Source organism: Primulina tabacum, chromosome 4 (assembly GCF_025594145.1).
Source record: "Primulina tabacum isolate GXHZ01 chromosome 4, ASM2559414v2, whole genome shotgun sequence".
Taxonomy (NCBI): Eukaryota; Viridiplantae; Streptophyta; class Magnoliopsida; order Lamiales; family Gesneriaceae; genus Primulina; species Primulina tabacum.
In genome coordinates, this window is record NC_134553.1 from 26,018,669 (window position 1) to 26,090,757 (window position 72,089).

Consider the following 72,089-nt stretch of genomic DNA (forward strand, 5'->3'; position numbering starts at 1 on the left):
GGTCGCAGCATGTAACTTAAAAATTGCATATATCTTCAACATCTTTTTTTTTTTTCCAGGAAATATCAATTTTTTTTCAAAATAAGAACACAAGATCTAAACAATAGATAGCCTCTCTGATGATCGATTAAGGCTCGCAAGCTGTTTTCTCAATCCTCTCCACTCACTCACAAAATATGTGTGAGTTTAAAAATTTTAGGCACTCTTATCAGGTATATCTTGGGCCATATACTTTAATAACTGATTTTATCACAATGGTTAATCATTCAAAAAGATTTCATAAATCATATTTTTATAGTGATCAAAATATTAAAATTGACTTTTAATTTTTTTTCAAATAAAAATTTAAACATCCTTAGATAGATTATTACAATTTGTAATCTAAACCTTTCAAACATGTAATGTATGATATTTTTGCAAAAATTACTAAGATACAAACAATAAAATTTTTTTATTTTAAAATAATTTTTTTTAAATTTTTTTCTTTAAATTTTTAAGCTTGTTCTCCCCCAATAAGAATATGACATTGTCCCTAATGTAAAAATAACTATTAATAAAGAGTACATAATGAAAGAGATATCACCAGGAATTTTATTGAAGATAACAAACGGAAACAAACGCAAACCAATCCACGATTTTTGAATAAATGATCCAACTTTCTTTTCTTACTGCTTGATTGCTTCCAATTGATATTTTTTATCATCGGATCAGGCTTATGAACAAAAGCTTCCAAATCATCAATTAATTGGTCGGCAGTCGAAGCACAGATGAGCATCCGTCGTGAATTTTCTGAAATGAAATTCTGTTCCACAGCTTTATCAAGAAATGTCAACAAACTGTCATAATAATTATTGATATTCAACAAGCCCACAGGTTTATTATGGATATTAAGTTGTGCTCAAGAAACAGTGTGAAAAATTTCTTATAATGTACCAAAACCACCTGGTAGTGCGATAAAAGCATCAGAATTTTCAATCATTTTGGTTTCTTCATACATAGAAGAAACTTTTAATTTTTCCGCAATCGTAACACCTGTAATATTTCCTTCAGCTAAAGCTGTAGGAATAATACCTAAAACCTGACTACCTCCAATATGAGCAGATGTTGAAACAGATCTCATTAACCCAATATTACCTCCCCCATATACCAAGTGAATTTTCTCTCAGCCAATATCTTTCCAAGTTTATTCGCTTCTTCTACAATTACTTCATTTTTTCAAGAACTCGATCCACAAAATAAAAAAATATTTTTCATTGTTTGTGCAGAGGATCCAACCATGTTTTTAATTTCTTTTTGGTCTGCGAAAATAGAGAGAAAGATGAGAGATTTTATAGGGGTAATATTTTATCATGACAAAACTATGGGTCATAGCTGTAAGCAGAATAAACAGTAATAATAATGACACACATGCATATAAACAGTAGTGTGATTGTGGCTCACAATTTTCCTCTGGTTTTACGTACAGAAACGGCTTCAACGCCTTCTATGAGTCGAGGATATGCTTCCCACCCAATTTTCTTATAAATTGGCAAATAGCGTCTTTTTTAGTCGGATTCCCAAGACTATGACGCTCATCCTGAAATTGTTTCCATAAACGGAGAAGTTCAATATGCACATGTCCACTAGAATGCGTCTCAAGAGTCAATAAGATGTTATCTAAAGACTCCTTACTCAGCCCATTCTTAATAAAACCAATTTTATCTTTTCTGTTATCGAAAACACATCCCAAAGATCTGCATCGTTTGTCACAAGTCCATCTTGCACACTTATGACAAACCCCTAACCTTTTGGCCCTTTGTTTTTTCGCATAAGTGCTTTTCCTAATCCAGGAAAATACCGAATGAGCAATGATTGTGGAACTTCTCCTCCTAATCGGACCTTAGCTTCTATTACAAGACGAATATTTTCTGGAATTCCTTTTTGCATTAACAATCTCAATCTTTCACACCTACCTGCATAAATTTTTCTTAGAACATTTTCAGAAACAGTGGAAAAATATTTACAAATTTTTGAGAGATTTTCATCCATTTTGAAAAGAAAAGAAATGATTTTTTTTGTATCAGCAATTGTGGGAAACTGATTTAACCGACTATGAGAGTTACAGAGTACCGTTATCCGCCATTTAACAGGGAAAATAAAAAGATTAAGGAAACCATTTTTAGGATTTTCAATTTCCACAGCTTCATAAGGATACACATGCTTTACAACGTATGGGACTGTCCATCTTGATCGTAATTTTCCTCATTGTCGTGTATGCAACGTCGAAAAATTTGATCTGGACAATACTTGAACATATACGGATCATCCCAATAAAAGTTTTTTACCTCATTCAAAAATTTTCTTTTATCTTGGGAACTCCATTGCGGTGGCATTTTTCCTGTCACAAAAAAATTTACTATGTTAGCAACCAAGGTGTAATAGTAACTGAAAATAGATGTTCATCAGGACAATTATCGTTAATTGCTGCATTTCACAAGATGATCCTGTTACTAGTCTCGATAAATGATCGGCTACGACATTCTCGGTTCCTTTTTTATCTTTGATCACAATGTCAAATTCTTGGAGGAACAAAATACATCGTATCAGTCGTGTCTTTGCATCCTGTTTGGTCAACAAATATCTAATAGCAGAATGATCAGTAAACACAATAGTCGTTGATCCAATCAAATAAAAACGAAATTTATCTAATGCAAATATTACAGCAAGTAGTTCTTTTTCAGTTGTGGAGTAATTTATTTGAGCATTGTTTAAATTTCTACTTGCATAATATATCACGTAAGGCTTACCGTTTCTTCTTTGACCTTGTACTTCACCGACTGCATAATCACTCGCATCGCACATGATTTCAAATGGTAAAGACCAATCAGGAGGTTGCATGATAGGAGCTGATGTTAAATGTCGAATGATTTTATCAAAAGCATTTTGACATTCTTGAGTCCACTCAAATGCAGTGTCTTTTGTTAAGAGGTTACAAATGGGTTTAGAGATTGAACTAAAGTCCTTTCTAAACCTCCTATAAAATCCAGCATGTCCAAAAAATGAGCGAATTTCTTTAATGGTTTTTGGAAGAGGTAAATTGGCAATGACATCAACTTTGGCTTTATCAACTTCAATTCCATGATATGACACGACATGTCCCAGAACAATCCCATAAGTAATCATCTAATGACATTTTTCCCAATTTAAAATAAGACCTTTTTCCTCGCATCTTTTTATAACTTTTTCCAAATTTTCAAGACAATTATCAAATGTATTTCCAAAAACAGTTAAATCATCCATGAAAATCTCCCAACAATTTTCAACCATGTCGCTAAAAATGCTTAGCATACATCTTTTAAATGTTGCTGGGGCATTACATAATCCAAATGGCATCCTTCTAAATGCAAATGTTCCAAAAGGACAAGTGAATGTAGTTTTATCTTAATCTTAGAGTGCAATGAGAATTTGATAATAACCTGAATATCCATCAAGAAAATAGTAGTATGGATGATCTGCTACTCTTTCTAAAATTTGATCCAAAAATTGTAATGGAAAATGATCATTGCTAGTGGCGTCATTTAATTTTCTATAATCAATACACATCCGCCAACTAGAGGGGACTCGACTTGTTAACAATTCAGCTTTTTCATTTTTTTTCACTGTGATGCAAGATTTTTTTGGAACTACTTGTGTTGGGCTTACCCACTTACTATCAGAAATAGGGTAGATACTCCCAACATCAAGTAGTTTGAGAACTTCAGTTTTCACAACATCTTTCATGTGTGGATTTAATCTCCTTTGTGGTTGTTGAGATGTTTTTGCATTTTCTTCTAAGTGAATTTTGTGAGTGCAAATTAGTGGATTAATTCCCTTGAGATCTTTTAGTGTCCAACCAATTGTATTTTTATGTCTTTTAAGCATATCAACTAATTTACCTTCTTGATCACTTGCTAGTTTGGAAGAAATTACCACCGGATATGTTTCATCTTCTCCAAGAAATGCATACTTCAATTCTTCTTGCAAGGGTTTTAACTCCAATATGGGTGTTTCGTCTTTGTTATCATATTTTGCATCAAATTCTTTCTCTGATCCTGGTAACGAGTGATACCTGATAAAATCATCAAGACCAATTTCAATATTTTCTTTAACATTTTCAATTGAACAAATATCTAATTGATCACTAGTACTTTCTTCTTGAATGTTTTCTTCCACCATGTTTTGTAAAAATAAAGGTTTATTTTGAATGAGTCGACCACTAAGTGTACGTGACCAAATGCTCATGTAAATGCAAATGCAAAAGAATAAAAACACAAAAAGCAATAAAAATTCAAATAAAAAAAATTAAACTATAAACAAAATTAAATAGACTTGATATTAAATTATACTTCCCCGGCAACGGCGCCAAAAACTTGTTGAAACTTTGATTGTTGCACTCCCAAGAGCAGGTTGTCCACAAGTAGTATAATTCGGTGAGTCCGAATATCGTATCCACAGGTAAGCTAAGGTAATTACAAGTCCACTAGAATGTCTTTTTGTTTTTGTTTTTGTTTTATTTTTCTTTTAATAGTTTGAATCTTTAATTGGTAATTTTTAATTGTTCAAATTTTAATTTAAGTAGTTGAGATTAAAGGATCCACTCTTGGTATTTTAATAAAGTTAACATTAATGAACATTATTGAAATCCACTTAATAAAATGGTTCCAATATATATATTAAATAATCATATTTTTATTATGTTATATATTATTATATTATAAGTATATAATATATACCAACACTTGTAAATGTTGTCAAGTATTTATTGTGCTATATATATTTGTAAACACTAAATCACGGTTCCCTACTTTAAATGGTTGGTAAAACCAAACAAACATTTAAATAGTACCAAGAAATTAATATTATGATATATTCATATATAATAAATCAAGGCATCCACTTTAAATGGTTGGTAATCCCAAACTTACATTTAAATGGTTCCAAGAATTTAGTGAAACATATAGCAACAATAAATCAAAACTCCCACTTATAAGTAAGGTATAATAATACTTAAAGAAATAAATATAACATAAACAATAGATAATGATTAAATAATATAAAATATAGATTTTTACCTTTTAATAACCTTATTATCATGCCAAGAGTTTCACCTTTTCATATCAACTTTGGGAAGTTAGCTACGCATTATTCAAAGTGTAAAACTTTGAATATGAATTTAACATGCTAATTATATTTAAATGAAGAAATAAATGAAAAACAAAGAGAGAAATATTATGAACTCAAAGGTTTGTTCATAAAATTTGGGATATCTCAATACATTACAATGCACCCCCTATTTATAGCCAAATTTGGGGAGACAACCACAAATACAATATTAGTTTTTACACATAAGTCATCATTGGTGTTCCAAGAAATTAATATTTTAATACACATCACTTTTGAAAATCTTTCCATCCGAATTTTCTTCTCTGCATAAAAACCAACATGTAGATATCTGAGTTGTTTGAATTGTGGTATTTTTTTTAACCATTTGACCAAGTAATTTGAGAGATATGGTCAAAATACTAGAGCATGGTAAAACTGCCACTTTTTTGGTAACTTTAATTGTGGCTTAATTTGATCCCATTTGTGAGAAGATTTTTATCTCATGCTTGCCACCAGTATTGTAGATATTAACATCAACTTTCTACAGGTCCAAGAATCATCTTAATCCCATTCGCAACGCCAAGTTTATTTTTGTTTTATCGAACCTGTAAAAAATAGTAAAAAGTTATAATTATACAACAACTTATATTTTATACAGTTTATTATAAAACATATAATATTTAAACATTTAATAAAAAAAACTATATATTTATATTATAAAACATTTAATTAATATACAATTTTTTATCTTTATCAGCAGGAGAATCAGTAGGAGGGATAATCAAAGCAGTAGAAGGAGCATCTTCTAGGTTGAGCATTAGAAGGAGCAGTAGTCTGTTCAGCAGAAGTGCTTCCTGCAGTAGTTGGTCCAGGAGCTGCACTCTCATCTGGTTGGGTAGCTTCCGTGGCTTCCAGTTGCTCAGTGGCTATAATAGATTCAGATTGAACATTCAAATAGCTTCCATTTCTGCTTGATGTTCACGAGAGAATACCTCCAGATTCGGCAGTGATTGAGATGGGCAGCATCTGATTCTGCCATGGGTTGGCTGCTGGTCGAGCTTCTGGTTGGACCACATCATCAGCCTGATCTGCTTCTAGTGCAGTAGAGACAGTAAGAACAATAGATTGAATGACTTCATCAATTGAAGCCAATTCTCGATCAGAGATCAAAGAGGAGGATTGAGTAGGCATCGTCAGGGATGAAGAAGTACTAGAGACCTTAGCTTCTGAGGGAGCTGTAGTCCTTTCCTCAACTGGCTCATTCTGAATAAAGTCTGGGATGAAACCTACTTGGTATTGTACAGGCTCTCCAAATGCTTGTTCTTGAGCAAGAAGTTTCTCATTCATCGTTCTCAGTCTATCGATCAAAATTTGGATCACAATCCTGAGCAGCAGTAGGAATCATAGAGTCGAAATTAGACTGAAGAGTCTTTAAAACAGATTCCAGCTTCTGAAATTTCAACTGCTCCAGAATGTAGCTTCGTCTGTTCATTGCTGCAATCACATTTTCGGTCTTGGTAGAATCAAAGACCTTCTTCTCATTTTCACCATTATCGCAAAAACACCTCGTGTTTTCAAATAAATGATTGGGTGTAGAATTCTGATTTTCAGCCAATCATCAAAGAAAGTCATGTCTTCGCTGGCAGATTTTTCAATCTCTTCCAAGTGAAGATCAATAGCAGTAAGAACGGATGACTTGGCGCCAAGAGATTGTGGTTTTGCAACAAGTTTACCCTTGCCTTTATCTGAAGAGGAGGCAGGCAACACGGGTCTTAAAGCATAAGATCCTGCAGTAGATTCTTGAATAACGACTACAGAGGAGGGTCTGAAATTCGAAACAGAAGTAGAGGTGGTGGCAATAGAAGAGACTGCTGGTTTGGAGACTGGGACAGAATCTGGTAGGGATGAGGTGGCTTCTAGAAACACTTGTCTCAAAGGGACATTGTCTAAATCAGCAACGACTGCTGTTTTCTTAAGGTAGAGAACTGTGCGAGCTTTCTTCTTGCTGGGGATGGCAGTGAGTGATGCTTTGATTGGAGCAACAGACTCCTCACATACTGTTTTATCCAAATCAGTGGAGACAACCACTCTTTTTCACTTGATTTTATTTTGAGGCACTTGAGCCTCAGTCTGAGCATCTCCAACCTCTTTTTTTAGAGCAAGAAACTCAGCCACAGTTGGCTTTGGCCTCAAAGCAAGTACATTGACAACATCGGCCATTGTTACAAAAGAAGCATCCTTATCAGAAGTGTGAGGAAAACCAACATCATTTAACATCGTGCTGATCTGAACAGCAAAACCAGTATCTTTCCTCACAACCATATCCTTCGTGATTCTAAACAAGAATCGACTCCAGTCCACCTTAAGGTCAGAAGTGATAGCTACCATCACTTGTACCTTCTCCTTGGTCAGCTTATCGAACGTACCAGCTTTGACCAGAAGTGCCTTTGCCACGATATCGGCAAGCACTTGATATTCCATTTTCAGAAGCTTCTTGAAGCAAGAGGGAAAGAGTTCCTCCCCAAAAACTGAGAAGGAGGTAAGAGCAGTGGATGTCTCCTCCTTAGAAATATCAGGAAAGTCGATCCCAATAGTGCAGCATCAATGGAGATAGGTGCACCTCCCTGGGAATAAACGATTTTCCCTTCCCCGATGGTTGCTTTGGCGTAGAAATCCAAGAGAGAAGTCTTGTTTATGATAGCAGGTGCTTTCAAAAACCTTCGAAGACCAGATTTTTCAATTACTTTGAACATCTTAACAAGATTCTCGTATTTGATGGTCAAAACCAATGTAAATTTGACTTGATAAGCATTTAGAGTGTAAGCTCCAGCCATTTCTGCAAACAAAAAGAATTCGGAGTAGATTCTGTAGTAGATGAATGCGAGAGAAAGCAGTAGCTAGTAAGAAAAAGTCTGAAATCGTAAAAAGGTGAAATGAGATTTTAAAAGCGGTTAATATTCAAAATGTACAGCCGTCAGAGAAACATAAGGACACGTGTTAGTATGTTTGCGGTTGAGTTTTTGAAAAGTTAAAAGTAGAGTGTCAGTAACGCCAAAGTTTTAAAATATAATGAAATTGGCGGGTTGTCAAAGCGGTTATGAATGAAAATCATAAGAGGATTTGTCGTCTTATGATAATATCTATTGAAAGTCATAAAGTACTGAAATATATTCAGCACCTTGATGAAAACCAGTAGACACATTTTTTAACGAAAAGACAAATTTCCTTCTGCTTTTGATAAAGCACGAAAATATTAGTCAGGAAATAAAATATTGCTCCCCCTTAATTGATGCAACTAATAAATGCGAAGATACGAGATCTGAAGGAAAGACAGGTCACTCTTGATATTCGTGCATGAGATGAACAATCAAGTGGATCTTTAGCTTCTCTTAGGCTTACTATAAATACCTGCGAGCTCACAAACTAAGTCATTTACTCAAATGACAAATCATAACAAATGGATGATGCAAATATTCTCTCGGAGTCTCTTTCAGAGTCTGATTCAACAGATGAGTTCAAAAGCCAACTTTCAGTTTTCGTAAGATTATGTTTGTAGACATCCTTTTCCAAGAGATGAAGACTTGAAATAAATATCTCGATCATAATTCGAGTATTTTCTTGACAGTCTAAGGAATCATCCCGTTCACACCAATCACAATCATGCGAAGAGAGGGAGATGATTCCATAGTTTTAGAAAGAAGGAGCAGTAGTCTGTTCAGCAGAAGTGCTTCCTGCAGTAGTTGGTCCAGGAGCTGCACTCTCATCTGGTTGGGTAGCTTCCGTGGCTTCCAGTTGCTCAGTGGCTATAATAGATTCAGATTGAACATTCAAATAGCTTCCATTTCTGCTTGATGTTCACGAGAGAATACCTCCAGATTCGGCAGTGATTGAGATGGGCAGCATCTGATTCTGCCATGGGTTGGCTGCTGGTCGAGCTTCTGGTTGGACCACATCATCAGCCTGATCTGCTTCTAGTGCAGTAGAGACAGTAAGAACAATAGATTGAATGACTTCATCAATTGAAGCCAATTCTCGATCAGAGATCAAAGAGGAGGATTGAGTAGGCATCGTCAGGGATGAAGAAGTACTAGAGACCTTAGCTTCTGAGGGAGCTGTAGTCCTTTCCTCAACTGGCTCATTCTGAATAAAGTCTGGGATGAAACCTACTTGGTATTGTACAGGCTCTCCAAATGCTTGTTCTTGAGCAAGAAGTTTCTCATTCATCGTTCTCAGTCTATCGATCAAAATTTGGATCACAATCCTGAGCAGCAGTAGGAATCATAGAGTCGAAATTAGACTGAAGAGTCTTTAAAACAGATTCCAGCTTCTGAAATTTCAACTGCTCCAGAATGTAGCTTCGTCTGTTCATTGCTGCAATCACATTTTCGGTCTTGGTAGAATCAAAGACCTTCTTCTCATTTTCACCATTATCGCAAAAACACCTGGTGTTTTCAAATAAATGATTGGGTGTAGAATTCTGATTTTCAGCCAATCATCAAAGAAAGTCATGTCTTCGCTGGCAGATTTTTCAATCTCTTCCAAGTGAAGATCAATAGCAGTAAGAACGGATGACTTGGCGCCAAGAGATTGTGGTTTTGCAACAAGTTTACCCTTGCCTTTATCTGAAGAGGAGGCAGGCAACACGGGTCTTAAAGCATAAGATCCTGCAGTAGATTCTTGAATAACGACTACAGAGGAGGGTCTGAAATTCGAAACAGAAGTAGAGGTGGTGGCAATAGAAGAGACTGCTGGTTTGGAGACTGGGACAGAATCTGGTAGGGATGAGGTGGCTTCTAGAAACACTTGTCTCAAAGGGACATTGTCTAAATCAGCAACGACTGCTGTTTTCTTAAGGTAGAGAACTGTGCGAGCTTTCTTCTTGCTGGGGATGGCAGTGAGTGATGCTTTGATTGGAGCAACAGACTCCTCACATACTGTTTTATCCAAATCAGTGGAGACAACCACTCTTTTTCACTTGATTTTATTTTGAGGCACTTGAGCCTCAGTCTGAGCATCTCCAACCTCTTTTTTTAGAGCAAGAAACTCAGCCACAGTTGGCTTTGGCCTCAAAGCAAGTACATTGACAACATCGGCCATTGTTACAAAAGAAGCATCCTTATCAGAAGTGTGAGGAAAACCAACATCATTTAACATCGTGCTGATCTGAACAGCAAAACCAGTATCTTTCCTCACAACCATATCCTTCGTGATTCTAAACAAGAATCGACTCCAGTCCACCTTAAGGTCAGAAGTGATAGCTACCATCACTTGTACCTTCTCCTTGGTCAGCTTATCGAACGTACCAGCTTTGACCAGAAGTGCCTTTGCCACGATATCGGCAAGCACTTGATATTCCATTTTCAGAAGCTTCTTGAAGCAAGAGGGAAAGAGTTCCTCCCCAAAAACTGAGAAGGAGGTAAGAGCAGTGGATGTCTCCTCCTTAGAAATATCAGGAAAGTCGATCCCAATAGTGCAGCATCAATGGAGATAGGTGCACCTCCCTGGGAATAAACGATTTTCCCTTCCCCGATGGTTGCTTTGGCGTAGAAATCCAAGAGAGAAGTCTTGTTTATGATAGCAGGTGCTTTCAAAAACCTTCGAAGACCAGATTTTTCAATTACTTTGAACATCTTAACAAGATTCTCGTATTTGATGGTCAAAACCAATGTAAATTTGACTTGATAAGCATTTAGAGTGTAAGCTCCAGCCATTTCTGCAAACAAAAAGAATTCGGAGTAGATTCTGTAGTAGATGAATGCGAGAGAAAGCAGTAGCTAGTAAGAAAAAGTCTGAAATCGTAAAAAGGTGAAATGAGATTTTAAAAGCGGTTAATATTCAAAATGTACAGCCGTCAGAGAAACATAAGGACACGTGTTAGTATGTTTGCGGTTGAGTTTTTGAAAAGTTAAAAGTAGAGTGTCAGTAACGCCAAAGTTTTAAAATATAATGAAATTGGCGGGTTGTCAAAGCGGTTATGAATGAAAATCATAAGAGGATTTGTCGTCTTATGATAATATCTATTGAAAGTCATAAAGTACTGAAATATATTCAGCACCTTGATGAAAACCAGTAGACACATTTTTTAACGAAAAGACAAATTTCCTTCTGTTTTTGATAAAGCACGAAAATATTAGTCAGGAAATAAAATATTGCTCCCCCTTAATTGATGCAACTAATAAATGCGAAGATACGAGATCTGAAGGAAAGACAGGTCACTCTTGATATTCGTGCATGAGATGAACAATCAAGTGGATCTTTAGCTTCTCTTAGGCTTACTATAAATACCTGCGAGCTCACAAACTAAGTCATTTACTCAAATGACAAATCATAACAAATGGATGATGCAAATATTCTCTCGGAGTCTCTTTCAGAGTCTGATTCAACAGATGAGTTCAAAAGCCAACTTTCAGTTTTCGTAAGATTATGTTTGTAGACATCCTTTTCCAAGAGATGAAGACTTGAAATAAATATCTCGATCATAATTCGAGTATTTTCTTGACAGTCTAAGGAATCATCCCGTTCACACCAATCACAATCATGCGAAGAGAGGGAGATGATTCCATAGTTTTAGAAAGACTAGGCTGCGGAATCATCCCTTTTACAAACCATGACCACGCGAAGAGAAGGATGATTCCAGTAGCTCCTAATTAGGTTCCTACTGAAGTTCTCAGTACTGCTGAAATAAAAAAATGTAATAGATTAGATAATGTAATGCATCTAGTTTTATGAATGAAATATTTCATTTTGCCATATCTCTTGTTTGTCTACTACTTTTACTTACTGCAAAAAAGAAAACAGAAGATAATAAACAGTAATTAAGATAAATCAATTAAACCGAGAACATTACGAAAACAAGAAAACTTATTCTCAGGCAAACGTTTGTAAAGATAACTGCTGCTTGCTGATTAGTAGGGATATATATTTCAGACGAATATCTTTCTTCTGCACATGATCTCTAATAAAATGATGTCTGATGTCAATGTGCTTCATTCTAGAATGAAGTACTTGATTATGCGTAATTGCAATAGCACTGGTATTGTTACAGAATACTGGTGATTCAGAGGCTTGAAATCCATAGTTTTTAATTATTCTTACATCCATAGTATTTGAGAGCAGCATCTTCCAGCAGCAAGGTATTCTGCTTCTGCAGTAGACGTAGCTATGGAAGTCTGCTTTTTACTGAACCAGGAGATCAACTTATCACAAAAAAATTGACAAAAACCACTTGTGCTTTTTCTATCCAGTCTGCAACCTGCATAGTCATCATCTGAATATCAAATAAGATTGAAAGAAGAATCATTGGGATACCATAGGCCGACATTTTAAGTACCCTTTAAGTATTTCAGAATACGTTTAGCAGCAATATAATGTGATTGCTTAAGATTAGATTGAAATCTTGCACAAATACAAACAACAAATATAATATCAGGTCTAGTGGCAGTAAGATATAACAATGAACCACGATACTGAGTTACCTCTACTGAAATTCCATTTTCATCCTTATCAAGTTTAGTAGATGAGCTCATTTGAGTGGAAGCAGCAGAGCATGTTTCCATGCCAAACTCTTTCAGTAGTTCTTTAGTATACTTATCCTGATTTATGAAGAATCCAGTATCAAGTTCCTTAATCTGCAGTCCTAGGAAGAATGTCAATTCTCCCATCATGCTCATTTCAAATTGTTTCTGAATTAATTTAAAAACCTTTGCACATAATTTGGGTTTAGTTGACCCAAAGATAATGTCATTAACATAAATTTGTACCAACAGAATGTGCTTATTCTAAACTAAAGTGAACAAAGTCTTGTCTGCTATGCCGATTGTAAAGTCATGATTGACAAGAAATTGTGAAAGCGTGTCATACCAAGCTCGAGGTTCCTATTTTAAAGCATACAGGGCTTTGTGTAATTTAAACACATGATGCGGTAAGAAATGATCAATAAAATTGGGAGGTTGTTCAACGTAGACCTCTTCTTGAAGTCGACCATTTAGGAAGGCACTTTTCACGTCAATCTGATAAACTTTGAATTTTTTGAAAGCAGCAAAAGCTAAGAATATTCTGATAGCTTCAAGCCTTGCTACTGGTGCATAGGTATCATCATAGTCTATTCCTTCTTCTTGTCTGAAACCTTGAGCCACCAGTCTTGCTTTATTTCTGAGAAGAATACCTTCTTCATTTAGCTAGTTTCTAAATCCCAACCGAGTTCCAATAACAGCTTGATGAGATGGTCTAGGTACAAAAACCAAACTTCATTTCTTTTAAGTTGATTCAGCTCTTCTTGCATAGCTTCAATCCAACTAGGATCCAGAAGAGCTTCTTAAATCTTCTTTGGTTTATCCTGAGAGATAAAAGCAGCATGCATATATTCATTAATCATTTACCTTCTGGTTCTTAATGGAGCTGCTGGATTACCAATGAACAAAGATGGAGGGTGAGATTTTCTCCAAACAAAAGGGTTTAAAGAAATTTCTCCCTGGTTTGATGGATTCGGGTCATGCTCAGCTAAAGCAGTAGCATGTTCTGGAAAGTCAACTTCTGGTTCTGGTAATTTCCTGTGTCTGAACAACTGGTTCTACCAGAGGAATGTCTGGTTCTAGATTTTGAGCATCTTTGACACTTGGTTCTGTATCATCTTCACTATCTTGTTCCAGATGAATCCTGTCTAATCTGTTACTTAGATTTGACAGGTTAGAAATTTCAGGAGCACTGCTATCTTCAACTAAAACAACATGAATAGATTCTTCAACATTAAAAGTTCTATTATTGAAAATTTTGAATACTTTGCTTACTGCTGAATATCCAAGAAATAATCCAGCATCTGATTTTGAATCAAATGCAGACAAATGATTTTTACCATTATTGTTCACAAAGCATTTGCAACAAAATACATAAAAATAAGATACTTTAGGCTTACTCCCTTTCCATATCTCATATCGTGTCTGATTCTGTCTTTTGTTGATCATGATTCTGTTTTGTGTGTAACATGATGTATTGATTGCTTCTGCCCAGAAGCGCCGAGAGATGTCTACATTTGCTAGCATTGTTCTAGCAGCTTCTTTAAGAGTTCTGTTTCTCCTCTCAGCTACTCCATTTTGTTGAGGCGTTCTGGCAGCTGAATATTCATGATGAATGCCCTGTTCATCTAAATATAACTCAAGAATCTTGTTTGTAAATTCAGTGCCCCGATCACTTCTGATTTTAATGATAGAAACTGATTTTTCATTTTGAATCCTTTTCAGAAGCTTGATCAGGAGGCTACTGGTTTGATCTTTTCCAGTAAGAAATATCACCCTAGTAAATATACAAAAGTCATCAACAACAACAAGTGTATATTTCATTATCCCTAAGCTCATGATAGGGATTGGACCAAATAAGTCCATATGCAATAACTCCAAAAACTTTGAAGTTGATTTAATTCCTTTATTCTTGAAGCTAGATCTTACTTGTTTACCAAGTTGACATGCAGAACATACATGATTCTTAACGAAATTAATATCAGGTAAACCATCAACTATGTTCTGCTTTTTGAGATAATTAATAGACTTGAATTTCATGTGATTCAATCTCTTGTGCCATAGCCAATACTTATCATCAAGAGAGGCAAGTAAACATGTAGGAACATTAATATGATCTATGTTCCATGATACTTTGTAAGTGTTGCCTTCTATTTTTTCCTTTAATATAGTAAATTCATCAGCATCTTTAAATGTGCATGTGTGCTTCTGAAAAGCTACAGAGTAACCATTATCACACATTTGACTAATGCTAATCAAATTGTAACAGAGATTTTCAACCAAGAGCACGTCATTTATAGTAATGTTATCATGAATAATGTTACTCTTACCCACAGTTTTACCTTTTGAGTTGTCCCCAAAAGTTATCTTTGGTCTAGTACAACTCATTATTTCTGAGAGTAGATTCTTTTGTCCGGTCATATGTCTGGAACATCAACTGTCCAGATATCATGTGGAGCTGCTGATCTTGGCTTTCCTCTCCTGTTCCTGCAAACACAAGTTTTAGTAACTGGTACACAATCTATTAGGGTCCGAGCCTTATCAGTCCTTTAGGAACCCACATTTGTACAATTCTAGGTTACCTTGTACTTCGGGTATCCCCAGAGGTGTGTGCAACAGAAGGTCTGTTATCTCTAACAGAATGCATCTTAGAATGTTGTTTTTCCCTTCTATTTTGTGGTCTGACCTGTATCTCTTCTAAAAAGGTCTATAATTATAGTACTGGTTGTTTCTAACATTCATAGAGGGTTGTCCTCCTGAGTTGAATCCTCTACTGGATCCAGAACTCTGGTGGACTCTTCTCTTAGGTTCAACATAACCAAGACCATAATGATTTCTTCTGTTCATCTGATCTACAAACCTTTTGTAATGCCCAAGATTTTATTCTGTTAATCTGAGATTATTGATTATGAACTGATGTGATTATAGAAAGACAACTCCGAGACCAGATTTGATAAAGAATGTTATATTGTATTGTGCGAGGATAGAAGGTCTCGCGCATATGCGCGACATAAGCCGCGCATATGCGCGAGCAAGGCAGAAGACCTCGCGCATATGTGCGAGAAGAGGGCAGGCATATGCGCGAGCATGTGAAAATTTCAAGTGCCGAGATAGTAGGTCTTGCGCATATGCGCCATGGAGGGACGCGCATATGCGCGAGATGATGAATTCAGTAATTGCCGAGACAGAGAGTCTCGCGCATATGCGCCGGTGATGGTCGTGCATATGCGCGAGACGTGCAACCTAAAGATTAAGCCACATGTCTTAGCCATGCAAGTGTATATGTAAATTCCTTCATTTCCCTTCAAAACTTCAGCAAGAACCGAGGCAAGAGTTCAGAGAAAATCATCAAGCTTTGAACTTCGTAGAACTTGAGCTTTACGCAAGATCTGACCGTCTGATTTTCAATCCGAGTTTGGTACTGTGATCCTCTCGACAAAGGCTTCAAAGGGGCGTAAGTTTTATTATGTTCTTTTATGATTTGAAAATATGATATTGAAGGAATCATGATATGATTGTTATTATGGGCTCCTGAGATTGTAATAATTGTATAATCGAAACCGGATCGCAGAATGGATAACGTATGAAATTGTTATCATTTTCAAATTTGATTTGATTGAGAATATACATAATTGGTATCAGATTAGGTTTGTTGATTGATTATGAGTTGAGATTGGTATCTGTTGATATTGTATTGCTGGGTATATCGAGATTGTGCTGTTATGCCGTCGAAACAGAATTAGATTGAGTTCTGATCATATCCAGTATTGATTTGAGTTGTATATTGATATTGTACTTCTCGAATATGTCATTCAAGAATTGGTATTGAAGGCTTCGAAGAACGATCAGAGCAAGACTGATATTTGATTTCGTTGACCAGACTGATCTACGAAAAGAAAGGTATAAATCAATGTTAAACCGGGAAGATACGACTCGAGTTAGATTCGACTTGAGTTTCCCAAAACCACATACTTTGTTATATTGCATTGATGTTTGCAATTCATCAGATTGATATGCTTAGTCTATTGATTTATAGCAAAGCATGTATTGAGTCTATGGCAGATGTGCCATGTCATTAGGCAGAGGTGCCAAGTCACTAGACATTTGGTTATATCGATGTTGCTTAGGATTAGATCGACTCCTATTGCAGAGATTCGATATAGAAAGCCAAAGTTTGGTAATAAGGACGTACGACCATCTAGCTGGGAAGAGTAGGTGGGAGACTGTTGCGTTCTTATTCGAATCAGGATCCCTAGACTAGATAAGAGTCGAGTCAGAGATTATTAGTCAAAGAGTTTGATTTATAGTTTTATATCGATTCATGTCTTTCAAATTATGATACATGTGAATGATAATTGTTTCATGCTTTTATATCTGTTTATATGATTGCATGTATACATTGTTTATACTGGGAATATATTTCTCAACGGAGTTAGCCGGCTATTGTTGTGTTTGTATGTGTGCATGACAACAGGTGGGACAGGATCAGGGTCGAGAAGAGGATGAGAGATTGAGTTTAGAGTGGAGATTCGGACCCAGAAGTAGATTTGTTTTCATCACTTGATATGTAGTGAATGAACAATAGTTTGTTTTGATTTACTTTTGTACAAGACTTGTACTTTTGGATCATGTTGTAGATATTAACTTGATCTTGTGATTTGAATAAGATGGGCCTATTTTGTTATAGAAAATTGTACACTTGTTTATTTAGTGTTCAACATTTAAAAAAAAAATTTATGACCCAAGTTTAATTAATTGATCCAATTACTCCTAATAATGATTGAAAAGAATGAATTAGCGTCCGGGTCCCCACACCTTTCAACTCAAACAGTTGGTACTACTGGTTCATATACCACACTGGATTTAACAAAATGAATGTATTTTCCTTTGCTTGTTTCCAGTTCTGGCTTAGTACTTGTTTCAGAAGTGCTTTCACTATTACTGAATCCGAGACCACTCCTGTCTCCATATTGCTTCTGCAATTCTTGCATTTTTTCTAATGAAACAGAAAAAGACTTGTTCCATGCATTTACCAGAACCGATAGCTTCTGATTCTCAGATCTCATGGTCTGGTAATCTGCATTTACTCTTTCATTCTCAGTCTTCAACTTACTTCTCTCAAATTTTTGATCACAACAACTATTTCCTGGCAAGCAAGTAAACTTGCTGATTTGATTCTTTAAGTTTTGATTTTAAGTCTTAACTTCCTTAAATGATTGAGAAAGTCTTGAGTACTCTTTGACCATGTCATGCAGTGCAATAACCAAACCAGTTCGTGTAAATTCATTAGATTGAAAGTCAAATAACTCTCAATATTATTGGTGATTTTTGTGAACAAATTGGTTTTCAGTCAATACAATATCCTAAAAAGGATAAGAAAAGAAAAAGATTTTTTTTTAAAAAGAAAAAAAAATTATATAAAAGATAAAAATAAAATTAGAAAATATTTTAAGAAAAGGTCTAAACAGACTATAAAAAATAATGACTTAAATAAAGTTCAAGTATGCTAGAATGTGGAAAAATTGGACATAGAGCTAATAAGTGTTATGTCAAGAAAAAGATTAATAATCTCAATATAAATAATGATTTAAAAGAATCCAATAAATATTCTTTGTTGGGGATCGATATAGAGTTTAGAGGAGGGGTGAATAATTCCTTTGACGGTCATTTTTGCAAAGGATGCTAGAATCCTGTTAGAGATTATAGCTAATCTTGTTCAAGTATATAACCAGCAGATCAAAATATAGTGCGGAAACGATCTGATGGTTTAAGGGTGAATAAAGATAAAACAGTAGGCAGTAGACAATGATTGTTTATGGAAGTTCGAAGATAAAATCTTCTACGTCTCCCCTTCTTCTGTTTCTAGAAGGTTTCACTAAAAGACTTTAGTTTTTACAGTACAACACTTGTACACACCCACTTCAGCAGGACTTATTCTTTTCCTACTAAAACTCTTATTTTCTCAACACAATAAATCAAATACAACAATGTTCTGAAAAAGACTCTTTTCCAGTTTACAAACTCTTCTCAAATATATATTAACGAGATTATGATTGTAGAGAGATTAAGAAACAATCAGCACAATATGATCTCAAAAGATCAGATAAATTTTGTGAAGCGTGTGCTGCTTTTCTGTATATTGAGCTTGAAGATGATAAGTAGTTCTGAGTGCTCAAAACAACGTTCGTATAATATAGAATGTGATTGATGTTCGGTAACCTATAGACATCGTTGATCCTGTGTATTTATTGAAGTCTTGATCCCAACGTCTATAAATAAAACGTCTTCTTTGACTTCGGATAGAATCAGCTTTATTACTGAAAAAGGTTCCTGCAAAAAGCTTCAGAACAATCAGTCTTGTTTCATACCAAAATTGGTAAAACGTATTAAATGAATTTGTTCAGCATTGATGTTGCATTTAATACTCGTACTTGGTAAAGTAATGGTAACATTTAATGTAAGATCGATATGTTCTGATTTAGTAAAAGTCAAATTCTGCTTCTGTTTATCTAAGCTGATAAGTACTCGAAGAGTACTGCTTTGTTAAGGCGATACGAGAACTTCTGCTTTTATACTATCTTCTGGTTTCACTAACGTGATCTATTGGTTTTGATTATCATCACTACAATTAAATTAAGTATATCAATTTCCCTCTTTGCGGTGATGCCAAAACCTAGAAGTTAGTATGAAGAAAAGCAATTATATCAAAAAACCAGATAGCAATAATAACCAAATAATTAATAAGTAAATAATCAGTAAAGCAGAGTTCAAAAGAGTATTAATCAGAAAGTATTAATCATCAGTTCCGATGTAAGGTTCGAGAATTGGATTATCATAATCAGACTTTTTTTGTTGATAATTAAGGGGATTGTAGAAGCCTTGTATCGGACCGGAACAGACGGAAAAGTAGATACAATTTTTGGTGTGAGATGAGCTCGGCGCATATGCGCCACCAGTCCGGCGCATATGCGCGACATTTCCAGAAACATTGCCGCACATGCGCGAGTAGATACGCGCATCTGCGCGACACGTTCAGAATCATTGGCGCATATGCGCGAGATGAAGCGCGCATATGCGCGAGGAGTTAAGATTGACATTGCCGAGACCAGTAGGTCTCGCGCATATGCGCGGGTGATGTCGCGCATATGCGCGAGACGTGTTGATCAAAAATTAAACCATGTGTCCTTGCCATGCATATATAGTGTATGTGTCTTCCTTTCCTCATGAATTTAGCAGGCAAGAACCGAGAGCACTCCATAGAAATTCTCAAGTTTCATTCCATCTTTGAATTGTGATTACTCAAGATCTAGCCATCCAATTTTTAATTCAAGTTTATATTTGTGCTCATTGCATCAAAGGCTATAAGAGGATGTAAGTTTTATTCAATTCCTAGATAGTTTGAAGTTTACATGTTGGAAAAATTCTGATATGCTTGTAGTTATGTGTTCGTTAGATCATAGACATCGTAGAAACGTAAACGGATCGAGAAAATGATAGCATATGACATGATTATGATTTTCAGCATGTATTGAGTTGAGATATGGAGATTTTAAGATGATAATGAGTATATTGTGCTGATTATGAATTTAGGATTATGACTTGTTGATATATGTTGAGATTTGAGTTTATCGGTATCGAGAAAGTACGTCGTTATGCCGTCGAAATGTACCGAGAATGAATATTTCTACATACATGTATTGGTTGAGTTGAATGTTGATATTGTATCTATTGAACATTGCCATTTCAGATTGATATTGACAGATTCGACATCAAGACTTCGATTACGACACAGATTGTGCAACGAAAGGTATAATTCATGTTTGTTTGGGGAAGAGACAACTCATATGAGATTCAATTTGAGTTTCCAAACAAAATCACATACTTGTTCTATTTGTACTTTATATTGATTTATATATATGCACTGAGATAGGAGTTTCATTGGTAGATACGCCAATTTTCTAAACGTTCGGTGATATCGATGCTTCGGATCAGATTCACTCTGATTGTAGATTTCGATACAGACCAGACCGAAGTTTAGGAATAAGATGCAACGCCACCACGATTGGGAGAGTATGTGGGAGACCTGTTACATCTTATTCACACCGGGATCCCTAGACTTAGATACGAGTCGAGTTAAAGAGTAAGAGTCAGATTGTTTTATCTGTATTCACTAATGTGTCATAATTACTGATTATGTGTTATGATTTGTATTAAAATGCATGACATGCATGTATACATGTTTTATACTGGGATTTATTCTCACCGGAGTTTTCGGCTGTTGTTGTGTCTGTATGTGTGCATAACAACTGGTAGGGCAGGATCTAGGTTGCAACAGAGATGAGAGATGGATATAGCGTGGTGATCACGGGCATAGCAGATGTACTAGTAGTTTGTACTTTTGTCATGTACAGTATTTGAATACTGGTTTATTGAATATGTACTGGACAAGACATGTATATTATGTTTGTAGAGTTAAAATAAATAAAGACCTTGTGCATGTTTATATACATTTAAATTAATGTTAAAAGCAAAAAATTTGACCCACATTTTCTAGAAAAGATCCAACTAATCCCAAAAAGAATCGAGTTAGAGCCCGGGTCCCCACAACAGGTGGTATCAGAGCAGTAGGTTCTGTAGACTGAGATAGAATAGAATGAGCGGGGTAGATCGAGTCTTCTTCCTTGCTTTTGATGTGCTAGCATGATTTATTGCTTTCCCTATTATATGTTGTATTGTTATCTGAATTGATTTACAGCATGTGCTTGTAAAGACTGAATCAGAACCAATTCTGGATCAGAGGTATATGATCAGAGGAGGGCTGAGACAGATTGTATAGATTGTGTACTAATCTTTTGATAATCAGATATGCCGCCTAGAAGAATACCACAATCAGCTGCAGGTCAAGTGCCAGAACATGGTAGTACGTCAGGTACTCAGATGGATGTGACAGCTACACCTATGGAGACATTATTAAAGAGGTTTCAATCATTCCATCCCCCGACTTTGAAGGGCACGGAGAATGCAGTGAATTGTGAGAGCTGGTTAGACGATATAGAGATGCAGTTTGAATCTCTTGCCTATACAGATGAACGAAGAGTGAAGTTGATTGGGCACCAGTTACAAGAAGTGTCCAAGAGTTGGTGGCTTACCACGAAATGAGCATTGGAGCATAGAGGTATTGATATTACTTGAAAGGTATTCAAGGATGAATTTTATCAACGTTTCTTTCCAGTTTCCTATCGAAAAGACAAAGGAGCCGAATTTTCCAACTTGAGACAGGGACAGTGGAACATAGAAGAGTATGTTGCCAAGTTTTCTTCCTTGCTTCGATTTGCACCACACGTGGCAGGAAATGATGAAGCGGTTGCCGATCAATTCATCAATGGTTTAAACCCTGATATTTTTACTTTGGTGAACACGGGATGACCCAATACCTTTTCTGATGCACTGAACAGAGCAAAAGGAGCAGAGGCTAGCTTGATCAGGCAGCGAGGAGCTTCCTATAGTGCTCAGAGTCAGAGACCGCCACAGCCCGCCGCACAGTTTCCACCACCTCGTCCTCGATTTGATAGTGGAAGGAGTAGTAGTGGCAAGAAAGATTCGTTGAAAGCTAAAGGCAAGCAGTTCAAGAGAGCAGGGAGTAGTTCGTCGAGCTCCAGCGGGTCACGACAGAGAGGTCCTGGCCAGAGTACGGATTTTTCAGTGTTTATTGTAGTTCTTGCGGAGGCCGACATGCCACAGAGCAGTGTCAGGGAGTGATGGGCAGATGCAACATATGTAGGCAACAGGGACATTTCGCCAAAGTCTGTCCGCAGAGAGGTGAACAGAAATTCCAAGGTGCAGGGTCATCTGCATCAGTGACTCAGCCTAAGTGGCAAGCTTCGTCTGTCCATTCCTTCCAGCCCACTCATACACAGTCCCAGCCTAGAGCCAGAGGTGGCCAGACAGTGAGCCAACCTCCCAGACAACAGGCTCAGGTGTTTGCATTGACGGAGGAGCAGGCCCAAGATGCACCAGACGATGTGATTGCAGGTAACTGTATTCTTTGTGGTTATCCTGCCTATGTATTGATAGATACAGGTGCATCACATATATTCATATCAGAATGTTTTGCATTGATACATGCATTGCCTGTCAAGTCATTGTCTGCTGTAGTATCTTTTTCTTCTCCATTGGGAAGTGGTTTGATATCTGTGACTTCAGTTAGACAGTGTATACTACAGTTTGAGGGACATGAGATTGATTTAGACTGTGTTGTACTTGGCTTATCTGATTTTGATTGTATTGTCGGGATTGACATGTTAACCAAGTACAGAGCCACGGTAGACTGTTTTCATAAGATTGTCAGATTCAGACCTGAAATGACAGAAGAATGGAAATTCTACGGTAAGGGTTCCAGATCTCGGATTCCCTTAGTGTCTGCTTTGACTATGAGTAGATTCCTGCAGAAAGGAGCAGAGGGGTTCCTTATTTATTCTGTAGACCTACATAAATCGAGACCGGCATTGGAAGATTTGCCAGTAGTACGGGAGTTTGCAGATGTATTTCCAGATGAGATCCCAGGGTTACCCCCAGCCCGAGAGGTAGATTTCAGTATTGATCTTATTCCAGGTACCGTTCCTATATCTCGAGCTCCGTATAGGATGGCGCCGATAGAGTTGAAAGAATTGAAGGCACAGTTAGAAGATCTTCTAGCCAAGGGATATATCAGACCCAGTGTATCTCCTTGGGGTGCTCCAGTGCTATTCGCGCTCAAGAAAGATGGTTCCATGAGATTATGCATCGATTACCGGCAACTGAATAAAGCAACGGTGAAGAATAAATATCCATTGCCGCGCATCGACGATTTATTTGATCAGTTACAGGGATCATCTGTCTATTACAAGATTGATTTGCGATCGGGATATCACCAGTTGAGAGTTAGAGATGTGGACACACCGAAGACAGCATTCCGAACTAGGTATGGACATTATGAGTTTGTTGTCATGCCTTTTGGTTTAACGAATGCTCCAGCGGTGTTTATGGGATTGATGAATCGTGTCTTTCAGAGGTATTTGGATGAGTTTGTGATTGTTTTTATTGATGATATCTTGGTTTATTCTAAGAATCTGAATGAACATGCCAATCCTTTGAGAATTGTGTTGCAAACGTTGAGAAATGAAAGATTATTTGCTAAACTGTCAAAGTGTGAGTTTTGGCTGAGACATGTTGTCTTCTTGGGTCATATCATATCTGGAGACGGTATTTCTGTGGATCCGAGTAAAGTTGAAGCTGTGATCAGTTGGCCGAGACCGACTTCTGTGCCTGAGATACGCAGTTTCATGGGTCTGGCAGGGTACGATCGACGATTCATCAAAGATTTCTCTAGAATTGCAAAGCCGATTACCCAGTTGACACAGAAGAATGCTCCGTTTGTATGGTCTGAGGAGTGTGAGTCTAGCTTTCTAGAGTTGAAGAAGAGGCTGACCAGTGCACCTGTCTTGATGATTCCTTCAGGTACTGGCGATTTCGTTGTATATTGTGATGCATCTCATAGTGGGCTAGGATGTGTTCTTATGCAGCGAGGTCATGTGATTGCGTATGCCTCAAGACAACTGAAGCCACACGAGATTCGATACCCAATTCATGATCTTGAATCGGCGGCTATTGTTTTTGCATTGAAGATTTGGCGTCATAATCTTTATGGCGAGAAATTTGAGATCTACTCTGATCACAAGAGCCTAAAATATTTGTTTTCTCAGTCAGAGTTGAACATGAGACAGCGTAGATGGCTCGATTTGTTGAAAGATTTTGATTGCGAGATCAAATACTATCCAGGGAAGTCAAATGCAGCAGCGGATGCCTTGAGTCGAAAGGTATGTGCTCTATCCTTATCGACGATAGGTGTTTCGAATTTAGTTGAAGATTGCTGTTTGTCTGGTTTAGCATTTGACACAGATAGTAGACCATTGAGACTTGCTACGATTCAAGTTCAGCCAGATTTGATTATGAGAATTAAGGAAGCTCAAAGAACTGATCAGGATGTGCAGAAGTCGATTGATATGGTCAGATCAGGACATCAGTCTGAGTATCAGGTACATGATTTTGTTCTGTATGTGAATAACCGTATTGTAGTGCCAGATGTTCCAGAATTGAAACAACAGATTATGTCAGAAACGCACTGTAGTCGGTTTAGTATTCATCCTGGTGGCAAGGAAAATTTACAACGATTTGAAGACACAATTCTGGTGGAAACAGATGAAGTCAGCTATTGCAGAATTCGTATCTATGTGCTTGAATTGCCAACAGGTAAAGGCCGAGAGAAAGAAGCCCGGAGGTTTACTTCAGAGTTTATCTATTCCTGAGTGGAAATGGGATCACATTTCCATGGATTTCGTGACGAAGTTACCTCGATCATCCCGGGGCTGTGATGTGATTTGGGTCATTATTGACAGATTAACCAAATCAGCGTGTTTTATTCCATACAGAATGACATATCGACACGATCAGATGGCAGAATTGTATGTCAGAGAGGTTGTCAGATTGCATGGTGTGCCGAAGTCTATCGTATCAGATCGTGATCCACGATTCACTTCACACTTTTGGCACAGTTTGCAGCAGGCTTTAGGTACGACATTGCACCTGAGTACTGCCTATCATCCCCAGATAGATGGACAGTCAGAGCGGACTATCCAGACTTTAGAGGACATGTTGAGAGCTGTAGTGCTAGATTTCGGCACTAGTTGGCAAGATTCACTGCCACTTTGTGAATTCTCGTACAACAACAGCTATCAGACGAGCATTGAGATGGCTCCGTTTGAAGCTTTGTATGGCAAGAAGTGCAGATCTCCATTGTACTAGGATGATATTTCTGAGGTACCAGAACTTGGGCCTGATATGATTCGTGAAATGACTGAGAAGGTAAAGATAATCCAGAAGAGAATGAAGACGGCACAGGATAGACAAGCAAAGTATGCCAATATCAGATGTAGACCGTTAGTATTTGAACAAGGAGACAGAGTGTTTTTGAAGATTTCTCCTTTCAGAGGCATTGTCAGATTTGGCAAGCGTGGAAAGTTGTCTCCTAGATACATCGGTCCTTACGAGATTCTTGAGAAGATTGGCGATCGAGCATATCGACTGGATCTTCCTCTTTCTTTATCTGGGATACATGACGTTTTTCATGTATCGATGTTGCGTATATATATGCCAGATATTTCTCATGTCATTCAGCCTGACGAAGCCTATCTTGATCAGACGTTGAGTTATGTTGAGCAACCGATACAGATTCTTGATCAGAAAGAGAAGCAGCTCAGGACGAAGACTATTCCACTTGTAAAAGTCCAGTGGAGTCGTCATGGCATCGAGGAAGCAACTTGGGAGACAGAAGCAGATATGAGACAGAGATATCCCGAGCTATTTCTATGACGTGAGTATTTATTCAGTTTTAATTATATTGCATCTTGTATATACTTCGATTGATTGAAGTCGATTTCGAGGACGAAATCATTTCTTAGAGGGGGAGAAATGTAAGGCCCGAGAATTGGATTATCATAATCAGACTTGTTTTGTTGATAATTAAGGGGATTGTAGACGCATTGTATCGGACCGGAAGAGACGGAAAAGTAGATGCAATTTTTGGTGTGAGATGAGCTCGGCGCATATGCGCCACTAGTCCGGCGCATATGCGCGACATTTCCAGAAACATTGGCGCACATGCGCGAGTAGATATTCGCATATGCGCGACACGTCCAGAATCTTTGGCGCATATGCGCAAGGAGTTAAGATTGACATTGCCGAGACCAGTAGGTCTAGCGCATATGCGCGGGTGATGTCGCGTATATGCGCGAGACGTGTTGATCAAAAATTAAACCATGTGTCCTTGCCATGCATATATAGTGTATGCGTCTTCCTTTCCTCATGAATTCAGCAGGCAAGAACCGAGAGCACTCCATAGAAATTCTCAAGTTTCATTCCATCTTTGAATTGTGATTACTCAAGATCTAGCCATCCAATTTTTAATTCAAGTTTATATTTGTGCTCCTTGCATCAAAGGCTACAAGATGATGTAAGTTTTATTCAATTCCTAGATAGTTTGAAGTTTACATGTTGGAGAAATTCTGATATGCTTGTAGTTATGTGTTCTTGAGATTATAGACATCGTAGAAACATAAACGGATCGAGAAAATGATAGCATATGACATGATTATGATTTTCAGCATGTATTGAGTTGAGATATGCAGATTTTAAGATGATAATGAGTATATTGTGCTGATTGTGAATTGAGGATTATGACTTGTTGATATATGTTGAGATTTGAGTTGATCGGTATCCAGAAAGTACGTCGTTATGCCGTCGAAATGTACCGAGAATGAATATTGCTACATACATGTATTGGTTGAGTTGAATGTTGATCTTGTATCCATTGAACATTGCCATTTCAGATTGATATTGACATATTCGACATCGAGACTTCGATTACGACACAGATTGTGCAACGAAAGGTATAATTCATGTTTGTTTAGGGAAGACACAACTCAAATAAAATTCAATTTGAGTTTCCCAACAAAATCACATACTTGTTCTATTTGTACTTTATATTGATTTATACATATGCACTGAGATATGAGTGTCATTGGTAGATACGCAAATTTTCTAAACGTTCGGTGATATCGATGCTTCAGATCAGATTCACTCCGATTGTAGAGTTCGATACAGACCAGACCGAAGTTTGGGAATAAGATGTAACGCCACCACGATTGGGAGAGTAGGTGGGAGACCTGTTACATCTTATTCACACCGATATCCCTAGACCTAGATACGAGTCGAGTTAAAGAGTAAGAGTCAGATTGTTTTATCTGTATTCACTAATGTGTCATAATTATTGATTATGTGTTATGATTTGTATTAAACTGCATGACATGCATGTATACATGTTTTATACTGGGATTTATTCTCACCTGAGTTTCCGGCTGTTGTTGTGTATGTATGTGTGCATAACAACAGGTAGGGCAGGATCTCGGGTCGCAACAGAGATGAGAGATGGATATAGCGTGGTGATCACGGGCATAGCAGATGTACTAGTAGTTTGTACTTTTGTCATGTACAGTATTTGAATACTGGTTTGTTGAATATGTACTGGACAAGACATGTATATTATGTTTGTAGAGTTAAAATAAATAAAGACCTTGTGCATGTTTATATACATTTAAATTAATGTTAAAAGCAAAAAATTTGACCCACATTTTCTAGCAAAGATCCAACTAATCCCAAAAAGAATCGAGTTAGAGCCCGGATCCCCACATCCGATGTCCTTTAATAGTGCATCATCATCCTGAGGATCTTGGCTTCTGAAAGATGATTCAGCTTGATGATGATGTCCTCCAGATCTACCTTCCTCTGTCCTTTCTTCTGTCCTACCCACTACTTCCTCCTTTTTGGCATCAAAACGAGTGAGTAATTCGTCCATTCGTCCAGTAAGACTGATAATGCTATCATTCATCATCTCCAAAAATGGGAGTTGATTCGAAACGCGATCATTAAGTGCCTGAAGAGATTGAGATTTGGACTCAATCTTCGCATCGATGTATTCAAGTTTCAAATCACTAGCCTCAGCTTTAGTTGAGATTGTGCGAAGAGACGAATCATGAGCAGACAAAGTTTGAATGACATCGGATTGACCAAGAACGATGTTTGCGTGACTAGAAAAAACATTCTTCCTGAAAAGGTCGGATTCAACTTCAAGCTTAGCCAACGATTCTGCCATTTTAACGACATATTTTGTTACGCGTTCCCGGAGGAATTTGGTGGCGTCGACTTCACCAGCATGTTCATAGGATATCTGTTTGACGATCTCTGAAAGTCTGTCAATATTTCGTTTCAGTATGTCAATCTCAAATTAAAGATTAAAGCGCTTTTCGTCTGGGGATGGACTTCTTGCGAGCATACGTTCTGAGATTTCAGCAAGATGCGCAATATGAGCAATGCGAGATGGTGAATTAGTAGGAAGAACAACTAAGGCAGTAGAAGAAACAAGATCTGTTGGAACAGTAGTAACAGCATTAGACTGTTCAGCAGAAGATTCTTCAGCAGCTGTAGAGGGTTCAGGAAGTGCTCTCTCTTCTGGTTGCTTGGCTTCCATGGCCTTCAGTTGTTGAGCGGCTGGAATTTTACCTTTCAAGATAGCTACCATTTCTGCTTGATGTTCAGCAGAGAAAATCTCCAAATTTGCCAGTGATTGAGATGGGGCAGCATCTGATTCTGCTAAGTGTTGGTCTGCTGATTGAGTTTCCAGTTGGACCATGTCATCAGTCTGAGTTGCTTCCGGTGCAGCAGAGACATTTAGAACAATAGATTGAATGACCATCAACTGAAGCCAATTCACGAACAAATAGAAGAGATGAAGACTGAGTAGGCTGCTTCGGAAAAGCAGGAGTACTGGAAACCCTAGCTTCTTGATCAGTTATAGTTTTTTCGTCAACAGGATTAATCTGAGAAAAATCGGGAATGAAGCCTTCATGATATTGAATAGGTTCTCCAAATGGTTGTTCGTGAGCAAGAAGTTGCTCATTCATTGATCTCAGTATCTCGGTCAAAAAATGGATTACATCCTGATCCTGAGCAGCAGTGGGAATCATGGCATCAAAATTGGACTGAAGAGTCTTCAACACTGATTCCAGCTTCTGTCTTTTCAGCTGCTCAAGAATGAAACTTCGGCATCTCATAGCTTCAATCACATTTTCAGTCTTGGCAAGTTTAAACACCTTCTCTTCATTCTTTACCACTTTACGAAATGCACCTAGTGTTATGAAGAATGTGAGTGGATGGAATATTCGAACCTTATGCCAATCATCAAAGAAAGTCATTCCTTCATTGGTAGATTTCTCAATCTCCTCCAAGTGAAGATCAATACAAGTTAAAACAGAAGATTTGGCGCCATGAAATTTTGGTTCTGCAACGAGTTTCCCTTTGCCTTTATCTTAAGATGAGGCAAGAATCACGAGTCTAAAAGCAGAAGACCCTGCAGTAGATTCACGAATAACAACTCTAGACGATGGTCTGAAGGTCGGAGCAGTAGAGGTTGTGGTAGCAGAGGTGGCTGATGGCTTAAGTGACAGGGATAGATACTTTCAAAGAAAATGTGGCTTCTGGAAACACTTGTCTCAACGGGACATTGTCTAAATCAACAATGGCTGCTGATTTCTTGAAGCGAAGCACCGTGCGAGCTTTTTCTTGCTAGGGGTGGCAGGGATAGATGCTTGGGTAGGAGCAGCAGACTCCTCAGATACTGTTTTATCATAATCAGTGTAGATAACTACTCTTTTTCTCTTGATATTCTTCTGAAGTCCTTGAACCTCAGTCTGAGCATCTCAAATTTCCCTTTTTAGAGCAATAAATTCCGCCACAGTTGGCTTTGGCCTCAAGGTGAGCACATTATCAGCATCTTCCATTATCACAAAAGAAGCGTCATGTTCCGAAGTTAAAGGAAAACCAGCATCCTTAAGCATTGTGCTGATCTGCACAGCAAAACCAGAACTCTTCCTAACAACCATATCCTTCATGATTTTGAAAAGGAAACGGCTCCAGTCCACTTGGAAATTTGAAGTGATGGCTATCATTACTTGAACCTTTTCCTTGGCCAATCTATCAAATGTTCTAGCTTTGAACAGAAGTGCCTTTGCGACAATATCAGCAAGTACTTGATATTCCATTTTCAGAAGCCTTTTGAAACAGGAGGGAGAGAGATCCTCTCCAGAAGCTGAAGAGTTGAGAAGGGCAGTAGACATTTTCTCCTTAGAGATAACAGAGAATTCAGAGATACCTGAAAACGGGAGAAAGAACGTCGATCCAAGTAAGGCATCATCAATTGAGATAGATACATCTCCCTGGGAATAGATGATTTTCCCTTCGTCAACTATACCTTTGGCATAAAATTCCAAGAGAGAAGTCTTGTAGATAACAGCTGATGGTTCCAGAAACCTTCTGAGACCAGATTTCTCGATGGACTTGAAACATCTTAACAAGATTATCGTCCTTGATTGTCAGGACTTGTGCTAAATTAATTTGATAGGCATTGAGTGTGCAAGCTCCAGCCATTTTCTGCAAATAGAAATGAGTTCGAAGTAGATTCGATGAGAAAGATGAGTGCAAGAGAAATCAGTAGTTGATAAGCAAAAGTCTGGAAACGTCAAAATTAAATGAGATGGAAGAGGCGGTTAATATTCAAAATGTACAGCCGTCAATGAAACATAAGGACACGTGTCAGTATGTTTACGGTTTAATTTGAAAAGTTGAGTAGAGAAGTGTCAGATACGCCAAAATTTAAAATACTAAAAATAAGCGGGTGTCCAAGTGGTTAAAAAAATATCAGAAGAGAGTTTTTCATCTTATGATAATATCTACTGAAAGTTATGAAGTACTGAAATATTTTCAGCATATTGATAGAAAACCAGTAGACACATTGTTTTATCGAAAAGACAAACCTTCTTCTACTTTTGATAAAGCACGGACATGATGGAATGATAGATGACCTGATGGAATGATAGATGACATGATGGAACTAATAAATGCAATTTCTTCCCCCTCAATTAATGCAACTAATAAATGCAATTGATACGAGACATGATGGAATGATAGATGGCTCTTGATATTCGTGCATGATTTGACCAGTTGGATGTCTCATTAGCTTCCCCAAGACTCTATATAAGTACCTGCAATCTGACAAATTAAGTTATGTATACGAATAACAAATCAAAATAAATGGGTGATGCAAAAGTTCTCTCGGAGTCTTCTCCAGAGTCTGAATCAGCAGAGGAATGGCAAGGAAAATTTCCAGCTTCTCGTAAGATGATGTCTGAAGATATCCTTTTTCAAGATATGAAGACTCGGAAGAAATTCCTTGACCTGTAATATGAACAATTAGTTAGATTGTTCTTTTTTAGAAGGACTAAGCTGCGGAATCATCCCTTTTACAAACCACGATCACACAAAGCAAGGGGATTCAGCAGAGCTTAGTTAGGTTCCCGCTGAAGTACTCATTACTTCTGAAGTACTTCAAACTGCTGATATCAACAAAATGTAATAGATAGGACAATGTAATGCATCTTATTTATTGAATGAATTATTCCATTTTCTCATATCTATGTTTATCTACTGCTTTTTACTTAACGCAAATAAATAAATAAATAAAAAGAAAAGATGAGAAAAACTTAGTCTGAATAATTTAATGTCAAATGACTCTTTGTCTTCCTCCTATTCCTTCAAGTATTGTCTATAAATAAAGATCACTTCTGCTTGTAATGACATTTAAACTCCAATGGATTGTGAAAGCAGCACACATGTTCCTCATCCTTCATGGACACCTCAACGTTTGCTAGAATTTAAACGAGGTGCAGAAGACTTCATCTTTGCAGAGGTTATGTCCATTTGGACTACTGCTCATGACCTTCAATTAATCAATATCGGAGAATTTCATGCTTCTGCTAGGCAGAGGTCACTTGCAAGATGGTTAAAGAGGCTTGCTCGAGTTGATCACATATCCGAGCTGGTCAAGGATGATGTGCTGAACGACATGCTGCTGTCAAGGGAGTGGGAGTTGCTTGATCTAGGTGCAAGTTCCGAAAACTTTCGAAATATTAGGAGTCATGATTTGAACAACTCGTTTATGTTGTGGCAAGATGCTGTAGAAAGTAATTTGAATCAAGTTGTAAGGCGTCGATTTTATTTTCAATAAAATATCAGTAGTTGGCATAAATTGTCTGTTTTCCTTTTAAACAAAATGATATTAGATGTGAAACAGGTAACTTATAATAATTAACAAACTTATAACAACAATGTACTCAATTTAAATCAATTAAACAAAGAATATTGCGAAAATAAGAAAACTTAATCTCAGGGAGAGGCTTTGTAAAGATATCTGTTGCTTGTTGATCATTAGAAACGTATTCCAGACGAATTGTCCTTCTTCTGCACATGATCTCTAATGAAATGATGTCTGATATCTATGTGCTTTGTTCTGTAATGAAGTAATGGATTTTACGTGATTGCTATTGCACTGGTATTGTCACAGAAGATGGGTGAGTCAGAAGCTTGAACTCCATAGTCTTTAAGTTGTTGTTGTATCCACAGTATTTGAGAGCAACAGCTTCTAATAGCAAGGTATTCTGCTTCTGCAGTAGACATAGCTATGGAAGTCAGTTTTTTACTAAACCAGGAGATTAGCCTATCACTAAGAAATTGAGAAAAACCACTTGTGCTTTTTCTGTCTAATTTTCAACCTGCATAATCATCATCTGAATATCCAATGAGATTGAAATATGAATTATTAGGATACCATAAGCCGACATTTTGAGTGCCCTTCAAGTATTTCAGTATGCGTTTAGCAGAAATGTAATGTGACTGCTTAGGGTTAGATTGAAATCTTGCACAAATACAGGCAACAAACTTAATATCTGGTCTACTTGCAGTAAGATATAACAGTGAACCAATAAGACCACGATACTTAGTTACCTCTACTGAAATTCCATTTTCATCCTTGTCAAGTTTAGTAGATGAGCTCATAGGAGTAGAAGCAGCCGAGCATGTTTCCATGCCAAACTTTTTCAGTAGTTCTTTAGTATACATAGCCTGATTTAAGTAGATTCCATTATAAAGTTACTTGATCTGCAGTCCTAGGAAGAATGTTAATTCTCCTATCATGCTTATTTAAAATTGTTCCTGCATTACTTTGAATACAATTTGGGGTTAGTTGACCCAAAGATAATGTCATCAACATAAATCTGTACTAATAGAATTTGCTTATTCTTAACTAAATTGAACAAAGTTTTGTCTACTGTGCCGATAGTAAAATCATGATTGACTATAAATTGTTAGAGCATGTCATACCAAGCTCGAGGTGTCTGTTTTAAACCATACAGGGCTTGGTGTAATTTAAATACATGATTTGGCAAGAAATGATCGATAAAACCTGGAGGTTGTTTAACGTAGACTTCTTCTTGCAGTAGACCATTTAGGAAGGAGCTTTTCACGTCCATCTGATAAACTTTGATATTTTTTAAAGCAACAAAGGCTAAAAATATTCTGATCGCTTCAAGCCTTGCTACTAGTGTATAGGTTTCATCATAGTCTATTCTTTCTTCTTGTCTAAAACCTTGAGCTACAAGTCTTGCTTTATTTCTGACCACAGTTCCTTCATTTAGTTTTTTTATAAATACCCACCGTGTTCCAATAACAGCTTGATTAGTTGGTCTAGGTACAAGAAACCAAACTTCATTTCTTTTAAATTTATTCAGCTCTTCTTGCATAGCTTCTATCCAACTGGGATCCAGAAGAGCTTCTTCAATTTTCTTTTGTTCATCTTGAGATATAAAAGCTGCATGCATATATTCATTAATCATTTGACTTCTGGTTCTTAATGGAACTGCATGATTACCAATAACCAAGGATGGATGATGGGATTTCCTCCAGACAAAAGGGTTTAAAGAAATTTTTTTTGGTTTGAAGGATTCGAATCAGGATCAGCAAAATAAGTAGCAGGTTCTGGAATGTCCACTTCTAGTTCTGGAAAATCCTGTGTCTGAACAATTGGTTCTACCAGGGAATGTCTGGTTCTGGATTTTGTGCATCTTTAACACTAGGTTATGCACCATCTTCACTATCCAGTTCCATATGAATCATGTCTAACATGTTACTTAGATTTGACACGTTAGAAATTCTAGGAGCACTGCTATCTTAAAAAAAACAACATGAATAATTTCTTCAACATTAAGAGTTCTATAATTGAAAATTCTGAAAGCTTTGCTTACTGCTGAATAACCAGGAAATAGTCCAGCATCTGATTTTGAGTCAAATGCAGACAAATAATTTTTACTGTTATTGTGAACAAAACATCTGCAACCAAATACATGAAAATATGATACATTAGGCTTACTCCCTTTCCATATCTCATACGGAGTTTGATTGTGCCTTTTGTTGATCATTGTTCTGTTCATTGTGTAGCAAGTTATATTGATTGCTTCTGCCCAGAAGCGCTGAGAGATGTCTGCATCTGCTAGCATTATTCTAGCAGTTTCTTTAAGAGGCCTGTTTCTCCTCTCAGCTACTCCATTTTGTTGAGGCATTCTGGCAGCTGAATATTCATGACGAATGCCCTGTTCATCCAAATATAACTCAAGAATCTTGTTAGTAAACTCAGTTCCCTGATCACTTCTAATTTTAATGATAGAAATTGATTTTTCCTTTTGAATCTTTTTCAGAAGCTTGATCAGGAGGCTACTGGTTTGATCTTTTCCAGCAAGAAATATTACCCAAGTAAATCTAGAAAATTCATCAACAACAACAAGTGTATATTTCATTCCCCTTAAGCTCATGATAGGGATTGGACCAAATAAGTCCATATGCAATAATTCCAACAACCTTGAAGTTGATTTACTACCTTTATTCTTGAAGCTAGATCTTACTTGCTTACCAAGTTGACATGCAGAAAAGACATGATTCTTAATGAAGTTTATATCAGGCAAGCCATCAACTCTGTTCTGCTTCTTGATATTATTGATTGTCTTGAAATTCAGATGATTCAGTCTCTTATGCCATAGCCAATGTTTATCACTAAGAGAGGCAACTAAACACATATGAATATTAATATGATTTTTATTCCATGAAACTTCGTATGTGTTGCCTTCTCTTTTTCCAGTTAATACAGTAGACTCTTCAGCATTTTTAACTGTGCATGTGTGCTTCTGAAAAGTCACAGAGTAACCATTATCACACAGTTGACTAATGCTAATCAAGTTGTAACAAAGATTTTCAACTAATAGTACATCATTGCTAGTAATGTTACCATGTATAATATTACCCTTACCCACGGTTTTACCTTTTGAGTTGTCCCTAAATGTTATCTTTGGTCCAGTACAACTCATTACTTCTGATAGTAGATTTTTCTGTCCAGTCATGTGTCTGGAACATCCACTGTCCAGATACCATGTGGAGCTGCTGATTTTGGCTTTCCTCTCCTGTTCCTGCAAACACAAATTTTAGTATCTGGTACCCAATCAATTTGGGTCCAATCCTTATCAGTCCTTTAGGAACTTACATTCGTACAATTTTAGGTGACCTTGTACTTCGGGTGTCCAAAGTTGTGTGCGCAACAGAATGTCTGCTATTTCTAACAGAATGCATCTTAAAATGTTGTTCTTCCCTTCTGTTTTTGATGTCTGGCCTGTATCTCTTCTGAACAGGTCTAAATTTATAGTACTGATAGATTTTAACCTTCATTGAGGGTTGTCCTCCTGAGTTGAATCCTCTGCTGGATCCAGAACTCTGGTGAACTCTTCCCTTAGGTTCAACATAACCCAGACCATAATGCTTCCTTCTGTTCGTCTGATCTACAGTCCTTTCAACCCGAACAGTTGGCACTTCAGGTTCATATGCCACACTGGATTTGACAAAGTGAATGAATTTCCCTTTGCCTTTATCCAGTTCTGGCTTAGTACTAGTTTGAGAAGTGTTTTCATTATTACTGAATCCGAGACCACTCCTATCACCGGATTGCTTCTGCAACTCTTGCATCTTCTCTAAAGAAATAGAAGACTTGTTCCATGCATTTACCAAAATATATAGCTTCTGGTTTTCAGACCTCATTGTTTGGTAGTCTACATTTACTCTTTCTTTCTCAGTTCTTAACTTACTCATCTCAATTTTTAAATCATTGCAGTTGTTCTCTTGCAAGCAAATGAACTTACTAATTTTATCCTTTAAGTCTTGATTTTCAATCTTAATTTCCTCGAATGATTGATAAAGTCTCGTGTACTCTTCCACCATGTCATGCAGTGCTTTAATCAAATCAGTTCGTGTAAATTCGTCAGAGTCAAAGTCAAGTACCTCTCCAGATGTCGAGGTTGGTTCAATATCTGCCATGAGACATTTGATCTCTTCTGAACCACTTTCGCTAGAATGACTTTCTGAGTCAGAAGACTCAGAACTAAAATCCGTCCATTTAGATTTGCTTTCCTCAGCAATCATCGCTTTGCCGGTCTCTTCTGAATTTCTTGTCATTCTCTTGTATTCCTTTTTCTTCTGGTCATCCTTCTTCGGCTTTCAACAATCAGCAATAAAGTGATCAATCTTTCCACAGTTAAAACACGCCATGTCACCGGATGGTGAATCCTTCTTGAAGTTCCGGTTAGGGCTTTGGTAAGCTCAGTAGAATTTCTTCACAAAAAGAGACATAGCATCATTGCTGATATTTTCAGCGGTCTTTTCAGAAGTTCTCTCAATGATGGTAGCAGGTAATGCTTGTGGAACAACTACAGCAGCAGCACTAGTAGTAGCAGCAAGAGCCTTGGTGGGTAGATTTAATGAGGGCTCTTCTCCGCTTGTCACTTCCAGTTCGAACTCATAGGCTTTTAAGTCAGCAAACAAGTCATGTAGCTCCAACTTGTTTAGATCTTTAGAGACTCTCATAGCCATTGTTTTAACGTCCCATTCACTGGTAGAGCTCTCATCACTTTGAGTGCTATTTCTCTGTTGCCATATTATTTTCCAAGAGCTGCTAGTTCATTAACCAGGCTACTGAAACATTCATCATACTCATTCAGAGTTTCTCCAGCTTTCATTTTGAGATTCTCAAATTTTTGCATTGCTACAGACAGTTTATTCTGCTTCGTCAGTTCATTTCCTTCACAGATTTGGATGAGTTTTTCCCAATTCTCTTTAGCAGTAGAACACATCTTGATCTTGCTGAAGGTATTTTTGTCGAGGGTTTTGTAAAGAATGTCCTTCACAACATTATCAAGATTGGATTTCTTTTTATCTTTGCCATTCCATTCACTTCTGTGCTTCTCAACCATCTGGGGTGCACCCTCAGTAACAGCAACAACAGTGTTAGATTTTAAGATCTTCAAAGGACCATCTGTGATGACAAACCACATGTCATCGTCTTGTGCTGCAAGATGAGCTTGCATCCGGATCTTCAAGTCATCAAAGTCTTCTTTTGTGTACATGGGAACCTTGCTGAAGTGTGCCATATCTGTTGTAAATATAGAACAAGAAAAACCCGCTCTGATACCACTTGTTGGGGATCGATATTGAGTCTAGAGGGGGGTGAATAAACTCGTTCCTTTGACGGTCGTTTTTACAAAGGGTGCTAGAATCCTGTTAGAGATTATAGCTAATCTTGTTCAAATATATACCCAGCAGATCACAATATAGTGCGAAAATTATCTGATGGTTTAAGGGTGAATAAAGATAAAACAGTAGGCAGTAGACATTGGTTGTTTATTGAATTTCGAAGATGAAATCTTCTACGTCTCCCCTTCTTCTGTTTCCAGAAGGTATCACAAAAAGACTTTGGTATTTACAATACAACACTTGTACTCATCCACTTCAGCAGGACTTATTCTTTTCCTACTGAAACTCTTAGTTTCTCAACACAATAAAACAAATACAACAAAGTTCTGGAAAAGATTCTTTTCCAGTTTACAAACTCTTCTCAAATATATAGTAACGAGATTATGATTGTAGAGAGAGTAAGTAACAGTCAGCACAATATGATCTCAAAAGATCAGATAATTTTTGTGAAGCATGTGCTGCTTTTCTGTATATTGAGCTTGAAGATGATAAGTAGTTCTGAGTACTCAAAATGACGTTCGTATAATATATAATGTGATTGATGTTTGGTAACCTATAAACGTTGTTGATCTTGTGTATTTATAAAAGTCTTGATCCCAACGTCTATAAATAAAACGGCTTCTTTAACTTCTAATAGAATCATCTTTATTTCCGAAAAAGGTTCCTGCAAAAAGCTTCAGAACAATCAGTCTTGTTTCATACCAAAATTGGTAAAATGTAATAAATGACTTTGTTCAGCATTGATGATGCATTTAATACTCATAGTTGATAAAGTAACGGTAACATTTAATGTAAGATCGATAGGTTCTGATTTAGTAAAATTCAAGTTCTGCTTCTGTTTATCTAAGCTGATAAGTACTTGTAGAGTACTGTTTTGTCAAGGCGATACGAGAACTTCTGCTTTTATACTATCTTCTGGTTTTACTAACGTGATCTACTTGTTTTGACTATCATCACCACAATTAAATTAAGTCTATCATTCTTCTTAATAAAGATGAAAATCTAAAGCCGAAAGATTTCTATATTAACATTATTGATGAAGAAATATCTGAATACTCTAATTATAGTTCAGATAACGATTCTGAAATATCAGAAAATAAAATCTGTGATCCAGATTGTTACTGTTACACATGTATCATAAATTTTATGGGATTAGAAATAAATGTTATATTTAATGAAGAAACATTCATTTTAGATATTATAGATCAAATAAAAGACTGTATATATAAAAAAGAAAAAGCTATAGAACATTATTTAAATATCGCAAATCATAAACCTACTAAACTTGTAAAAAATATGGTACAAGAAAATGAATTATATTCTTATAATAAAATACTAGTTAAAGCAAAACAAAAGGAAAGAGAACCCACTATGTCCGAATTAAAAAGAGAAATAATGCAGATAAAATCTGAGATAAAATATTTAAAATAAAGAGTAAATATTATAAGTATTAAAAAACAATCATATTTGGGATAAAGATTCCACTTCTGATGAAGAAGAAGATGAAAGTATTTTACCTCGATACAATAATGAAATAAATCAAATGATATGGATCAATAAAATTGATCAAATTATTTCTCAAAAGTGGAACTCAAAAAAGTAACACTTATTGTTAATAAAAAATTTAAAATTACTATTAAAGCACTTCTAGATACAGGAGCTGATGTAAATTGCATTAGTGAAGGAATTGTTCCTTCTAAATATTATAAAAGGACTACTCAATTTATAACAGCTGCTAATAAGCAACCTCTTATAGTAAATTATAAATTGTCTGATGTGGCAATATGTAATTCTGGAGCTTATCTTAATACTACTTTCATTGTTATTAAAAATATTTCTACTTCTGTTATATTAGGAAGACTGTTGGGGATCGATACGGATTTTAGAAGGGGGGGGGGGGGGGGGGGGGGCGTGAATAAACTATTTCCTTGGCTTGACGATTTCGCAAATGGTGCTAGAATCCTGTTAGAGATTATAGCTAGTCTTGTTCGAATGTAAATCCAGCAGATCACAATAAGTGCGGAATCGATCCAATGGTGTACGATGAGAAATAATAAAACAGTAGGCAGTAGAACAGTGGTTGTTTCAGGAAGTTGGAAGATAAAATATTCTACGTCTCCCCTTCTTCTGTTTCCAGAAGGTATCACTAAAAGACTTTGGATATTACAGTACAACGCTTGTACATACCCACTTCAGTAGTTCTTACCCTTAGCCTACTTAAATTCTTAGTTACACAACTCCGTAAAACGAATACAACAAAGTTTGGGAAAAGTCTCTTTTCCAGTTTACAAACTCTTCTCAATGATATAGTGAAGTGTTTAGCTTGAAGAAAGTTATGAAACAGTAACATCACAAAATGATCTCAGAGGATCGGATATGAATAATAAAACGTGTGCTACTTTTCTGTATATTGAGGTTTGAAGATAAGTAGTTTATGAAAGCTCAAAACTCACGTTGGAATAATCGTTGCGTTGATAATGATGATAGCGTAGTTTTCTATAAAGGATTGATCTTCTTATATATAGAAACTCACGGCTTCTTTTGACTTCTGATAGAATCAGTGTTGGAAACTTAATTTCGGTTTTTTGACAAACAATGTGTTTAAATTTATTGGACTAACTGATCATCAAATGACAATTGCCTAACTCAAGATTAATGCGAAGTTTATTGAAGGCAACTGAAACCCGCTGAACTGAACTATCGAAGACAACTGACTGATCAGTCAGAAACTGATCAGTTGACATATTCAGTTGTGATCTTATCAGCTGATCATTCAGCTGTACATGTCATCAGTTGGAAAGGAAATTCAACCGACAACAGTACAAAGAAGACTGCAACTCGTAGTGGAACGCCGCATTTCAGAGCATACAATGTACGATTGTCAGAATAATATCCATGTGGCAATCAATGGATATATTGATTCAAATTACATTTAAAGTTACTGTTGAAGAGAAGCCTATATGTTAACCTGCTGAATTCATATCTCTCACCCAAAGAAGAGCAGTTGAGCAAGCAACCAATCGAACTATCTACTCTCAAGCTTGCTGTTAACCTGCTGAATTCATATCTCTCACTCAAAGATTAAAAGCTCACGCTTATCTGATTTATATGTATCATTCGAGGCTACCCTTCGATCTTACAAACACAAATCGTTATATTGTCTATTTGATCTTATCTAGATCAGTTGTGCTATTTAGTTCAGTTGAAGAACTTTGAGTTATTTAGTAAACTAAGAGTTTCAGTTTTGGCAGTGTTAAGTCCAAACTGAAGTGGGTCTGTACAATCTTTGTATCGATCAAAGTCTTTTAGTGCATATCTTATCCTTGTGATAGAAGGGGTGACGTAGGAGTTATTTCATTCTCTGAACATCCATAAATCTTCGTGTTATAACTTCAATTACTTATTCTATCTTTCAGTCAGTTTATTTCCGCAACTGTTATCAGTTAAACTAATTGTCATCGAATGACAAGATTCCTAGTGTCAGTTTGTTATAGAACTAACACTTCATTCGAAAAGATTATAAAAATCGTGAATGTTTATTCACCCCCCTTCTAAACACATTTCAACCTATCAACCAATCCTATCAAGTGGTATCAGACCAGTTGAATCTTGTCTCAGAATACTCTTATTCAAAACTGATCAACATGTGTTCATTCAACAAAATACTTATGTTTTCTAGAGAAGATTTTGACGACTGAAAAATCAGAATGCAGGCTCATTTAGTTGCACAAGATGACAACATGTGGTATGTCATCACTGATGGTCCCATGGGATTCTAAAAGCTAATACAGCAATTGCCATCACTGGTGGGGCACCTCATCGCATAGAAAAGCTTAAAGATGAATGGACAACTGAGGACAAAAGGAAAGCCAACCTAGACAATGTGGCTAAGGATATCTTATACAAAACGCTGGATAAAGTCACTTTCAACAAAAATCAAAATGTGCTAAACTGGCAAAGAATTATGGGAGAAACTGATCTAGCTGTGTGAAGGCAACGAGAAAACAAAAGAGAAAAATCTATCAGTTGCTGTTCAGAAGTTTGATAACTTCAAGATGAAAGCTCGAGAATCCTTACATGAATATGATGAGAGGATCAGTGGTATTATCAATGATCTGAATGCACTTGGAAAAGTGTATTCGAATAAAGAAGTGGCACTAAAAGTGGTCAGAGGTCTTCCCAAAGAGTGGAATGTCAAGATCATGGCAATGAGAGAATATAAGAACCTGAACAAGGTCGAACTTCATGACTTGTTTGCTGATCTAAAGGCTTACGAGTTTGAACTACAAACTAGAGAAGGAGAACCTTCTACACGTGCTGCCACAACTGCTTTAACTGCTGTCAGATTGGAACCAATTGGTTCTGTAATGCACATGGGGAATTGGGCTTAAGTCACCTCACGGTTATCCCATTACCCATTACTCATAGAACTTCTCCAGCCCAGGAAATGAACCAGAATCTGCCAAAATATTAATAATAATATTATTATTATAATATCAGTGGTATTAATATTAATAATAATATTATTATTATAATATTTATTTCAATTATTTTGGGAAAACTGAAGAAACCGACTTAAACAGTCACGGAGTACCTTTATCCGTCACTTAACCGGGAAATGAACTAGAATCTGCAAAAAAAAATGAAAATTTCAAACAACTATTGTGGATCATATAAAGACATAAACTCATCATTAAGAATTTTATTTTCTATAAAAGGCTTAAGTCTTTGCCTATTAACTTTAAACACATCATTATTTTTAGGATTTTCAGTATAACAGCACCATGAGGATAAACAAATTTAACTATAAATGGACCTGACCACCTCGATCTTAGTTTTCCTGGAAATAAATGCAAACGAGAATTATAAAGTAGAACTTTTTGTCCAATTTCAAATGACTTTCTCATAATATTTTTATCATGAAAGGCTTTAGTTCTATCTTTATAAATTTTTGAATTTTCATATGCATCTTTTCTAAATTCTTCAAGTTCATTTAATTGCAATTTTCTTAATTTAGATGCATAATCTAGATTCATATTAAATGCTTTCATTGCCCAATAAGCTTTATGTTCAAGTTCAACTGGTAAATGACAATGCTTACCAAAAACTAACCTATATGGTGACATCCCTAATGATGTTTTAAATACAGTTCTATATGCCCATAATGGATCAGTTAATCTTAAAGACCAATCTTTTCGATTTGGATTAACTGTTTTTTCTAAAATTTTTTTGATTTCTCTATTTGCAAGTTCAACTTGACCATTACTTTGAGGATGATATGGGGTAGATACTTTATGTGTAATGTCATATTTTCTTAACAAAGAAGAAAATGATTTATTTATAAAATGACTTTCCCCATCACTAATTATTGCTCTAGGTATTCGAAATCGCCTAAAAATATTTTCTTTTAAAAATTTTATAACAACTTTAGGATTATTAGTTCTACATGCAATTGCTTCAATCCATTTTGAAACGTAATCAACAGCGACTAAAATGTAGGTAAATTCAAAAGATAATGGAAATGGACCCATAAAATCTATCCTCCAACTATCAAAAATTTCAATAATTATCATTGGATTTAAAGGCATCATGTTTCGTTTTGAAACTACTCCCATCTTCTAACAGTTTTCACAAGATTTGCAAAATAAATGCGTATCTTTGAATAAAGATGGCCAATAAAATCCACATTTTAAGATTCTTGTAGCTTTTTTATTGGATGAAAAATAACCTCCATATGCTTTAGAATGACAAAATTTAATAACATTACTTACTTCATTGTCGGGTATGCATCGTCGAAAAATCTGGTCAGGACAATACTTAAACAAGTAAGGATCATCCCAATAAATTTTTTTTACTTCTATCAAGAATTTATTCTTATCCTTTGAATTCCAATGAGAAGGCATTTTATTTGTCACAAATAATTTACAATGTTAGCAAACCATGGCATAATAGTGGCATAAAACAACTGATCATCTGGAAAATTTTCATTTATTGGTTTTTCATTATGAGATGATTCAGTCATTATTCTAGATAAATGATCGGTTACGAAATTTTCTTTTCCTTTTTTTATCTTTAATTATAATATCAAATTCTTGTAACAATAAAATCCACCGTATTAATCTTGGCTTAGCATCTTGTTTATTTGATAAATATTTTACGGAAGAATGATCTGTGTAAAGAATAGTAGTAGAACCAATTAAATAAGATCGAAACTTTTCTAATGCAAATACTACGGAAAGCAATTCTTTTTCAGTAGTTGAATAATTTATTTGAGCATTATTTAATGTTCTACTAGCATAATAAATTGCATAATGTTTTCCTTCTTTTCTTTGTCCTAACACAGCTCCTATAGCATAATCACTTGCATCACACATTAATTCAAATGGTAAAGACCAATCTGGAGGTTTGTAAAATGGATGTTGTAATTGTATTGCCCAAATTCAGTACACGTATAACCCATGCAATTATTTAATTATTAAAGCATTTATTTAATTTTAAAATGAGTCTTAGTAGTGCATGATCTATTTAAATGCATTATTTTAAATTAAATTTTTTTATGTGATGCACGTTAAAATATTTCTCAAGTTTCATGTTTCAGGCGATTATTCGAGGCGGGATTGAGGAAAAGACCGGTGACGATTTTGGTAATCTAATTTGTGGTATTTTATTTTAAGTTGAGGTTGGGGCATTTTTAAATAATTTATTTAGTCTTTAGTATTTTAAAAGCCTTATTTATGTATTTAATAATTTAAGAGTTTAGAACTTTTAAAATTAGTGTGTAATTATTTTAATTGAGGAAATTGAGTGAGTTAGTGTTTGATTAACTTTAAATTAATGGTTAAATTTTAATTAATCAATTTTCACTCCCTAAATTACTACCTAACTCACACACACACACTAATCATCGACACAACACACACACACATATTTTCAATTCAGATTTTTATTTTTGGGAGAGCAAAACCTAGGTTTCTAAGAACCCTTGCAGCCGCCCCTCCCATCTCCATCTTCCAGCAAACTTTCGTGTGTTTTCTGCAAAGATTTTAGCGCCACGTTCGTCCCGGATCAATCCTCACACCATCTCTGATTCGGTATCGCCGTTTCGGTAAAGTTTATCATCAAAAGGCACATATAATCTTTCTTTTGCTGCATCGATCATGTCATATTATGTGTTGTGTTGTTTTATGCGTAAAAATATATGTGTGACGTTCGTCGTTTGAGCGAAAAATGGTTTGGATCAGTTTTGAGATAATTTTAGATCTGAAAACTTGTTTTCGCTGTCATTTTTAAAAACTGCGATTTTTCGGTGGTGAGTCTGAGAAAACTTTCAACATGAAAATTGTAGAACATTTTGATACCTTCGATTTGACAATAAATTAGAAATATTCGGATAAAAATTGAGTGAGTTATAGCATTTTTCGTGGGACTGCTCAAACTGCGTTTTTCAGAAAATTATGTATTGATGCGTTCTTGAAGTTTAATTGTTGCAGGCTTCGTTGGGGATCGACGGTTGAACATTGCTGTGTCTAGGTATGTTTAGCATGTTGTTGGGATGTATACTGAGGTGTCCTTTCACGTCGTTAAGCTTTAGGGAGAACGAGTAGCCGTGTGAACCATTTCCTGTCAAAAGTTTTGTTTAAGAATTTTTGAGTTATTTAGGATATGTGGTTGTTTTGGGGACAATCGTATAGGCTCGAGTCATTGATGTAGTATCCTAAGATGGTCTCGTGGTGTCGATTAATGATCTGTACAATCGAGTCTAGACTGTTAAACAAAACCTGTTCAGAATTTTCGGGTGTTGGCTTGTCCCGCAGGTACACGGACCCGCGGACAGACCCTGGCACGGGGTCCGTGCCTTTGTTTTCTCCTTGATGCCATTTCACCGTGCCAACACAGACCCCCACACGGACCAGGGCACGGGGTCCGTGCCTTTGCTTTCCTTCGAAGTGTCAATCAACCGAGTCCAAACGGACCCATACACGGACCCGGACCCAGGGTCCGTGTACTTCATGTTTTGGGAAAAACATAATTGTTTGTTTTGAGATTTTATGTGATGGTTTAGTACACTGATTTAAATGAGGTCAAGTCCCGAGAGTTTTAGAACGTCTTAAGTTGTTTATGGGGTTTGGTGGTGAGCATCTGTACCTAAGTCTAAGCAATGCAAGTTAAGTATTTTAAATTCATTTAGTATGTGTAGCAACGGCCCTGATCGAAGTCCAACGAATCCCTCAACGCCAAGTAAGTATGTTTGACGTGCAAGAAATTATTTTAAGTTTTTGAGGTATGGTAAATGTCTTGTGACCAAATTATGAATGGGTTAGATCGTGATTGGAAAGCGTTAAATTATGAACGTGGACCAATCAGCCCGTTAAATTATGAACGGGGATCTCATGTATGTGGCAGTGGATACGTCCCTATCAGCCCAGTACTGTGGTTTAGATTGATCAGACGAATTATGTTATGGGTCACTTGCTTTGAAACATCCTCTATGCAAAATGATGAAGCTATGTATGTTTAAGTATGTTAAAGTATGCAAGCATGTTTAAGAAAAGTTTATGTTGATAACACGTCTTTTTATGTATGCACCTACGTTCAAGTTTTATCTTGCAAGTTCAAGTTTAAAGTATGTATGTCCTATTTTAAAGTTTCATGTGATCTTATTATGTAGTACCTGTTACTTCCAGTTTATACGTGTTGAGTCTTTAGACTCACTAGACTTGATCGATGCAGGTGAGGACGTTTATGAGGAGAGAGGAGGTGGGTACCAAGGTGTAATGCCCTGGATTCTATGTGGATAAAATGAAAAGATGAAGTGTTGCTTGAAGAAAGAGACCGCACCCGCGCCTAGAGAAGCACCGCACCCGCGGTGGATAGGCAGAAAGTTGGCCATTTTTACAGTAGGGTCACCGCACCCGCGGTCCAGAAGCAACGCACCCGCTGTACATGGACAGAAAGTTGAATAGAATTATAGTAGCAACACCGCACCCGCGGTTCCAGAGGCAGCGCACCCGCGGTGCTGCTACAGTGAGGTCAGGGCACCCGCGTTACAGGACTGAGCGCACCCGCGGTCGAAGCTTTCGGAAAAGTTGATGTATATCATTACACAGAGCGCACCCGCAGTTATGGAATGAGCGCACCCGCGGTGCGACGTGCATCATGAAAAATAAGCCACGTTTCCTGGTGTTGCATGCAGTATATATAAGAATTGCACACCTTTCCTTCACAAAATTCAGAAAAGGGTTGAAGCTTTTGAGAGAAAAATCCTTACGCCTTTGTAGATTTGTGATTGTGAAAGATCAACCCGTTAGAATTTTAATCCGATTTCAGTACTGTGTTCCTATCGACGCAGGCTACAACTGGACGTAATTTTTGTTACATTTAGACATGATTTGAATTTATGATATTGTCAGAATTGAATACGAATCAGATATGATGTTTATGCTACAGTAGACATTGTATAATTGAAGTCAGATTAAAGAATAGATTGGTTATGCAATTGTTATGATTTTCGAAAGATATTGATTGAGATTTGAAATCAAAGTAGTGTTGTTACTGATTTTGAATATACCGATATTGAAATTATGAGTTGTATTGGTATTGATTATGAATTCTGGTATTATATCTGTGATGTTGAAATAGACGGGGTTATCGTGATTGTATTGTTATGCCGTTGAAACATCAGTTGATTTAGATTGATCAAATTCAGTAATGATCTCGAGTGTATCGTGATATCGTTTATATGAATTAGATTGTACCTTGTTCAGATATGGATCAGATTATATACTGAATTGAGTATTGATCAGAACAGGTTTTGAATCGAATTATATATTGATATTGTATTTATGCAATTGTCATTGCCAGACTGGTTATGGACAGATTTGAATACAAGACTTCGTCTTCGTCAGACCGGGAAGACAAAGGTATAATTCATGTTTTGTTTTGAGAAGACACAACTCAAATGAGATTCAATTTGAGTTTCCCAACAAAATCACATACTAGAATTGTTGTTTATCTTTTGATATGATTTGATTTGCTTATAGAATTATATTTAAATCTCTTGATATGACGATGCCTTGTTTATAGATTTATATTCAAGCATTTGACATAGGAGAGTCATTGGCAGATTTGCCAAACTAGACGTTCGGTGGTATCGATGCTTCGGATCAGATTCAATCCGATTGTAGACATTCGATACAGACATGACCGAAGTCTAGGAATAAGACGTACAGTTACCCCGATTGGGAGGGTAGGTGACAGACAGAGACGTCTTATTCACACCGGGATCCCTAGAGTTAGAGTCGAGTCGAGTCAAGATATGAATTGAATTGAGTAGCATGCTTATTTTATTTTGATTTCAGAGATTATGGAATCCATTGTTACTGCATGCTTATTTTGATTTGGTTTCCTAGACTATGAAACCTATTGTTATGAATTTTATGCATGATAATATGCTTTATGATTTATATTGTGTATATGCATGTATACATGTTTTATACTGGGATTTATTCTCACCGGAGTATCCGGCCGTTGTCTTGTTTTGTATGTGTGCATGACAACAGGTGGGACATGATCGGGGTCAAGAAGATGATGAGAGAAGATGAGTTAGAGTGGTGATTCCGGACTTGGATGTAGACTTGGTTTAAGACTTGATATTTAGTAGTTAAACCTTAGATTAGTTTGAACTAGAAGCATGTTGTACAAGATTTGTATTATTATACTGGTTGTATAATAGATTGATTCCATTACCTTCCGCATTTTAAAGAAAAAAATTTTAGACCCTGTTTATCTTAATTGATAATTAAATCCCAAAGACGATTAAGATAATGATTAGCGTCCGGGTCCCCACACAAGGAGCAGGCTGGGACTGAGCGGGAGGCTAAGCCCGAGGACCGCCATGTTTTAAGCTTTATGAAAAAATTTTATACTTTTGTCAAACTTTAAATTTTAAACCTTTTGTTGCAACAACTTGTGTTACGTACAGTTTACTTCTTTTTAGTTGAATTTTGAATGATCATGTTTCAATTAAGAAATTTTTAAATTTTCCGCAAATTTTGAGTAGTAAAAGTACGGTATCTTCACACAGAAAGAACTGAATATGAGGCAGAGACGGTGGTTAGAGTTGGTGAAGAACTACGACTGCGAGATTAGCTACCATCCGTGATACAAATCCTCGTACGAATGAAAGGCAAGCACGAATATATAAATCGCACCCTCAATTCAATAACAAACAAGGAACGATTATGTTGTCCCGATCTTTTGAAACAAGTAACGATTTTGTGATATTCACCTCTAAGCGATTATAACTTAGCAACAAATATCAACGATAAAACAATTGAATTTCAAACGAACCTTCAAAGAACTTGTTTTGACAATCCGTGCGAAGAACAATCGACAAACGCCACAAAGATGAAAATCTTTGATAAGTTTGATTTGGTTTTCTTCTTGTGAAGAACAAAGCTAAAAGCTTTGAAAATTGAGAGAACTCAATGTATTTGATATCAATATTCAATTTCAAAAGTATCAGAAAAATCAGGCAAAACAAGTAAAGGCGCATTAATTAACTTTTGTTTAATAATATTAAAAGACTTCTCTTGCTCTTCGCCCCAATGGAATGGAACGTTCTTCTTAATCACCGCCGTCATCGGTGCCGCCAGTGTGCTGAAATATTTTACAAACCTCCTATAGAAACTTGCAAGACCATGAAAGCTTCGAACTTGACCAACAGAAGCAGGCGTTGGCCAATCTCGAATAGCACTTACCTTGTCCTCATCCACTTGTATCCCCTGCGAACTTACCACAAAACCAAGGAAGACAAGTTTGCTTGTACAAAAATCACATTTCTTTAAATTAGCATATAAATTTTCAGCCCTTAGTGTGATTAGCACAAGTCTCAAGTGATTAACATGCTCATCCAAGTCTTTGCTATATACTAGGATATCATCAAAGTAAACAACAACAAATTTTCCTTTGTATGCACGCAAGACATGGTTCATTAACCTCATAAAAGTGCTAGGAGTGTTAGTTAAGCCAAAAGGCATGACCATCCACTCATATAACCCGTACTTGGTGATAACCTTCCCTCATCCTAATTTGGTGATAACCACTTTTCAAGTCAATCTTGCTAAAAATACAAGCACCATGCAACTCATCTAACATATCATCTAGTCTAGGTATGGGATGCCTATACTTAATGGTTATGTTATTGATTGCCCTACAATCTACACACATACGCCATGAGCCATCTTTCTTAGGAACTAATAAAACAGGTACAGCACAAGGAGACATAGACTCACGCACGAAATCCCTATCTAATAATTCACTTACCTGGCGTTGAAGCTCCTTGGTCTCCTCCGGATTGCTTCTATACGCTGGACGATTTGGTAATGCACTTCCGGGCACAAAATCATTTTGGTGCTCAATCCCCCTCAATGGTGGTATTCCTTGAGGTAGCTCCTCTGAAAATATATCATCAAACTCCTGCAAAAGGGAAACAACAATGCTCGGAAGATTTCCGGCTATATCACTTGTGTTAAAGAGAATCTCTTTGTAAAGAATCAACACAAGTGTATCATGTGTGTGCAACAATTGTTTCATGTCACTCTTTTGGACCATATATATTTTCTTTTTGGTCTCTTTCCTCTCATTTTCTTTTTCCTCATTTTTCTTTTGTATGGCTATCTCAATTTTTTTATCACTTTTGTTTTTAGCCATTTCATTTTTCTTTTCAAAGGTCATCTCACTTTTTAATTCACTCTTTCTTTCGGCCTCATCTCTCTTCTTTTTTTTTTAATTGGTCCTCCAACACTTGTTTTGGGGACAAATGAAGTAAAACAATGAGTTCTTTCTTGAGTACAAAAGAATATTTATTTCTAAACCCATCATTCGTCACTTGCCTATCATATTGCCATGGTCTTCCTAACAAAATATGACAAGCATGCATTGGTACCACATCACACAAAACCTCATCAACATACTTCCCAATCGAAAATGCAACCAAAACTTGTTTGTTCACCTTCACTTCAGCACAGTCGTTCAACCACTGTAGCCTAAATGGTTGAGGATGTTTTAAAGTAGGCAAGCTCAATTTTTCAACCATCTCAAGACTAGCAACATTGGTACAACTTCCTCCATCTATAATAACGTTGCAAACTTTGCCACTGACAAAACATCTAGTATGGAACAAGTTTTCCCGCTGATTCGTCTCCTCTTCTTTGACTTGGGCACTCATGATACGCCTAGTCACTAATGCCTCACCCACAACTGCTTCATATCCCTCATCAGGATCCTCTAATGCAGGCATCTCATCTTCATCCTCTCCATCATCTCCCTCACTATGAGATTCATACTCCCCATAATTATTCAACACCATCACCCTTTTATTGGGACATTGGCTAGCAATATGTCCAATTCCTTGACACCTAAAACATTTAATATCTCTAGAACGATTAATAGGAGTTTCAGGTTTACCTTGCATTCCCTGCTTAGGCGCCTACTCTTTAATGTCAACTTTGGGCTTAACCACTACCTTGCTTTCTTCACGTTTAACAATGTTGGAACGCCAAGGTGTTGATGTATTCCCAGTTTGTGTGGTACGACCAACTCCTCTCCTCTTGAGTTGTTGCTCCACTTTTATCGCCATTTGCACCATTTCATCTAGATCCAAGTAATGTCTAAGCTCCACTTGGTCTTGAATTTCCCTGTTCAAACCACACAGAAAACGAGCCATAGTAGCCTCACTATCCTCGTCTATGTTTGCTCTAATCATGACTACTTCCAATTCTGTATAGTAGTCCTCAACACTCTTCACAACTTGTCTCAAATTTTGTAACTTCTTAAACATTTCTCTATAGTAGTGATTTGGTACAAACCTCTTCCTCATTACGCTTTTCATCTCCGCCCAAGTTTCTATAGGCCTCTCATTGCATCTTCTCTTAGTGGTCACTAATTGATCCCACCAAATAAGTGCATAATCAACAAATTCAACCACGGCCAACCTAACCTTCTTTTGTTCGGAATAATGGTGACAATCAAACACAAATTCAACTCGCTTTTCCCATTCTAAATAAGCCTCTGGATCCGACTTACCATGGAACGACGGAATTTTCATCTTAATGCTGCCTATGTTATTATCTTCCTTATTCCCATCATTGTACCTACCACGTAAGGCTTCTCTTCTTCCCCTACCAAATCCTCTACCTCTTCCGCTTCTACCCGAATTCTCGTTTTGGCTCTCCTCTTCTCCTTCCAAATCATAATCATTCTCTTCTTCATCCACTCTTCCCAAACCTTTAGTCTTAGATTTATTTTCACTCGTACTAACTTCAAGCCTATCCAACCTCTCATATAAAGGATCCAACTCGGCCCTCAACATTCCACTAAAATGCCCAAATAACGCCTCCATTTGAACCTTAGATAACCCTTGGTTCGAACTCTCTCCTACTTCCCTCTCCATTTTAATTTCAGATTTTGTACCTGCAATAAAATGCTAGTAGAAATAAAAGATTTTCCTCACCCAAATTCTCACGATCACTCCAAAGAAATAACATTCACACTCAATTGTTTTTTCACTAGAATTTGATAGTTCTCTCAAAGGTGTGCTCAATCTTTATATATATATTAATTTTTTTTTATCAAACTAACAAGATTCAACTTGTGAACACTTGAAACTGTTTCACATGGATTGCACAAAAACAAGAACGACAGAATAACACAGAACAAATTTTTCGGGAATTCTGGATTATCAAAAGATGATAGAAATAACGCATATCTTAAAATAGAACAAAGGATAACACAAAACTTGAAACAAAACAAATTTTTGTTTTTGTTTTTGGTAGATATGACAATAGAAACAAAAGGATACCACAGATCTGAAAACAGAATGAAATTTGAGACAGATCTAAAAAATAACAACAACGATACTTACTTGAATTCAATGAACCAAAGCTCTGATACAAAATGATACGAATTCTCGTACGAATGAAAGGCAAGCACGAATATATAAATCGCACCCTCAATTCAATAACAAACAAGGAACGATTATGTTGTCCCGATCTTTTGAAACAAGTAACGATTTTGTGATATTCACCTCTAAGCGATTATAAGTTAGCAACAAATATCAACGATAAAACAATTGAATTTCAAACGAACCTTCAAAGAACTTGTTTTGACAATCCGTGCGAAGAACAATCGACAAACGCCACAAAGATGAAAATCTTTGATAGGTTTGATTTGGTTTTCTTCTTGTGAAGAACAAAGCTAAAAGCTTTGAAAATTGAGAGAACTCAATGTATTTGATATCAATATTCAATTCCTCGTTTTTGGTCATTACAATGCATTATATAATTAATAAAACCCATAAAAAGTAGTGTAGAAAGCAATAAAGAAGATAACTAGCATAAGTTCTACAAGTTGAATGTCTAAATTAGAGGAGGTTGGGAATCATGGGAATTAATATTGGAGGTTTTTGGAATGTTATTCAAGTGCAATTGTCGAAGGTGGAGCTTACCCGCGCCAGTTCAGGGACTACACCCGCGGTCCATGATAATCAAATTTAAGAGAATATTGCCGAAGCTATACCGCACCCGCGGTCGGAAGGCGAGCGCACCCGCGCTCCTACAATGACTGCACCCGCGGTCCTTTTATTCGAACTTAGCCAAAGCCACACCGCACCCGCGGTCCAGTATGCAGCGCACCCGCGGTCTATTGTCAACTTCCGTGTCAAAGTTGCTCGTTATCTTCTTTAATGCTTTCTACACTACTTTTTATGGGTTTTATTAATTATTTAATGCTTTATAATGACCAAAAACGAGGAATTGAATATTGATATCAAATACATTGAGTTCTCTCAATTTTCAAAGCTTTTAGCTTTGTTCTTCACAAGAAGAAAACCAAATCAAACTTATCAAAGATTTTCATCTTTGTAGCGTTTGTCGATTGTTCTTCGCACGGATTGTCAAAACAAGTTCTTTGAAGGTTCGTTTGAAATTCAATTGTTTTATCGTTGATATTTGTTGCTAAGTTATAATCGCTTAGAGGTGAATATCAAAAAATTGTTACTTGTTTCAAAAGATCGGGACAACATAATCGTTCCTTGTTTGTTATTGAATTGAGGGTGCGATTTATATATTCGTGCTTGCCTTTCATTCGTACAAGGATTCGTATCAATCCTGGAAAGGCTAATGTCGTCGCAGACGCCTTGAGCAGGAAAGTGGTAGTTGTATCACAGTTGTCAGTACAGAAACCTCTTCAGTCTGAGATTCAGAGGTTTGACTTAGAAGTTTACCGCAAGGGCAGAGCTCCAAGGCTGTCTAATCTGACAGTCCAATCTTCCTTCGAAGACCGTATTCGTGCGGGCCAGCCTTCAGATGTGCAGTTACAGAAATGGAAACTGAAGGATGAAGCCAAGGGCAGTGTTCTCTACACAGTGTCAGATGGTATTGTGAGATACAGGGGTAGAATGTGGGTGCCCAGTATTGATTCGATCAGAGAGGATATTCTAGCAAAGCCACACGCATCTCCGTATTCTATTCACCCAGGAGGTACCAAGATGTACAAGGACCTACAGATCCTGTATTGGTGGCCAGGGATGAAGAGAGACATCCAAAGATTTGTGTCTGAATGCCTCACTTGTCAGCAGGTGAAGGCAGAGCATCAAAGGCCAGCAAGATTGGTTAAGCCACTCCCCATCCTAGAGTGGAAATTGGATAATGTTACAATGGATTTTATGGTTGGTTTGCCGAGGTCAGTCAGGGGATCGAATTCCATTTGGGTTATAGTGGATCGACTCACTAAGTCAGCGCACTTCTTGCCAGTAAAGACGACTTTCTCCATGACGCAGTATACGGAGCTTTATATCAGGGAGATTGTTCGATTGCATGGGATCCCAGTTTCCATTGTGTCCGACAGGGACCCGAGGTTTACATCGTCATTTTGGAAGAGCTTACATGTAGCCATGGGGACGAAATAGCTTTTCAGTACAGCTTTTCACCCGTAGACAGATGGCCAGTCTGAGCGAGTGATTCAGATCTTAGAAGACTTTTTGCGAGCCTCTATGATCGATTTCTAGGGGACTTGGGAATCGAAGATACCTCTAGTGAAGTTTACCTACAACAACAATTTTCATTCATCTATTTGTATGGCTCCCTATGAGGCATTGTATGGAAGGATGTGCAGATCACCAGTTCATTGGGATGATGTTGGTGAAAGAGCAGAACTTGGTCCGGAGATAATTCAGCAGATTGCAGATGTGGTGGTCAAGATCCGAGACAGGACGAAGACTGCCCAGAGTCGTCAGAAAAGTCATGCTGATAAGAGAAGAAGAGATCAAGAGTTCACCGTGGGTGACCACGTTTTTGTAAAGATAGCACCCATGAAGGGTGTTATGAGATTTGGGAAAAGATGCAAGCTCAGTCCAAGGTTTATTGAGCCGTTCGAGGTCCTTGACAGAGTTGGGACACTAGCTTATCGTGTTGCCCTTCCGCCGAATCTGGCCGGGGTACAGTGTGAGGCCCGGGGCCGAAGAGGGCGCGGGGTGATCGCCGGTGCCATTAGTTGCACGGACAATGAGCGGCTCCTGGCAGGCTTCTAGGTGGAGGGAACATGAATGAACCGACCCACACGGGAATGAGAGGGATTCCGAGACTGTTCAATGTAATGGACTGTACAGTTGAAGAGGGCTTAAAAGATTTGATTTGTACTACTCATATCACGAAGGTGCATCTTATTTTTGGTAGCTCATCACATAAGAACTCCAAAGTTAAGCGTGCTTGACTTGGGCAATTTTGGGATGGGTGACCTTCCTGGGAAGTTTCCCAGAGTGCGTGTGAGTGAGGACATAAGCACGCTAGGAAAGACTCGTCTTGATACAGTGAGTACAGTCGTCGAATCTGGGGCGTTATAGCTGGTATCAGTGCAATGGTTCTGTATAGGGTTGTGCTACTACTGACCACGAGAAGCTCATGAAGTCACGTCTTCGGTCTGTAAGTTTTACATTTACGCATTTTATTTAAAGCATGAATTATTTTAACGACATGATTTAATGAAGCATTTTATGTCCAGATTCATTTTGTTTGTTCAGTATTTAAATTTAAATAAATTATGGAATTATGCATGTTAGTTACGTATGGGTTATGTATGGAACAGTATGCCCCCTAGACGCATCCTTGAGCGCACTATTGAGGATGAGCCTCGCCGAGAGGACAGGGAGGAGCCGAGGCAGGAGAGAGACTTACCTCCACCACCCCCTCCACCGGACATGAATGCCCAGATGCTAGCTGGGATGACGCAGTTCTTCGCACAGTTTGCGGGGAACCATGATGTGGCGACCAGGCCGACAGGGCCCGAGGCTGTCTACGAAAGATTCATGAAGATGCGTCCGAAGGAGTTTTCTGGGACGTCTGACCCCATGATTGCTGAGGGCTGGATCAAGTCCCTCGAGGTTATCTTCGAGTTCATGGAGCTTGGAGATGCAGACAGAGTCCGATGTTCCACCTACTTATTCGGAGGAGATGCCTTCTTATGGTGGGAAGGAGCATCAGGTAGCCCTGAACGTGGCTACGCTGAGTTGGGTACGCTTCACGGAGGTGTTCTACTCCAAATACTTTGCTGAGGAAGTGTGCACCAGGTTGATCACTGAGTTTATGAGCTTGAGGCAAGGAGATATGACTGTTACGGAGTTCTTCCGTAAGTTCGAGAGGGGTTGTCATTTTGTACCCCTGATCGCAAATGATGCTAGAGCCAAGATGATGCATTTTCTGGTGGGTCTACGGCCGATCTTACGCCGTGATGTTAAGGTGTCTGACTCTACTTCTTATGAGGTCGCTGTCTCCAAAGCTCTAGCCGCAGAGCAGGATCAACGTGATATCGAGAGAGATCGCTTGGGAAAGCTACCAGTCCAGGTACCGCACCGCCCTCCTCCTCAGTAGCAGAACAAGAGGCCTTTTCATGGGCCGCCTAGAAACAGAGGACTAGCAGCAACAACAGCATCAGCAGCAGCAGCGGGGACGCCCAGCCCCGAGGGCTCTTGAGCGCCCAGTCTGTCCTAAGTGCTCACGTCGCCATCCTGGAGCATGTATGTACGGCTCAGGGAAGTGTTATAGGTGTGGTAGTCCAGACCACTTATTTCTGCAGTGCCCTTAGAGGAACCTGCCTACCTAGGGCAGAGTGTTTGCTCTCCATGCGACGGAGACGAACCCCGATAATATGCTGATGACAGGTACCTTAAGCTTTGAGTCTGCATTTGGAACTTAATGTTTTGGGTTAATATTTTGAACATAGAATTGCGATAGGATTGCATGCTCTACTTTGTAATATTTTGGAAATTTAAGTTAGAAGAACTTCAACCTTTGCATGTCTATAAGTTTAGTCTTTGTAACTATTGGGTTCAACTTAGGGTTCCGATCTTTCAGGGAGAATTTTTATATCCGGTTCCGCTACGAAGGCCTTGATAGATTCAGGGGCCTCTCACTCATTCATTTCAGAGGTCTTTGCTAATTTCCTCAAAGTTAAGACCATTGGGCTAGATATAGCCTATTCCGTAGTACTGCCGTCTGGCGAGGAGATGGCAGCCACCAATGTAATTCGAGACATAGATCTTGAGGTCCATGGCAACCTTGTTTATGTGGATCTCATTGTACTGCCGATGCCAGAGTTTGACATTATTCTAGGGATGGATTGGCTACTACGGAACAGAGTTTTGATTGACTTCCAGCGGAGATCTGTTCTAGTCCGACCACCTGGAATGACGCAGTTCTTATTCGAGCCAGACAGGTACTTTCCTCTACCACGTATTATTCCTTATGTCCAAGCTAGGAAGCTCATGGATAGAGGGTGTCGGGCGTTTCTTGCAACCTTTGTATCTGTCCCCGAGGCGCCCAGTCAGTCAGCCTCAGATGTTCCGATCGTTAGAGACTTCTTAGACGTTTTTCCTGAGGACTTCTCTAATATGCCACCTGAGAGAGAGGTGGAGTTTTCCATCGAGCTTATGCCAGGTACGGCTCCGATCTTAAAAGCACCGTACCGACTTGCACCGACAGAGATGGCAGAGCTTAAGAAGCAGATTCAGGAACTTCTTGACAAGGAGTTCATTCGCCCTAGTTTCTCACCTTGGGGCGCGCTAGTCTTGTTTGTTAAGAAGAAAGATGGCACGATGAGGCTTTGTATTGACTATCGGGAGTTGAAAACAGGGTTACAGTGAAGAATAAATACCCACTTCCGAGGATTGAGGATCTGTTTGACCAGTTGCAGGGAGCTTCGATTTTCTCTAAGATAGATCTGCGTTCAGGTTATCACCAGTTGAGGGTGAGAGACGTCGATGTTTCGAAGACAGCTTTCAGGACTCGTTATGGTCACTACGAGTTCCTGGTGATGCCGTTTGGCTTCATGGATCTCATGAATCGCGTATTTCATCTAACCACAGTGTTGCAGACATTGCAGAAACACAAATTATTCGCAAAGTTCAGTAAATGCGAATTCTGGTTAGAGAAGGTGGTGTTCTTAGGCCACATTGTTTCTAGCAGTGGCATTGAGGTAGACCCAGCGAAAGTTGCAGCAGTCAGAGATTGGGTTGTGCCGCAGAATGCATCAGAGATCCGCAGTTTTCTTGGCTTAGCAGGATATTATCGGAAGTTCATTAAGGGATTTTCCTCTATTGCCGTTCCACTCACAGCTCTGACAAAGAAGAATGTGAAATTTGTTTGGAGCGAGGAGTGCCAGAAGAGCTTCGATACTTTGAAGCAAGCTCTTATCTCAGCACACCAGTTTTGGCCGTGCCGTCAGGGTCCGGTGAGTTTGTTCTATATACCGATGCTTCGAAGCTCGGTCTTGGCGCCGTATTGATGCAGCATGGGAAGGTAATAGCATATGCTTCTAGACAGTTGAAGACTCATGAGAAGAACTACCCTACCCATGATCTAGAGTTGGCCGCAGTAGTTTTTGCCTTGAAGATTTGGAGGCATTATCTGTATGGAGAGAAATGCCAGATCTTTACCGACCACAAGAGCCTCAAGTATTTTTTTACGCAGAAGGAGCTGAATATGCGTCAGAGGCGTTGGTTGGAGCTTGTGAAGGACTATGAATGTGACATTAGCTACCACCCGGGTAAAGCTAATGTAGTTGCGGATGCATTGAGCAGGAAAGTTGCAGCGATGGCCCATTTGACAGTTTCGAAACCTCTTCAGTTTGAGATGCAGAGGTTTGATCTTGAGACTTATCCTCAAGGTAGAGTTCCCAGTCTGTCTACCTTGACCATTCAGTCTTCCCTTTTGGACCGCATTCGCAGTGGTCAGTCAGCAGATGAGGAGTTGGCCAAGTGGAAGCAGAGAGATGAGGCCAAGGGCAGTGTCTTGTATTTAGTCAGTGATGGTATTGTTAGGTACTGAGACATGATATGGGTTCCTAGCAGTGATTTTATCCGAGCAGATATCTTATCAGAAGCCCATATGTCACCGTACTCTATTCATCCAGGGAATACGAAGATGTACAAAGATCTGCAGCTATTGTATTGGTGGCCAGGGATGAAAAAGGATATCAGATGATTTGTATCCGAGTGTCTGACTTGTCAGTTAGTGAAGGCCGAGCATCAGAGACCAGCAGTTTTGCTCAAGCCTCTCTCTATTCCCGAGTGGAAGTGGGAGAATGTTACCATGGACTTTGTGACCGGATTGCCGAGGTCAGCTAGTGGATCGAATGCCATCTGGGTGATTGTTGATCGTCTTACCAAATCAGCGCATTTCTTGCCTATTAAGACGACTTTCACCATGCTTCAGTATGCAGAGTTGTACATCCGGGAGATAGTCCGAATTCATGGTATTCCAGTTTCTCTCGTATCTGACAGAGATCCGAGATTTACTTCCTCATTTATGAAGAGTTTGCATTCTACTATGGGGACGAAGTTGCTGTTTAGCACAGCTTTCCATCCTCAGACAGATGGGCAGTCAGAGCGAGTCATTCAGATTTTAGAGGATCTTCTCCACGCTTGCGTCATTGATTTCTCTGGGAGTTGGGAGTCGAACTTGCCATTGGAAGAGTTCACCTATAACAACAACTTTCAGTCGTCTATAGGTATGGCTCCATATGAAGCACTATATGGCCGTAAGTGTAGATCTCCTGTTCATTGGGATGAAGTAGGAGAGAGAGCAGAGTTGGGTCCAGAGATTATTCAGCAGACTGTCGACGTAGTAGCCCGGATCTGTGATAGAATGAGGACTGCTCAGAGTCGACAGAAGAGTTATGCAGATCAGAGGAAGAGAGATTTAGAGTTTGCCGTCGGCGACCATGTCTTTGTGAAGGTGGCACCTATGAAGGGTGTCATGCGATTTGGGAAGAAAGGGAAGCTCAGTCCGAGATTCATTGGACCATTTGAGATCCTCGACAGAGTTGGGACGCTAGCTTATCGTGTGGCTCTTCCGTCGAATCTGATCGGAGTACACATTGTCTTTCACGTCTCTATGCTGAGGAAGTATATGGCGAATCCTTCGCATGTCTTGAACTTCGAGCCGTTGCAGCTTACTCCGAACCTATCTTATGAGGAGAGACCAGTGCAGATCTTAGACAGGCAGGAGAAGAAGCCTCGGAACAAGCTGGTTAGGCGAGTCAAAGTCAAATGGCTTAACCATTCTGAGGAGGAAGCTACATGGGAGTCTGAGCCGGAGATGAGAGATCGTTACCCCGAGTTATTCGGTGAGTTTTAATTTCGAGGACGAAATTTCTTTTAAGGGGGGAAGGATTGTAGAACCCGTAACTTAGACTACGTATAAGCCATGCATAATTCTAGTATTTTAAATTAAAATGATTTTTATTTCATGAGTATTTAAATGCTTTTCCTTAAGTTAATTATTTTATGCAGTATTTTGATTTTTATCATTTCAGTTAATTCAGTGAGGTCGGAGTGGAGTTGGAGTTTAGAGATAAAATTTAAGATTTAGAAAACATTTCCAGAATTTATTTTAGCTAGCTAGTAAGTTAATTTAAGTTAATAAGGAAGTTTAAGGAATTATTTAAGTTACTTGAGGTGAGTAGAAAATAAATTTATTTAAGTTCCTTAATTAAGGGGTTAGTTCACTAAATTATTTATAGGATAGGTGAGGTTTTTAAGGGTTATAAATTTAGTAACTAAACAACATTTCTCTTCATTTTTAATGTTGATTTTCGGCCACCCTTAGTAGATTGAGCAAGGATATGCCAACTCACCTTTGACCCATTCTTTGTCATTTTTTAGTATGATAACCTTTTTAATTATTGATCAACATTAATTAGTTTATTAATAAGCAATATCCTAGTCTAATTATCATGGATAATATCGGCCATGCTCCCCCCAAAAAAGACTTGATCAAACCAATTAAAAATTTGAATGAGAGGTAGACTTGGTCTTGATTTTCTTCCCTATATTTTGCACCCATTCTCCTCACCCTCTTAACCACCATTCCCCCTCCCTTATTCTCGAAATTCAGAGTGATTTTGGAGAGAAAAATCGTGGCTAGCAATAGAGGAAACTAGAGAGAAAAATCGAGAGATAGTAAGGTAGGAAAGGAAGCGCTCCACCTCGTCCGCGCCGGATTGTCTCGTTCTTTCGTTTTCTTTCAAAACAAAACCAGGCATGCATATATTTTTCCTTGACTCTTCAATCAAGTCATACTATCATTATTTTTATGTTTCATGATCATCCTTTCATGTAAAAACCGAAATTTTCAGCAACAAGAACAAGAAATAATTTATGCACCGATTTAGTTTCTATTATGCTTCACGTTGGGTATGCTTCTTTTCGATTTCATGGATGGCTCGTTCCAGGGGCTCGAGGCTGCATATAGACATGTACTAGGACATGTTAGGATCATGAAAGAACGTTGGTTCCAGCCCCATACTCATGGGAATTCAGAAATGACATCACGTTCCCCACGAGTGTCATATTGAGTTTTGAAAATTCATCTTGTTGTCAAAGGGAGAAGTTCTGATCATGGCTGCCCAAAAGGCCTATAGCCATGGTTAGATCACTCCCCTAGCATGTCTAAGACGTGACTAAGTCGCCCTTTTGGTGTCTTGGTCCATGGTGAATCGGTTTTCAAATAAAACAACAAGAACAACCCCTTCCCCATTTCGGCTCTTCATTTGTACAGCATGTGTGTTTCAAATTTTTGTGGATTCGTGTGGATCTTGGTTGGCCTATGGCCCTTAGCCACGGTTCATACCATACCCCAAGATGTCTAGATCGTGCCATGGTCAACCAAATGGCCACTGGAAAGGTCCATGACAGCAAACGAAGCAAAACTCCCCAAGCGCGCAGATTACGTTCTCGGCTAGGAGTGCGGTCTTGTTTCTGGTGTGGTTCGGATTGTGGCTAGCCTAGGGCCCTTAGCCATAGTTCAAATCATTCCTTTGGATGTTGGTAAGAGGTTTTGGTCGGTGGTTCATGTTAGAGTAGGTGCCCGTCGAGCCAAGTGTTGGCCAAGGGTTCATGTTTAAACTCTATGTAAAAACAGTCTTTATTTTAATAATATTTGAATTTATTGTCTTGGCACTTCTTTATCTGTATACCCATGCTAGTTGCATAGATAATGTCCTTGAATATACAAATAGTAGAAAGAATATGAGATGCTCATATGATGAGTATCATGAAACTCATATTTGGAATACTGTATATTCTAAACAGTTCCTAGTCGATTCAGCTGCCGCTAAGAAGGATATAGGCCGCTCGAGTTAGAGACTAGTATCTGCGATGTGAGTACCATGTTTCATTGGTAGGGGACATTGTGATGTCCGAGCATGCAGATAGGTGCTCCTGGTAGAATGCACTGAACAACCCTCCATAAAGGACTTTCCAAGTGGTTCTCACTTATCGTGTGGAAAAGTCCTAGTTTATGGTTGTACACCATTAGTCCTTATGACCCGGGATAACATTGAGACTCTATGTGCTAGAATTACACTTTGACTTGTTTACCGACTCTCATGGGGTCATCAGGTGTCAAGGTTGGGTATTTTGTCGAAACATATAGGAGTCGATGCATTGTAGTCGGGGATTCACCGCTTACCTTCGGGTATGGATATCCTATGTGTTCTCATGTATGTGTAGTATGAAATCTCTGATCAGAGTATTGTGGTAATTATGAAAGGGGTTTCATAGATTACACCATCGATGCAACTACGACATGACACATAGTATCGATTCATTGACAACTCTCGATAAACCAATGTTTGTCGAATCGGTCGGGATATTATGAGTTGAAGGGACCGTACTGTACGCTAACCATAATTGAATGGTTCTTGCAGGCACTATCATTTGATACCTAGGGAATCATGTAAGCGATGCTGCTAGGCATTTAACATGATTGGTTGGGTACTATCAGACTTGAGTTCTGACGTTCTTGTTATCAAGGAGTTGAAAAGTAAGAATGGAGCAATTGGGGTATGCTCGTATAAGGACATGTTTAGTCCGAATCACATGGAGATGTGAACCCACGGCTAGTTGTATCAATGAACCATTGAGGGCCACACAAGTACTAGCTTTCTAGATCCCGTTGAGAAGTTAAAATAGTTCAAAGTGTTGAAAGGCTTATAAATGAGTTTATAAGCGTAAGGAAAAATAAAAGTATGACTACTATGAGAGAATATAACTTTTAATTTGAGGAAGTGTTCCTAAATTAAAAGTTGGCCAAACAAGTCATGTATTTGAATATTGTGATTTTCATAAACATTATTATGGACTAAAATTAAATTAATTCAAATATTGAATTAATTAAACACTAGTGGACCTAGTAGAGTCCAAATAATTAATTTAATTCAAGTGTTGGATTAATTAAACTACATTGGGTCTAGTAGAGCCCAATTCGAAATAATTATTAAACTAGTGGGCTTGAGTAAAATCAAGTAATGTTTAATTGGGCTCAAATATGTTAGAGACAATTAAATTAAAGTCCATGGGCCTTGTTATTGTTACAAGTCCAAATAGATTTGAATACATGGGAGGTGAAAGGTTGGGGAGACAACTTTTTCTATAATCAAGGCTTGGGATGCAAAAAGGGTTTAATTTTTCCCACTACCAAGAAAAGTCTTCCCTTCCCTCCTACATATGTGTGATGGCCGAAACTAAGGGGAATTTTTCTCTCAAATTTTTCTCTCATTTTGTTCTTCAATTTGTTGAAGGAAAAAATCACTTCTCTTTGAAAAATCCTTTTGTTTTTCTAGTGCAAAATAAGAGGGGATCTTCTTAGCAACTGGTGGGCCTAATTTTGAGCAAGGTGTGCTCAAGGAAAGCTTGTAAAAGTTCATCCTTTGAAGAGCCAAGTTGTTTACAACTTGGTTGGAGCCATCATCAATCTTTTAAGATTGATAGGTACATTTCTATAAACACCCTATGTATGTCATAGTTTGTGTTTTTGTATATGCTACATCCTAGTACATGAGAGGTGCGAAAATTTCATGCTAGAAAATATGATTTCCGAATTTTTGTTACTTCCGTTGCGCTTTCGGGCACCTAAAATCGATCACTTTCAAGTGGCTGTTCAAGCCCCAATGGCCATTAGCCTCGCAGACGACGCAAGAAACCAAAGCACAGCTGCTGTATTTTGTGGACAGCAACTTGCTGTGACGGTTCAGTGGCTCGTTTGAGTTCTTGGTTGGCTTTTAGCCCATGGCCTTGGACTAGACAGTGCCTCTTCGAGTTTGGAAGGTCATGTTTTTGACCGTTTGTGATTCGGATCATTTTTGAAGTCGTACGAGAATTCACGGTGCGATGTGCCAAATTGACTCTCGAAAGAGCGTTTCATGTTTTGGCCTCCATTTACCTAAGATTCGACTTGCATCATTTTAGGAGCATTAATTCATCATTTTAAGCGTATTTTAATCATGACTATATGATGTTTAAGTGTTGGCTCGGGTTGGTTCGGAGTCATGATTAAATACGAAGTCGTTCGGTGAAATTGTCACATTTTCAAATGTTATTGCATAGTTTGGTCCCAAAAATCTATTGCATATTTTTCATGGCATATTTAGGTTGCAGCGAGCCTAGGAGCGATCCAATCCAAGCAGTAAATTATTACAGGATACTTAATTGTGCCATTTAATTATATTACTTGCATAAAAATATAAAATATTCATTTTTGAGATTATGCGATATTGCTTGTGGCCATTTCACTATCATGAGATTATTGATAAATCCGGTCGCCAGTTACCGGTCCGATCGCCAGTTACTGGTTAGTTCAGTTTGTACCACCCAGTATACTGTGGCATAGTCTGATCAGACGTTCATTATTTTACCCGGTCGCCAGTTACCGGTCATGGGAGCATTTTATTATCCGGTCGCCAGTTACCGGTCAGTTTCAGTGCAGGGTCCACTTGCGTAGACCATAATCTCAACATAAAATTATTACATGCTATTTCAGTACAGGGCTCCAAGAAGCAAACATTTTCACTATAATTTTCAGTTCAGTTATGCACGTATTATAATTGCCTCATGACATGATATTTTTACTCCCCTGAAATTTTACTATATTTACTCGTTATTTACGATATATGCATGTTGAGTCATTAGACTCATTAGACTTGATTGTTGTAGGTACTGACGATGTCGGGGCCGAGGGCGGGGACCAGTGAGCTAGCTTGGGTCGGCAGTAGTGGAACCCGAGGACCTCATTTAAGCATTTACCATTTTTATGCTCAAACAGTTTATCCGTTGCTGGATTATTGTTAAATTGTTCTTTTGCAAACAAATAATTTCTTCTGCTGCTATTTTTAACATTTAAACTTTATTTAACGGTCTATTTTATGAACGAGGCATTTTACTTACTTTACAAAGAAAATTTTTAATTTTTCCGCAAATATTCAAACACGATTTTTCGGGCCGTTATTGTTGGTATCAGAGCCGAACTCTCTTAGTACGATGTGGTTCGGGGACGAACCAAGCGGAAGCTGGTGGGCATGTGAGGCCCGGGGCCGAAGAGGGCGGGGGGTGATCGCCGGTGTCATCAGTTGCACGGAAAATGAGCGGCTCCTGGCAGGCTTCTAGGTGGAGGGAACATGAATGAACCGACCCACACGGGAATGAGAGGGATTCCGAGACTGTTTAATGTAATGGACTGTACAGTTGAAGAGAGCTTAAAAGATTTGATTTGTACTACTCATATCACGAAGGTGCATCTTCTTTTCGGTAGCTCATCACATAAGAACTCCAAAGTTAAGTGTGCTTGACTTAGGGCAATTATGGGATGGGTGACCTCCTGGAAAGTTTCCCAGGGTGCGTGTGAGTGAGGACATAAGCACGCTGGAAAGACTCGTCATGATACAGTGAGGACAGTCGTCGAATCTGGGGCGTTACATACACAATGTGTTCCACGTCTCGATGCTGAGGAAGTACCTAGCTAATCCTTCGCTTGTTCTGAGCTACGAGCCGTTACAGTTGGCTCGAGACCTATCTTATGAGGAAAGACCCGTCCAAATCCTAGACAGACATGAGCGCAGACTTCGGAACAAGGTGACTAAGCTAGTCAATGTCCGGTGGCTAAACCAATCAGTGGAGGAGGCCACTTGGGAGACAGAATCAGATATGAGAAGTCGCTACCCGGAGTTGTTCGGTAAGACTTAATTTCGAGTACGAAATTTTCATAAGTGGGGGAGGAACTGTAGTGCCCAAATTCAGTACACGTATAACCCATGCAATTATTTAATTATTAAAGCATTTATTTAATTTTAAGACGAGTCTTAGTAGTGCATGATCTATTTAAATGTATTATTTTAAATTAAAACTGTTTATGTGATGCACATTGAAATATTTCTCAAGTTTCATGTTTTAGGCGATTATTCGAGGCGGGATTGAGAAAAAGACCGGTGATGATTTTGGTAATCTAAATTGTGGTATTTTATTTTAAGTTGAGGTTGGGGTATTTTTAAATAATTTATTTAGTTTTTAGTATTTTAAAAGCCTTATTTATGTATTTAATAATTTAAGAGTTTAGAACTTTTAAAATTAGTGTGTAATTATTTTAATTGAGGAAATTGAGTGAGTTAATGTTTGATTAACTTTAAATTAATGGTTAAATTTTAATTAAGCAATTTTCACTCCCTAAATTACTACCTAACTCACACACACACACAATTTTACACACACTAATCATCGACACAACACACACACACATATTTTCAATTCAGATTTTTATTTTTGAGAGAGCAAAACCTAGGTTTCTAAGAACCCTTGCAGCCGCCCCTCCCATCTCCATCTTCCAGCATACTTTCGTGTGTTTTCTTCAAAGATTTTAGCGCCACGTTCGTCCCGAATCAATCCTCACGCCATCTCTGCTTCAGTATCGCCGTTTCGGTAAAGTTTATCATCAAAAGGCACGCATAATCTTTCCTTTGTTGTATCGATCATGTCATATTATGTGTTGCATTGTTTTATGCGTAAAAATATATGTGTGACGTTCGTCGTTTGAGCGGAAAATGATTTGGATCAGTTTTGAGATAATTTTAGTTCTGAAAACTCGTTTTCGCTGCATTTTTAAAAATTGCGATTTTTCGGTCGTAAGTCTGAGAAAACTTTCAACATGAAAATTGTAGAACTTTTTGATACCTTCGATTTGACAGTAAATTAGAAATATTCGGATAAAAATTAAGTGAGTTATGGCATTTTTCGTGGGACTGCTCAAACTGCGTTTTTCAGAAAATTATGTATTGATGCGTTCTTGAAGTTTAATTGTTGCAGGCTTCGTTGGGGATCGACGGGTGAATGTTGCTGTGTCTAGGTATATTTTTAGCATGTTGTTGGGATGTATACTGAGATGTCGTTTCACGTAGTTAGGCTCTTGGGAGAACAAGTAGCCGTGTGAACCATTTCCTGTCAAAAGTTTTGTTTAAGGATTTTTTGAGTTATTTGGGATATGCTGGTTGTTTTTGGGACAATCGTATATGCTCGAGTCATTGATGTAGTATACTAAGATGGTCTCGTGGTGTCGATTAATGATCTGTACAATCGAGACTAGACTGTTAAACAAAACATGTTCAGAATTTCGGGTGTTGGCTTGTCCCGCAGGTACACGGACCCGCGCACGGACCCTGGCACGGGGTCCGTGCCTTTGTTTTCTCTTTGATGCCATTTCAGTGTGCCAACATGGAACCCCACACGGACCAGGGCACGGGGTCTGTGCCTTTGCTTTCCTTCAAAGTGTCAATCAACCGAGTCTACACGGACCCTGACACGGGGTCCGTGTCCCTTCCTTTTGTTGATCCTTCCTTTGCGCACACACACGGACCCTTACATGGACCCGGACCCGGGTCCGTGTACTTCATGTTTTGGGAAAAACATAATTGTTTGTTTTGAGATTTCATGTGATGGTTTAGTACACTGATTTAAATGAGGTCAAGTCCCGAGAGTTTTAGAACGTCTTAAGTTGTTTATGGGGTTTGGTGGTGAGCATGTGTACCTACGTCTAAGCAATGCAAGTTAAGTATTTTAAATTCATTTAGTATGTGCAGCAACGGCCCTGATCGAAGTCCATTGAATCCCTCAACGCCAAGTAAGTATGTTTGACGTGCAAGAAAATATTTTAAGTTTTTGAGTTATGGTAAATGTCTTGTGACCAAATTATGAATGGGTTTGGAAGTCGTTGAACGTGGCCGAGGACCTCTCCACCCCGTTAAATTATGAACGGGTTAGATCGTGATTGGAAAGCGTTAAATTATGAACGTGGACCAATCAACCCGTTAAATTATGAACGGGGATCTCATGTATGTGGCAGGGGATACGTCCCTGTCAGCCAAGTACTGTGGTTTACTCTGATCAGCCGAATTATGTTATGTGTCACTTTCTTTGAAACATCCTCTACGCAAAATGATGAAGCTATGTATGTTTAAGTATGTTCAAGTATGGAAGCATGTTTAAGAAAAGTTTATGTTGATGGCACATCTTAGTATGTACGCACGTACGTTCAAGTTTTATCTTGCAAGTTCAAGTTTAAAGTATGTATGTCCTATTTTAAAGTTGCATGTGATCTTATTATGTAGTACTTGTTACTTCCAGTTTATACGTGTTGAGTCTTTAGACTCACTAGACTTGATTGATGCAGGTGAGGACGTTTATAAGAAGACAGGAGGTGGGGACCAAGGAGCAGGCTTGGACTGAGCGGGAAGCTAAACTCGAGGACCGCCATGTTTTAAGCTTTATGAAAACATTTTATACTTTTGTCAAACTTTAAATTTTAAACCTTTTGTTGCAACAACTTCTGTTACGTACAATTTACTTCTTTTTAGTCGAATTTTGAATGATCAAGTTTCAATTAAGAAATTTTTAAATTTTCCGCAAATTTTGAGTAGTAAAAGTACGGTAGGTTACAGTTGGTATCAGAGCGGTGTTCTTGTAAAGAGTTATGCCTACTGCCAGTCGCAAGAAGCTCACAAAGTCACACCTCAAGTCTGTAAGTTTTAAAGTTTTGAATTATGTTATGTAGTAAGCGCATTGTCATGATTTCAGCATGTTTACATTTTTGAGTTCAGAGTACGTGCATCTATGTTATTTTTATTATATATTCTTGCATAGTGGGTTTACGTGTTGGGTAAATGGTTGGAACAGAATGCCTCCTAGACGTGTGATCGACCGTGAAGCAAGGGATGAGGACAGAGAGCCTCGAGAGGAGAGAAGGGACGCTCCTCCACCTCCACCGCCAGATATGCAAGCACAAATGCTCGCTGGAATGACTCAGTTCTTCACACAGTTTGCGAGGAACCAGACTGCAGTAGATGCGGGGGAGAGGCCCAGACCGGAAGCTAGTGTATGAGAGGTTTAAGAGGATGAATCCTAAGGAGTTTTCGGGTACCACTGACCCGATGGTAGCTGAGGGATGGATTAAGTCCATCGAGGTAATCTTCGATTTTATGGAACTGACCGATGCAGATAGGGTCAGGTGTGCCACGTTCCTTCTGTCAGGGGACGCCAGGTTGTGGTGTCAGAGTGCGTCTGTGTCAGTCAACTTGCAGGTGTTGCCTTGGAACGGTTTCAAGGAAGTCTTCTACTCCAAGTATTTTACTGAGGAAGTACGCTCTCGCCTAACAAGGGAGTTTATGACGTTGAGGCAGGGAGACAGCAGTGTGGCAGACTTTGTGAGGAAGTTTGAGAAGGGGTGTCATTTTGTACCCCTGATGGCTAATGATGCCCAGAGTAAGCTGAGGCATTTCATGGATGGGTTGCGGCCGGTCTTGCGCCGTGACGTGCGAGTTGCTGGTCCTACTACTTATGCAATTGTCGTGTCTAGAGCTTTGGCGACAGAACAAGACCAGAGGGACATAGAGGTGGACAGGCAGGGCAAGAGGTCCTATCAGGCACCACCGCAGCAGCATCAGAGACCCCAATTTAAGAAACAGTGTCAGGGGCCACCAGGAAAGAAACCTTATCAGGGACCACCAAAGGGCAAGGGTCCGATTCAGCAGCAGGGAGCGCCTCAAAAGCCCGGTAATTTCCCACTGTGTCAGAAGTGCAATCGCCAGCATCCCAGACAGTGCTTCTGGGGATCGGGAAATATTTTAAATGTGGAGCTACTGACCACATGCTGAAAGAGTGCCCACAGTGGAAGCAGCCAACTGAGGGCAGAGTGTTCGCCATGCACGCACAAGAGGCGAACCCAGACACGACTTTACTGACAGGTAAATTTTCTACCTAAGCTCAGTATTAATTTTGCCTTGCATGTGGAATTTTATTTTGAATTATTAAGGTGCTAGTAATAATTTGAGTGATTTGGGATAGTAAATTTTCTGCTATGTTTGAGGTCAATGTTAGAATTTTTGGGAATGTATGTTTTGTGTGTGCTAACGTCTCTCAGGAAATATTTTCATTAAGAAAATAGCCACTCAGGCCTTGATAGATTCAGGAGCCACCCATTCTTTTATTTTGGAAACATTTGCTAGTCACTTGGATATAAAGACCATTGGACTCGACGTGAATTATTCAGTAACCGTACCATCAAGGGAAGAGCTGTCAGCTGCTAGTGTGGTCAGAGACATTGATCTAGAATTGCACGGCCACCTGGTGTATGCTGATTTGATCGTCTTGCTGATGCCAGAGTTCGACATTATTTTGGGAATGGACTGGCTGACGAAGAACAGATTTCTGATTGATTTTCAGAAGAGGTCAGTATTGGTTAGACCGCCGGGCATGGAGCAATTTCTTTTTGAGCCAGCCAGATGGAGGAGTTTCCCGCGCATGATCTCCTGCATGCAGGCACGGAGACTTATTTCTAAGGGGTGCTAGGCGTTCTTGGCCAACATCATTTCTTCACCTGACATACCCACTCCGTCTTTATCAGAGGTGCCAGTAGTCAGAGACTTCCAAGACGTCTTTCCTGATGACGTCACAGGTCTTCCACCAGAGAGAGAGGTGGAGTTTGCAATCGATCTTATGCCAGGCACTGGGCCAATCTCTAAAGCACCGTATCGATTAGCTCCAGCTGAAATGTTAGAACTCAAGCAGCAGATTCAGGAGCTTCTCGACAAGGAATTTATCCGCCCTAGTTGCTCGCCTTGGGGCGCACCAGTGCTTTTTGTAAAGAAGAAGGATGGGAGTATGAGACTGTGCAGCGATTGCCGAGAATTGAACAATGTAACATTCAAGAACAAATACCCACTTCCTAGAATCGAAGATTTGTTGTACCAATTGCAGGGAGCTACAGTGTTCTCTAAGATAGATCTTCGATCGGGGTATCACCAGCTGAAGGTGAAAGATGCAGATGTTCACAAAATAGCCTTTAGGACTAGGTATGGGCATTACGAGTTCTTAGTGATGCCGTTTGGACTGACGAATGCTCCAGCAATTTTCATGGACCTCATGAACCGAGTATTTCAGCCTTACCTTGATCAGTTCGTCATAGTATTCATTGAAGATATTCTCATTTACTCGAAGAGCCATGAGGAGCATAGCCACCATTTGAGGACAGTGTTGCAGGTTTTGCAGAGTCGCAAGTTGTTTGCGAAGTTCAGTAAGTGCGAATTTTGGTTGGAGAAGGTAGCGTTTTTGGGTCATATTATTTCTAGCAGTGGAATCGAGGTGGACCCAACCAAGGTAGTGGCAGTTAAAGATTGGGTTGAACCGAAGAATGCATCGGAAATCCGCATTTTTCTTGGTTTAGCCGGTTACTACCGTAAGTTTATCCAGGGATTTTCGTCGATAGCAGTGCCACTCACTTCACTGACCAAAAAGAATGCTAAGTTTGTGTGGAGTGATGAATGTCAGAAGAGCTTTGATACATTGAATCAAGCTCTTATTTCAGCGCCAGTGTTAGCCATGCCAACAGGGCAAGGAGATTTTGTGTTATACACCGATGCATCTAAGCTCGGGTTAGGCGCAGTATTGATGCACCAGGGTCGGGTTATAGCTTATGCTTCGAGGCA